This window comes from Lonchura striata, chromosome 32, assembly GCF_046129695.1.
Source record: "Lonchura striata isolate bLonStr1 chromosome 32, bLonStr1.mat, whole genome shotgun sequence".
In the NCBI taxonomy this organism is placed as follows: Eukaryota; Metazoa; Chordata; class Aves; order Passeriformes; family Estrildidae; genus Lonchura; species Lonchura striata.
Genome location: NC_134634.1, coordinates 2,412 through 70,768, shown reverse-complemented (window position 1 = coordinate 70,768; position 68,357 = coordinate 2,412). Strand labels below are relative to the sequence as shown.

Here is a 68,357-nt window from a genome sequence, read left to right as displayed (position 1 = left end):
AATCCCTGCTACAATGGAAGAAGTGCTGCCCCCTGTGAAGTGCCAGCCCTGCTCTCAGGGTTTTCCAAATGAGCCAGAATCAAGCCTGTGGCGTTTTGCAGCAGCCATAAGAATTCTTTTATGGATTCAGTGCACCACTGCTGCATCTGGCATCTGCCCTCTGATGCCTTTGGAGGTTGGTGCAAGAGCACTGGCCAGAGTAGGATGGAAATCTTTGCTGAACCATTGTCTCTTTCAGCATCTGCACCCTCATGAAGGAACCACTCAAAAGAGGAGATGCCAGTCAAGAAATGCAGCAGAGTTGGCTTTGGGAAGTAGATCAGTTACCCCACAACATTTGGTTCAAGAGAGGTAAAGGTAAGGTTTTCTCACTTGTCCATTGCCATTGCCAGTGCAGTACTTCAGATCCACAACTCGCAGGACATCGAGGGTAATGCATGATCCCAGATTGACTTGGTGTCCTTGAAAATGCAAGAAAGGAAGAAATAAAACTCCCTCAGCTCTTGCCTGCAACCTTGGCTGCCATTCCAATTGTGACTCAGATCTGATCTGAAGGACAGTGGCACGCAGAGTGACCATTTTCTTGGCTGGGCATTACAGGGGAGCTGTGTTTGAGCTGAAACACTCTTGACCCTAAATTCAGCCTCCTTAAGCTTCCTGGAAAGGATCTGTAAGGGTTTGGTTTGGGTTGTTTATGGGGGCTGTGACCCCACCCTGCTCCAGTCCTGATGTGTAAAGATGTTGAACCCTTTGCACAGCTGCTGAGGACCTTGGTTTCTCTGCAGCTCAAGGTGGAAGAGCAGCAATTGTGCATTGGTCATTCCTCAAGGGAAACAAATGCCAGGTCACCCAAACACAGAATTCCTTTGCTTGCACTCACCATGAACCTCATAAGCCATGTAGGTGGTGAGTCCACTGCACATAGAGAAGACATCTGATCCATAAGACTGGAGGTTGCTGACCAATCCATTGGTGACAAAGGTGATCTTCCTGGTAGGTCTTCCATGACCGATCTGGTTCTAAACAACAAATATCAGCATTCAGTAAGATCAGTGCTGAGATCTGGTTCCTGCTAGGAATATTCCCTAGGGAAAAGTCTGTGGAACAGGGAGTCGCCCTCTCACACCCCAAAGGAAAAGGAGAGTCTGGCAAACAGCATCTGCAATAAGAAATTCTGAGCTGGCAAATGTAATTTAGTACTGAATAGTCTGTGTAGGACTTTGAGATCTTTGCACATCAAGAGAATCAAGGCCCTTGAAGAGCTCCTCTAAGCACCATTAGCCCACCATACTGCAGAGCTCAACATCCTCAGAGAAAGATGGAAGGAGGAAGGAATCATACAGCCCCTTTCTTCTTTCTGCAAACAATTCCCATGTAAAATTCCCAAGTCCAACTGCTGTTGAAAGAAAATCCTTCTACCTGTCATATCGTCCTGTCCAGAAGGAAAAAGCACATGAACAAATAGGCCAATGAACTCAGGGTCAGGACTCTGCTGCTCCTTAGGAACCTTACCTTGCTTTCTTGTGCCAGGTGGGCCAAATTATTGAAGTTGGGCATCTCATTTCTGTTCATGGTGGAAATGTAGCAGGTGTTCTGTTGTGTGACTTTGGTAACAATGATGCCCTGGAAAATAAAGTTATTACGAAGTCACACTTCAGTCTTTCAAGCTTTAGGATTGGAGAAAACCCTTTATTAAAACAGAAACAAGTTCTGAGAGTTCCTACCCCCAACTGTGCACTCAACACGGTCAGAACAAGGACACAAACCCCATCCATGGGCCAGCTGTACCAGCCAGTCACCTCATATGCTTTGTGAACAACCCCACTCCCTGTCACTCACCGTGTTGTAGTTCCAGATGGTTTTCCAGGATCCAATGCCAGCCTTTTTCTCAATGATTGCCACATGCCATTGCCTGTTGACGGTCACAATTTGGGACTGGCCACCAATGATGACTTGGGTGTTGCCCTCACCACCAGGAATCTGCTGAGACTAAAAAGCCAAGGGAAAGAAGACATTTCACCTTTGATGGAGAATCTGATATCCCCAAATTTTCCACAAAATCCCTGCTACAACGGAAGAAGTGCTGCCCCCTGTGAAGTGCCAGCCCTGCTCTCAGGGTTTTCCAAAGGACCCGGAATCTAGGCTGTTGTCAGAGGCTCTAAGATTTCCTTTCATGGGATCAGTGCATCATTGCTGCATGTGAAAGCTGCCATCTCGTTCCTTAAGATGTTGATGTCTGCAAGAGGACAGGCCACAGTTAATCCACTCTCAAGGGCTAGGATGGAAACCACTGAATCCTCTTTGCTCTCTTTCATCATCAGCACCCTCAAATTCGAACCTCTCCAAAGAGGAGATGCCAGGCAAGGAAGGCAGCAGGGTTGGCATCCAGCAGCAGCTTGGGTACCCCCCCCCCCCACACTTGGTTCAAGAAGGTAAAGGTAAGGTTTTCTCACTTGTCCATTGCCATTGCCAGTGCAGTACTTCAGATCCACAACTCGCAGGACATCGAGGGTAATGCATGATCCCAGATTGACTTGGACTCCTTGGGAAGCATAAGAGGAAGAAATAAAAACCCATCAGCTGATGTCTAGGACACTGGCTGCCATTCCAATTGTCACTCAGATCTGACCTGAAGGACAGTGGCCCTTAGAGTGACACATTTGCTTGACTGGGAATTACAGGAGAGCTCAGTTTGAGCTGAAACACACTGGGATCAAAATTATGCCTCCTTAAACTTCCTGGGAGGGAGCTCTAAGGATTTGCTTTGGGTCATTTATGGGGGCTGTGACCCCACCCTGCTCCAGTCCTGATCTGCAAAGATGTTGAACCCTTTGTACAACTGCTGAAGCCCTTGGTTTCTGTTTGATTCAAGGTGGAAGAGCAGGAATTGTGCATTGGTCATTCCCAAGGGAAACAAATGGCAGGTCACTCAGAGACAGAATTCCTTTGCTTGCACTCACCATGAACCTCATAAGCCATGTAGGTGGTGAGTCCACTGCACATAGAGAAGACATCTGATCCATAAGACTGGAGGTTGTTGACCAATCCATTGGTGACAAAGGTGATCTTCTTTGTCGGTCTTCCAAAACCAAGCTGGTTCTAAATAAGAAAGTACAACATTCAGTAAGCTCAGTGCTGAGATCTGGTTCCTGCTAGGAATATTCCCTAGGGGAAAGTCTGTGGAACAGAGAGTCACTCTCTCACATCCGAAAGGAATAGGAGAGTCAGGTAAAGAGCATTTTCAATGACAAGTTCATAGCTGACCAATTGATTTTGGAACTGAATAATCTGTGTAGAACTTTCACATCTTGGCACGCCATGAGAATCAAGGCACTTGAATGGCTGCTCACATCAGGGTTTGCCCAGCAAACTGCACAGCCCAACATCCTCAGAGAAAGAAGGGAGGACGAAAGGAATGGTGCAGCCCCTTTCTTCTTTCTCCAAACCCTGTAAAAATCCTAAATAAATTCCCAATCCCCGCTACTGTTGAAAGAAAGAAAATCCTGCCACTTGTGAAAGCATCATCCTGTCCAGAAGGAAAAAGCACATGAACAAATAGGCCAATGAACTCGGGGTCAGGACTCTGCTGCTCCTTAGGAACCTTACCTTGCTTTCTTGTGCCAGGTGGGCCAAATTATTGAAGTTGGGCATCTCATTTCTGTTCATGGTGGAAATGTAGCAGGTGTTCTGTTGTGTGACTTTGGTAACAATGATGCCCTGGAAAATAAAGTTATTAAGAAGTCACACTTCAGTCTTTCAAGCTTTAGGATTGGAGAAAACCCTTTATTAAAACAGAAACAAGTTCTGAGAGTTCCTACCCCCAACTGTGCACTCAACAAGGTCAGAACAAGGACACAAACCCCATCCATGGGCCAGCTGTACCAGCCAGTCACCTCATATGCTTTGTGAACAACCCCACTCCCTGTCACTCACCGTGTTGTAATTCCAGATGGTTTTCCAGGATCCAATGCCAGCCTTTTTCTCAATGATTGCCACATGCCATTGCCTGTTGATGGTCACAATTTGGGACTGGCCACCAATGATGACTTGGGTGTTGCCCTCACCACCAGGAATCTGCTGAGACTAAAAAGCCAAGGGAAAGAAGACATTTCACCTTTGATGGAGAATCTGATATCCCCAAATTTTCCACAAAATCCCTGCTACAATGGAAGAAGTGCTGCCCCCTGTGAAGTGCCAGCCCTGCTCTCAGGGTTTTCCAAATGAGCCAGAATCAAGCCTGTGGCGTTTTGCAGCAGCCATAAGAATTCTTTTATGGATTCAGTGCACCACTGCTGCATCTGGCATCTGCCCTCTGATGTCTTTGGAGGTTGGTGCAAGAGCACTGCCCAGAGTAGGATGGAAATCTTTGCTGACCCATTGTCTCTTTCAGCATCTGAACCCTCATGAAGGAACCAGTCAAAGGAGGAGGTGCCAGTCAAGAAATGCAGCAGGGTTGGCTTTGGGAAGTAGATCAGTTACCCCAACATTTGGTTCAAGAGAGGTAAAGGTAAGGTTTTCTCACTTGTCCATTGCCATTGCCAGTGCAGTACTTCAGATCCACAACTCGCAGGACATCGAGGGTAATGCATGATCCCAGATTGACTTGGACTCCTTGGGAAGCAAGAAAAGAAACAAAACCCCATCAGCTGATGCCTAAGGCCTTGGCTGCCATTCCCATCATCCTCCTTAAGCTTCCTGGAAAGGATCTGTAAGGGTTTGCTTTGGGTCATTTTTGGGGGATGTGACCCCACCCTGTTCCAGTTCTGATCTGCAAAGATGTTGAACCCTTTGTACAACTACTGAAGCCCTTGGTTTCTGTTTGATTCACGGTGGAAGAGCAGCAATTGTGCATTGGTCATTCCCAAAGGAAACAAATGGCAGGTCACTCAGAGACAGAATTCCTTTGCTTGCACTCACCATGAACCTCATAAGCCATGTAGGTGGTTAGTCCACTGCACATAGAGAAGACATCTGATCCATAAGACTGGAGGTTGCTGACCAATCCATTGGTGACAAAGGTGATCTTCTTGGTAGGTCTTCCATGGCCGATCTGGTTCTAAACAACAAATATCAGCATTCAGCAAGATCAGTGCTGGGATCTGGTTCCTGCAGAGCATGTTCCCTAGCAGAAATAGGGGGAGGCTCTCTCACACACCAAAACAAAAGGGTGTCTGGGCTCAAGCAGCAGCCATGCAAAGTTCTGAGCTGACCTCTGCAGTTTGAAACTGAAAGGCCTGTGAAGAAATTTAAGATCTCGGTATGCCAAGAGAAATAAGGCCTACAAAGAGCTGCTCAGAGAAAGAGGTTTCAGTGAGCTGCAGAGCTCACGGTTCTCAGAGAAATCAGATCTCAGAAAGGGAATGTGCAACCATTTTCTCCTTTCAGCAAAGCAATCCTTTGGAAAAATTCCCAAGCCCCACTACTGTTGAGAGACAGAAACTCCTGCCACTTTTGATCGCATCATCCTGTCCAGAAGGAAAAGGCACATGAAGAAACTGATCAGTGATCTCCAGGGTCATGAATCTGCTACTCCTTGGGAACCTTACCCTGCTCTCTTCAGCCAGGCGGGCCAGATTATTGAAGCTGGGCATCTCATTTCTGTTCATGATGGAAATGTAGCAGGTGTTCTGTTGTGTGACTTTGGTTGCAATGACACCCTGTAAAATAAAATTATTGATCATGTGGACTTCCATTTTTCATGTCTTGAGATGGGAGAAAACCATTTGTTAAAAGAGGAATGAGTGCTGGCATTTCCTACTTGAAATTTTGCACTCATCATAGCCAGCATAAGGAAACGAGTCCTGTCTGTGGGACAGCTCTGCCAGGAGCCAGTCTCCCCACAGACGTTGTGAACAATCCCCCTCCCTGCCACTCACTGTGTTGTAGTTCCAGACGGTTTTCCAGGACCCGCTGAAGCTCCTTTGCTCAATGATTGCCACACGCCATTGCCTGTTGATGGTCACAATTTGGGACTGGCCACCAATGATGACTTGGGTGTGGTTGGAGATGCTGCCTTGTGTGTGGTTGAAGATGCCACCGGCAATCTGCTGAGACTAAAAGGACAAGGGAAAGAAGAAGTTTTGCCTTTGAAGGGAGACAGTGATGTCCCCAAGGCTTCTGAAAAATCCCTGCTACAATGGAAGACGTGCTGCCTTGGTGAGTGCCAGCGCTGCCCTCAGTTTTTTCCAAAGGACCCAGAATCAAGGCCGTGTTATTTGGCAGAGGCTGTAACAATTCTTTTCATGGATTCAATAAATCATTACTGCATCTGAGAGCTGTCATCTGATACCTCTAAAGGTTGATGACTGCAAGGCGACTGGCCAGAGTTAATCCATGCTCAAGGTCCTGGATGGAAATTTCTCCTGACCCATTGCTGCGTTTTAGCATCTGCACCCTCAGGAAGGAACCACTCAGAAGAGGAGATGCCAGGCAAGAAAGGCAGCAGGGTTGGCTTTGGGCAGAAGCTTCGGTTCCCCCCCACCCCGATTTGGTTATTCAAAGGTAAGGGTAAGGTTTTCTCACTTGTCCATTGCCATTGCCAGTGCAGTACTTCAGATCCACAACTCGCAGGACATCGAAGGTAATGCATGATCCCAGATTGACTTGGACTCCTTGGGAAGCAAGAATGGAAGAAGCAAAACCCCATCAGCTAATGCCTAAGACCTTGGCTGCCACTCCAATTGTCACTCAGATCTGACCTGAAGGACAGTGGCTCTTAGAGAGACCCTGTTTCTTGGCTGGGCATTACAGGGGAGCTGTGTTTGAGCTGAAACACTCTTGGCCCTAAATTCAGCCTCCTTAAGCTTCCTGGAAAGGATCTGTAAGGGTTTGGTTTGGGTTGTTTATGGGGCCTGTGACCCCACCCTGTTCCAGTCCAGACCTGCAAGGATGTTGAACCCTTTGTACAACTGCTGAAGCCCTTGGTTTCCCTGCAGCTCAAGGTGGAAAAGCAGCAATTATGCATTGGTCATTCCCAAGGGAAACAAATGGCAGGTCACTCAGAGACTGAATTCCTTTGCTTGCACTCACCATGAACTTCATAAGCCATGTAGGTGGTGAGTCCACTGCACATAGAGAAGACATCTGACCCATAAGACTGGAGGTTACTGACCAATCCATTGGTGACAAAGGTAATCTTCTTGGTAGGTCTTCCAAGACTGATCTGGTTCTAAAGAAGAAAGTACAGCATTCAAGAAGATCAGTGCTGGGATCTCTTTTCTGCTAAGAATATTCCCTAGGGGAAAGTCTGTGGAACAGAGAGTCGCTCTCTCACATCCCAAAGGAAAAGGAGAGTCAGGTAATGAGCATTTGCAATGCCAAGTTCATAGCTGACCAATTGATTTTGGTACTGAATAATCTGTGTAGGACTTTGAGATCTTCGCATGCCATGAGAATCAAGGCCCTTGAAGGGCTGGTCACATCAGGGTTTCTCAGCAAGCTGCAGAGCTCAACATCCTCAGAGAAAGAGAGGAGGGGAAAAGGAATTATATAGCCTCCTTCTCCTTACGGCCAAGTATTTCTTTGGAAAAATTCTTAAAACGCACTACTGTTGGGAGAAAGAAAATCCTGCCACTTGTGAAAACCTCATCCTGTCCAGAAGGAAAAGGCACATGAAGAAAATGATCAGTGATCTCCAGGGTTATGAATCTGCTACTCCTTGAGAACCTTACCCTGCTCTCTTCAGCCAGGTGGGCCAGATTGTTGAAGCTGGGCATCTCGTTTCTGTTCATGATGGAAATGTAGCAGGTGTTCTGTTGTGTGACTTTGGTTGCAATGACACCCTGTAAAATAAAATTATTGAGCACTCACACGTCAGCCCTTCACATGATGGAACTGGAGAAAACCCTTTATTAAAACAGAAACACATTCTGAGAGTTCCTACAGCAAACAGTGCACTCATCATAGTCAGAATAAGGAAAGAAGCCCCGTTCATGGGCCAGCTCTACCAGAAGCCAATCTCCTCATAGACTTTATGAACAAATCCCCTCGCTGCCACTCACCGTGTTGTAGTTCCAGACGGTTTTCCAGGACCCGCTGAAGCTCCTTTGCTCAATGATTGCCACACGCCATTGCCTATTGATGGTCACAATTTGGGACTGGCCACCAATGATGACTTGGGTGTGGTTGAAGATGCTGCCTTGCGTGTTGTTGAAGATGTCACCGGGAATCTGCTGGGACTAAAAAGACAAGGGAAAGAAGTTTTGCCTTTGAAGGGAGACAGTGATGTCCCAAGGCTTCTGAAAAATCCCTGCTACAATGGAAGAAGTGCTGCCCGGGGGAGTGCCTGCACTGCCCTCAGTGTTTTCCAAAGGACCCAGAATCATGGCTGTGGTGTTGGGCAGAGGCCGTAAGAATTATTTTAAGGATTCCGTGAATCATTGCAGCATTTGGCAGCTATCATCTGCTGCCTTTAGAGGTTGATGACTGCAAGAGGTCGGGCCACAGTTAATCCATGCTCAAAGTCCCTGACAGAAACATTTACTGATCCATGGCTCTGTTTTAGCTTCCGCACCCTCAGGAAGGAACCACTCAGAAGAGGAGATGCCAGGCAAGAAAGGCAGCAGGGATGATTTGGGCAGAAGCTCTGGTACCCCCCGACATTTGGTTCAAGAAAGGTAAGGATAAGGATTTCTCACTTGTCCATTGCCATTGCCAGTGCAGTACTTCAGATCCACAACTCGCAGGACATCGAGGGTAATGCATGATCCCAGATTGACTTGGACTCCTTGGGAAGCAAGAAAAGAAACAAAACCCCATCAGCTGATGCCTAAGACCTTGGCTGCCTTTCCCATCATCCTCCTTAAGCTTCCTGGAAAGGATCTGTAAGGGTTTGCTTTGGGTCATTTTTGGGGGATGTGACCCCACCCTGTTCCAGTTCTGATCTGCAAAGATGTTGAACCCTTTGTACAACTGCTGAAGCCCTTGCTTTCTGTCTGACTTGAGGTGGAAGAGCAGCAATTGTGCATTGGTCATTCCTCAAGGGAAACAAATGCCAGGTCACTTAGAGACAGAATTCTTTTGCTTGCACTCACCATGAACCTCATAAGCCATGTAGGTGGTTAGTCCACTGCACATAGAGAAGACATCTGATCCATAAGACTGGAGGTTGCTGACCAATCCATTGGTGACAAAGGTGATCTTCTTGGTAGGTCTTCCATGGCCGATCTGGTTCTAAACAACAAATATCAGCATTCAGTAAGATCAGTGCTGGGATCTGGTTCCTGCAGAGCATGTTCCCTAGCAGAAATAGGGGGAGGCTCTCTCACACACCAAAACAAAAGGGTGTCTGGGCTCAAGCAGCAGCCATGCAAAGTTCTGAGCTGACCTCTGCAGTTTGAAACTGAAAGGCCTGTGAAGGAATTTAAGATCTTGGTATGCCAAGAGAAATAAGGCCTACGAAGAGCTGCTCAGAGAAAGAGGTTTCAGTGAGCTGCAGAGCTCACGGTTCTCAGAGAAATCAGATCTCAGAAAGGGAATATGCAACCATTTTCTCCTTTCAGCAAAGCAATCCTTTGGAAAAATTCCCAAGCCCCACTACTGTTGAGAGACAGAAACTCCTGCCACTTTTGATCGCATCATCCCGTCCAGAAGGAAAAGGCACATGAAGAAACTGATCAGTGATCTCCAGGGTCATGAATCTGCTACTCCTTGGGAACCTTACCCTGCTCTCTTCAGCCAGGCGGGCCAGATTATTGAAGCTGGGCATCTCATTTCTGTTCATGATGGAAATGTAGCAGGTGTTCTGTTGTGTGACTTTGGTTGCAATGACACCCTGTAAAATAAAAGTATTGATCATGTGGACTTCCATTTTTCATGTCTTGAGATGGGAGAAAACCATTTGTTAAAAGAGGAATGAGTGCTGGCATTTCCTACTTGAAATTTTGCACTCATCCTAGTCAGCATAAGGAAACGAGTCCTGTCTGTGGGACAGCTCTGCCAGGAGCCAGTCTCCCCACAGACGTTGTGAACAAGCCCCCTCCCTACCACTCACCGTGTTGTAGTTCCAGACGGTTTTCCAGGACCCACTGAAGCTCCTTTGCTCAATGATTGCCACATGCCATTGCCTGTTGATGGTCACAATTTGGGACTGGCCACCAATGATGACTTGGGTGTGGTTGGAGATGCTGCCTTGTGTGTGGTTGAAGATGCCACCGGGAATCTGCTGAGACTAAAAAGGCAAGAGAAAGAAGAAGTTTTGCCTTTGAAGGGAGACACTGATGTCCCCAAGGCTTCTGAAAAATCCCTGCTACAATGGAAGACGTGCTGCCTCGGTGAGTGCCAGCACTGCCCTCAGTGTTTTCCAAAGGACCCGTAATCAAGGCCGTGTTATTTGGCAGAGGCTGTAACGATTCTTTTCATGGATTCAATAAATCATTACTGCATCTGAGAGCTGTCATCTGATACCTATAAAGGTTGATGACTGCAAGGCGACTGGCCACAGTTAATCCATGCTCAAGGTCCTGGATGGAAATTTCTCCTGACCCATTGCTGCGTTTTAGCATCTCCACCCTCAGGAAGGAACCACTCAGAAGAGGAGATGCCAGGCAAGAAAGGCAGCAGGGTTGGCTTTGGGCAGAAGCTTCGGTTCCCCCCCACCCCGATTTGGTTAATCAAAGGTAAGGGTAAGGTTTTCTCACTTGTCCATTGCCATTGCCAGTGCAGTACTTCAGATCCACAACTCGCAGGACATCGAGGGTAATGCATGATCCCAGATTGACTTGGACTCCTTGGGAAGCAAGAATGGAAGAAGCAAAACCCCATCAGCTAATGCCTAAGACCTTGGCTGCCACTCCAATTGTCACTCAGATCTGACCTGAAGGACAGTGGCTCTTAGAGAGACCCTGTTTCTTGGCTGGGCATTACAGGGGAGCTGTGTTTGAGATGAAACACTCTTGGCCCTAAATTCAGCCTCCTTAAGCTTCCTGGAAAGGATCTGTAAGGGTTTGGTTTGGGTTGTTTATGGGGCCTGTGACCCCACCCTGTTCCAGTCCAGACCTGCAAGGATGTTGAACCCTTTGTACAACTGCTGAAGCCCTTGGTTTCCCTGCAGCTCAAGGTGGAAAAGCAGCAATTATGCATTGGTCATTCCCAAGGGAAACAAATGGCAGGTCACTCAGAGACTGAATTCCTTTGCTTGCACTCACCATGAACTTCATAAGCCATGTAGGTGGTGAGTCCACTGCACATAGAGAAGACATCTGACCCATAAGACTGGAGGTTACTGACCAATCCATTGGTGACAAAGGTAATCTTCTTGGTAGGTCTTCCAAGACTGATCTGGTTCTAAAGAAGAAAGTACAGCATTCAAGAAGATCAGTGCTGGGATCTCTTTTCTGCTAAGAATATTCCCTAGGGGAAAGTCTGTGGAACAGAGAGTCGCTCTCTCACATTCCAAAGGAAAAGGAGAGTCAGGTAATGAGCATTTGCAATGCCAAGTTCATAGCTGACCAATTGATTTTGGTACTGAATAATCTGTGTAGGACTTTGAGATCTTCGCATGCCATGAGAATCAAGGCCCTTGAAGGGCTGGTCACATCAGGGTTTCTCAGCAAGCTGCAGAGCTCAACATCCTCAGAGAAAGAGAGGAGGGGAAAAGGAATTATATAGCCTCCTTCTCCTTACGGCCAAGTATTTCTTTGGAAAAATTCTTAAAACGCACTACTGTTGGGAGAAAGAAAATCCTGCCACTTGTGAAAACCTCATCCTGTCCAGAAGGAAAAGGCACATGAAGAAAATGATCAGTGATCTCCAGGGTTATGAATCTGCTACTCCTTGAGAACCTTACCCTGCTCTCTTCAGCCAGGTGGGCCAGATTGTTGAAGCTGGGCATCTCGTTTCTGTTCATGATGGAAATGTAGCAGGTGTTCTGTTGTGTGACTTTGGTTGCAATGACACCCTGTAAAATAAAATTATTGAGCACTCACACGTCAGCCCTTCACATGATGGAACTGGAGAAAACCCTTTATTAAAACAGAAACACATTCTGAGAGTTCCTACAGCAAACAGTGCACTCATCATAGTCAGAATAAGGAAAGAAGCCCCGTTCATGGGCCAGCTCTACCAGAAGCCAATCTCCTCATAGACTTTATGAACAAATCCCCTCGCTGCCACTCACTGTGTTGTAGTTCCAGACGGTTTTCCAGGACCCACTGAAGCTGCTTTGCTCAATGATTGCCACACGCCATTGCCTATTGATGGTCACAATTTGGGACTGGCCACCAATGATGACTTGGGTGTGGTTGAAGATGCTGCCTTGCGTGTTGTTGAAGATGTCACCGGGAATCTGCTGGGACTAAAAAGACAAGGGAAAGAAGTTTTGCCTTTGAAGGGAGACAGTGATGTCCCAAGGCTTCTGAAAAATCCCTGCTACAATGGAAGAAGTGCTGCCCGGGGGAGTGCCAGCACTGCCCTCAGTGTTTTCCAAAGGACCCAGAATCATGGCTGTGGTGTTGGGCAGAGGCCGTAAGAATTATTTTAAGGATTCCGTGAATCATTGCAGCATTTGGCAGCTATCATCTGCTGCCTTTAGAGGTTGATGACTGCAAGAGGTCGGGCCACTATTAATCCCTGCTCAAAGTCCCTGACAGAAACATTTACTGATCCATGGCTCTGTTTTAGCTTCTGCACCCTCAGAAATGAACCACTCAAAAGAGGAGATGCCAGGCAAGAAAGGCAGCAGGGTTGGTTTGGGCAGAAGCTCGGGTACCCCCCAACATTTGGTTCAAGAGAGGTAAGGATAAGGATTTCTCACTTGTCCATTGCCATTGCCAGTGCAGTACTTCAGATCCACAACTCGCAGGACATCGAGGGTAATGCATGATCCCAGATTGACTTGGACTCCTTGGGAAGCAAGAAAAGAAACAAAACCCCATCAGCTGATGCCTAAGACCTTGGCTGCCATTCCCATCATCCTCCTTAAGCTTCCTGGAAAGGATCTGTAAGGGTTTGCTTTGGGTCATTTTTGGTGGATGTGACCCCACCCTGTTCCAGTTCTGATCTGCAAAGATGTTGAACACTTTGTACAACTACTGAAGCCCTTGGTTTCTGTTTGCTTCAAGGTGGAAGAGCAGCAATTGTGCATTGGTCATTCCCAAAGGAAACAAATGGCAGGTCACTCAGAGACAGAATTCTTTTGCTTGCACTCACCATGAACCTCATAAGCCATGTAGGTGGTTAGTCCACTGCACATAGAGAAGACATCTGATCCATAAGACTGGAGGTTGCTGACCAATCCATTGGTGACAAAGGTGATCTTCTTGGTAGGTCTTCCATGGCCGATCTGGTTCTAAACAACAAATATCAGCATTCAGCAAGATCAGTGCTGGGATCTGGTTCCTGCAGAGCATGTTCCTTAGCAGAAATAGGGGGAGGCTCTCTCACACACCAAAACAAAAGGGTGTCTGGGCTCAAGCAGCAGCCATGCAAAGTTCTGAGCTGACCTCTGCAGTTTGAAACTGAAAGGCCTGTGAAGGAATTTAAGATCTTGGTATGCCAAGAGAAATAAGGCCTACAAAGAGCTGCTCAGAGAAAGAGGTTTCAGTGAGCTGCAGAGCTCACGGTTCTCAGAGAAATCAGATCTCAGAAAGGGAATGTGCAACCATTTTCTCCTTTCAGCAAAGCAATCCTTTGGAAAAATTCCCAAGCCCCACTACTGTTGAGAGACAGAAACTCCTGCCACTTTTGATCGCATCATCCCGTCCAGAAGGAAAAGGCACATGAAGAAACTGATCAGTGATCTCCAGGGTCATGAATCTGCTACTCCTTGGGAACCTTACCCTGCTCTCTTCAGCCAGGCGGGCCAGGTTATCAAAGCGGGGCATCTCGCTTCTGTTCATGATGGAAATGTAGCAGGTGTTCTGTTGCGTGACTTTGGTTGCAATGACGCCCTGTAAAATAAAATTATTGATCATGTGGATTTCCATTTTTCATATCTTGAGATGGGAGAAAACCATTTGTTAAAAGAGGAATGAGTGCTGGCATTTCCTACCTGAAATTTTGCACTTATCCTAGTCAGCATAAGGAAACGAGTCCTGTCTGTGGGACAGCTCTGCCAGGAGCCAGTCTCCCCACAGACGTTGTGAACAAGCCCCCTCCCTGCCACTCACCGTGTTGTAGTTCCAGACGGTTTTCCAGGACCCGCTGAAGCTCCTTTGCTCAATGATTGCCACACGCCATTGCCTGTTGATGGTCACAATTTGGGACTGGCCACCAATGATGACTTGGGTGTGGTTGGAGATGCTGCCTTGCGTGTTGTTGAAGATGCCACCGGGGATCTGCTGAGGCTAAAAAGCCGTTGGACAGAAGATGTTTCACTTTTGAAGGCCAACTGTGATGTCCCCAAAGCTTCTGAACCATTCCCCCAACTTCTGGTACATTAAAATGGAAGATGTAAGGTTTTCTCACCGGGATATTGCCATTCCAATTGCCATTGCCATTGCAGTACTTCAGCTCCACAATTCTTAGGACATCAAGGGTAATGCATGATCCAGGATTCTCCTGGGGTACATGCAAAGCTAGAAAAGAAAAGACAAAACCCCTTGAGCTGATGCAGAAGACATTGGCTGATCTTCTGCAGGAGGGTGGTGGTGTTGCTCAGAGCCAGCCAGGTTCTGAAGGATTGCAGCTCTGGGAATGTTTGAGCTGTGCAAGTCCCCAGAGAGCACCGGCTCTGTGGCTCCGCCAGGAATGTTCACAAAGACCTGCTCTTGAACACCCTTTGGGATTTCCTGTGCAGAATTTGGGGCTCTATTGTACTTTGTCCTGAGAGTCCCAAAGGCTGGGCATTGTATGGTGAGGCTGCTGCCAGTTCATGGGCCCAATCTTGTGTGCTGTGATGTTCTGGAAGAATCCTACCAAGTGTAGGTCATTTTAGCCCCAGGGAATGGGATCATTGCCCCGGGCAAAAAGTTACAGGGGATGAAACCACTTGGTTTAATATTGTGAAGTACAAGGTTTTGTTTGCTGCCAGGGTCAACTGATTACCAATCTCTGCTTTGAAGGGTATCAGTTCTTAGAACAACCCTTTTTCTTGACTGGGTATTACTGGAAAGTGCATTGTGAGTCAAAACACTCCAGGCCCCAATTACAGCCCCATTAAGCCTCCTTGGTAGAAGCTTTAAAGGTTTATTTTGGGTCACTGATGGGGGCTGTGACCCCTACCCTGTTCCTGTCTCAATCTGCCAAGGTGACAAACCCTTTGTGCAACTGATGAAGCCTTGGTTTCTGTTTGGCCCAAAGGGGAAGAGCAGCAACTGTGCCCTAGTCATGCCCCAGGAGACAAAAAGGCCAGATCTGTACCACTCAGAATTCCCACACTTACACTCACTGTGAACTTCATAAGCCATGTAGGTGGTGAGTCCACTGCACATAGCCGCAATTTCTATTCCGTAGGAGTTGAGGTTGTTGACCAATCCATTGGTGACAAAGGTGATCTTCTTGGTAGGTCTCCCAAGACTGATCTGGTTCTAAAGGACAAAGTACAGCATTCAGCAAGATCAGTGCCTGCAGCTGGCTCCTCCAAGGGCTATTCCTCACTCTGGAAGGAAGGATGACTCGGGGCTGGGTGTTGGAGTCCCAGCTGCCTTTAGAAACGCCTTTCAGTCCCTGGGAGACTCTGGGCCCACCAGCAAGCCCTGAAGGCAGCTCCCAGGTCAGGTGGTTCTAAGGGAGTCAAGGTGCAGGGAGCCAGCGGGGAAGCGCTGAGGAGGAGGAGTGCAGCTGCTCTGAGGAGCCAGAGCTCCTTCCAAGGCACTTGCTCAGTCGCTGCCCTCGCCCCTCAGGGGCACTCGGGCTGTGGCTGGCAGGAGGAGTCTCCTCCTGATTCCCTTCTGCCCTACTGCTCTTCCTGCTATTTAAAGTGTGGTTTTTTTACAGACTCAGTTCTCAGACTTCAGTGGGAGCCAGTGTTTAGCAAATGTGAATACGCTGAATGCTGAGATAATTTTTATAATGTCTGTGCTAATGTGGATAGTTGAACTAAAGAAACATTGAGCATAATTTTCTTCAAAATGTTTGACAGCTTAATTAAAGATTTTCTCGGCAATACTGCAATATTTGTTCTTCCTCATTTAGAATGTCTGAAGAAAAATTATTTTTTTATACTTTGATAATGTGATATTATGAAACATACTTAGTGAAAAATATAAATCACAGATATTAAGACAGTAAACAAAGAGTGAACTGTACAATAATTTACATAATTTTAAAAATAATCTAATCTGGGATTTGAGCTCAATATGCGAACCTGCACTAAAGGCATCTAAATAAGGATATTTTAGGTTTTGAGTATTTACAAATAATATAACTGAAAAATATTACCAAAAGCATCAGCAATAAAATGTCTTTTTATTTGCCCATTGTTCAAGAAAGTTTAGAAAAAAGCAGTGTTCCAGAAAAAAAAATGAATATCAACTACAGTACAGATTTTGAATCTTACCCTGTTCTGTGAAGCCAGTTGGAGCAGATTTTCAAAGCTGGGCATCTCATTTCTGTTCATGACAGAAATGTAGCAGGTGTTCTGTTGCACCAATTTGGTTGCAATGATGCCCTGTAATGAAAAGTTATTGACCACCTGCAATTTAGTTTTTCCACCCTTGGGATTGGAGAAAACCCTTTGTTAAAAGAGGAAGGAATGCCAACAGTCGCTGCCCCAAATCATGGTCTGCAGACAGTCACAATAAGGAAACAATCCCCATCCCTGGGCCAGCTCTACCAGGAGCCAATCTCCTTACACTCTTTGTGATCAAACCTCCTCCCTGCCACTCACTGTGTTGTAGTTCCAGATGGTTTTCCATGAGAAGTGCTCGCTCCTTTGTTCAATAACCACCACACGTGTTTGGCTACTGAGAGTCAGATTTTGGAAAACGCCACCAACAGAGACCTGGCAGTTGTTACCCGTCTGCTGAGACTGAAAAGCAAGGGAAAGAAGATGTTTAGTCTTTGAAGGGAGGCAGTGATGTCCCCAAAGTTTTAGAAAACTCCGTGCTACATTGGAAGGCCTGCTCTCTGGTAAGTTCCATCACAATCTGCAATTGGCCACTAGTGATGGGGACCTCAGTCTTTACCCCAAGGATAACCTGCTTTTAAGTTTTGCTGAGACTCAATTAAAAAATGAGACTTTTTTAGATTTTCAAACTAGCCAGCCATCTCCTAAAATATTTATAAAAATCCTTGCTAGACTAGAATAAGTTCGACCATATAGAGAGTGTCAGAGTTTCATCTGTCAGAGAAGATTCCAATTTGTTTTCTCCAAAGGGGAGGTGAAAGAATCAAGGAGATTTCATGAAGCAGGAAGCACAGAAAGAGCAGCAATGTGGAAATTGTTCATTTGTACTCACATAATCAGCAAGGGCTGGAGTCAGGATGAGTCCAAGAAGGACTGCAGTCAAAATCTGAAATGAAAATCAAATACAAAATGTAACTGCAGCTCTGGCTGACAAATCTGGCCATGACAATCCTCCTCCCCTTTTCCTGTTCTGATGTTCAAGGCTCCTCTTTGGATCCTTTTTTTGCTTTCAACCTGGGATTGCACCAGTGCCCCCAAAGGGAGGCACCCTTGCTTTAGCCCAGGGTGCTCAAAGCAGACACATTTCACACTTGCTGTCTCGAGAGCTGTTTCTCAGACCTGTGCAGGCACACACAGGTATTTTACAGGAGTGAGGAGAAAGCTTTGCCATTTCTCCTGCTCTGGCACTACAGGGAAGGGCTTGATGCACTAGTGCAGTGCTCCAGTGGTGCAAAAGCGTTGACAAGAATGGGCATGGATTAGGCTTCCTGTTTTCTGAATCAGGTACAGCCAAGCCGTGAAGAAATCCTTACCTCCTCAGCTCCTCTGGGGAGCAGGGGCTCAGCTGCTCCTTCTGCAGGAGCACAATGGCCCCAGAGAGGCAGAAGCCCTTCTGAGAGAGAAAGGAACGGGTTTGAATCAAAGTTTCAGTGTGTAAGGAAGAAAAGCATGCATACTTACAGGGAGATGCATCCTGACTGCAGAGCTGATGCTCCTGCAGGTAGAAAGAGCAGCGTGAACCCTCCACCTTTTATATGTTTTCAGAATTAGGCGTGGACGGGCCAAATGTTGCAATAAAATTATTTTGTGATTTGTATCCCTGCTGCATTTCACTGAAAATTATTTCCTGGTGTAACTACTTGATAAACATGGGGATTGTACTTCTGCAAATTTTGACCCAATAATTATCAGATAAAGCTCCATTTCTAGTAAAGAATTAAATATGCTTTGTAGTAACTTGCTGGCATGTACTAATTACTTCTGAAACTTCACATCAAACTTACGATCAGATATAGCCTTGACTTTAGGCAAACAAAAAAACCTGCTTTCAATTAGTCTGAATAAACAAAAGCCTATATGCACTTCATGTTCTTTGTAACCATAGCACCCACAAAAATACATGCCCCAAGTACAACATGGCCACTGAAAACTGTTTTACAAGAATCACAGAGAACCCACAAGAATCATCAGGTCCAGCTCCTGGGCCTGCACAAGAACAATTCACAGGAGGCCCACCTGAGAACATTGTCCAAACACTCCTTGAGCTCCATCCGGCTTGGTCCTGTGACAACTTTTCTGGGGAGCCTGTTCCAGCTCCCAGTCACCCTCTGGGTGAAGAATCTTTTTCTGATATCCGACCTAAACCTGCCCTGACTCAGCTCCAGCCGTTCCCGTGTCACTGATTACAGAGAGCAGAGATCGGAGCTGTTTCTCCATCACCCCTTGGGAGGATACGGACGAGCTCCATCTCCCCTCCGTCTCCTCCAGCGGAACACACCAGATACCCTCAGCTGTTCCTCCCGTGGCTTCTCCTTGAGACCGTCTTCATAGCCCAATGCCAAGTTTTCAATTTCATCCTCTGAGCAACCCGGGTCTATGGCACGGAAACAACCTTTTAGCTGTAATCCAGCAGCCTGTTTTAAAAGGCAGTATGGCTAGGTGCAGGGGTTTATACACAAAAACAAGGTCTACACGTTGTTGCACGTGCAGTATGAAATTGAACACTTGTCTCAGTTTCACTTTTTGAATCTTCAAGCCCAAAGTGATGTTCTTGATACATACACCGAACGGGCATTACGTTTAACAGGCTGCTTTACGTGCAGCAGCACTGGTGTGGATTTGTGAGGGGCGGACCGTGCTTTCCCACCCTTACTGCTGCCTGAGCAGAAACACCGACAGAAGCCCTGTCCACGAGGAATTCGCCCTTTGCTCAAGGAATAAAAGATTGTGCTTTTGCTCAAGGAATAAAAACAATCGTGCTTTTGCTCAAGGAATAAACGATCGTGCTTTTACTGCGGTGCGGGACGGCTGGAGAGGGCCGGAGGGAGCGGGGCTGAGGCGGCAGCGGGCCATGAGGGGATGCTGGAAAAGGGCGGGAAAGCCGCTCTGAGGTGTCAGGAATGAGAGGAACAGGGGGATGCTGGAACAGGGCGGGAAAGCCGCTCTGAGGCGGCAGGAACAAGAGGAACGCGGGGATGCTGGAAAAGGGCGGGAAAGCCGCTCTGAGGCGGCACGGAGGAGAGGAACAGGGGGATGCTGGAAAAGGGCGGGAAAGCCGCTCTGAGGCGGCAGGAACGAGATAAACAGGGGGATGCTGAAAAAGGGCGGGAAAGCCGCTCTGAGGCGGCAGGAACGAGATAAACAGGGGGATGCTGGAAAAGGGCGGGAAAGCCGCTCTGAGGCGGCAGGGACGAGAGGAACGCGGGAATGCTGGAAAAGGGCGGGAAAGCCGCTCTGAGGCGGCAGGGATGAGAGGAACGCAGGGATGCTGGAACAAGGCTGGAAAGCCGCTCTGAGGCGGCAGGGACGAGATGAACAGGGGGATGCTGGAAAAGGGCGGGAAAGCCGCTCTGAGGCGGCAGGGACGAGATGAACAGGGGGATGCTGGAAAAGGGTGGGAAAGCCGCTCTGAGGCGGCACGGAGGAGAGGAACAGGGGGATGCTGGAAAAGGGCGGGAAAGCCGCTCTGAGGCGGCGGGAACGAGAGGAACAGGGGGATGCTGGAACAGGGCGGGAAAGCCGCTCTGAGGTGGCAGGAACGAGAGGAACACGGGGATGCTGGAACAAGGCTGGAAAGCCGCTCTGAGGCGGCGGCGCCTCAGCAGACCCAGCAGAGCGGCGCTGGCACGTTTATATCGTTGCAGATTGGTTGATTTACAGTTTTTCAGGTAATTTTTATTCACAAGACTGGTATTAGGTCTGCTGGTGGTGTGTCCAATAAGAATATCTATTTTGTGTTTTAAAAAAAAATAAATAAACAAACCCTCAGAAATCAGGCTCTCTCAAAATCTCCAATTTGTCTTAAAATACATGAAGGAATTATAACAATTTATTAGATTGTGTGATAGCATTCTAATTATACTCAAATCACTCTTGAACATTTTTTTTGTTCATAGTTTTTCAGGTGTTAACTTTATATTCTGTCTGCTGTAGGATGAGCAGAAAAACAGACTTAAGACTTGATAAAATCCTAACACTTTGTTACACTGATTTGAAATGCTTATGGGTTGTGCTCACAACTTAAATTTCAGTGAAGCGCAGGCCTCACCCTTGTTAAGAGAGAGCTTTCCTGGCATGGTAAGCAACTCCAATCTTCTGCATTATTAAGAATATTTCTAGACCTGTGTACTTAAATAGACATTTTGAGAGTTGCAGTGTTGATGTCTCCTGAGGCTCACTGGAGTTTTTGTAGCATGTCCCTATTTAGAAATCTCTTTTTCAGTCTCACTATCTTCTTCATCAGTCAAAACCAGAATCAATTTAAATTCTCTACTTGATCAGTCAAAACCTGAACTAATTTAAATTTGATTAGCAAACATTTGAAATGTAATGACGTCCCAGTTAGAGCAAGAAACCTTGCAGGGTGTCATATTGCAAGCCCATTCCCTGGGTCTGGAAAGAGCAAATGCTTTGCTTCATTCATTCCACATTTTGTGCAAAAGTTTGAAGTTACTGTAGGACACATGGTGAATTAAGGTTTTTCGTGAAATGAAAAAAAAAAAAAGATTGGAGATGTATTAAGCATTACAATGTATAGTACTTTTATAAAAGCAGGAATCTGTGATGTTAAAGCAGTTTTGTGGGCAGCTGGACTTTGCTGACAGTGTTTTACTCTCCTGGGGACGGTATTGCAGCAGGCAAGGTATTGCAGGTATTGCAGCTGCCAGGAGCAGCTGTGCCCTGCTATTCCCTGCCTGGAGAACCAGGAGAAATATAGGTTGGATATTAGGAAAACGGTTTTTACTGAAAGGGAGATAAAGTACTGGAGTGGTCTGCCCGGGGAGGTGGTGGAGGCGCCGCACCTGCATGTGTTTAAAAGCAGACTGGATGTGGCACTGGGTGCCATGGTCTAGCTGCGGTGCTGGGGCTGGTTTGGACTTGGCGATCTTGAAGGTCTCCTCCAACCCTGTGGTTCTGTGATTGTGTGTGATTCCGTGTGTGATTCCGTGTGTGGTTCCGTGTGTGGTTCCCTGTGTGGTTCCCTGTGTGATGCCCTGTGTGATTCCCTGTGTGATCCCCTGTGTGATCCCCTGTGTCATTCCCTGTGTGATTCCCTGTGTGATGCCCTGTGTGCTTCCCTGTGTGATTCCCTGTGTGGTTCCCTGTGTGATTCCCTGTGTGGTTCCCTGTGTGATGCCCTGTGTGATCCCCTGTGTGGTTCCCTGTCTGGTTCCCTGTCCGGTTCCCTGTGTCATTCCCTGTGTGGTTCCTGTGTGATTCCCTGTGTGATTCCCTGTGTGATCCCCTGTGTGGTTCCCTGTGTGGTTCCCTGTGTGGTTCCCTGTGTCATTCCCTGTGTGATTCCCTGTGTGCTTCCCTGTGTGATGCCCTGTCCGGTTCCCTGTGTCATTCCCTGTGTGGTTCCCTGTGTCATTCCCTGTGTGATTCCCTGTGTGATCCCCTGTGTGATTCCCTGTGTGATTCCCTGTGTGATCCCCTGTGTGATTCCCTGTGTGATGCCCTGTATGATTCCCTGTGTCATTCCCTGTGTCATTCCCTGTGTCATTCCCTGTGTGCTTCCCTGTGTGCTTCCCTGTGTGCTTCCCTGTGTGCTTCCCTGTGTGATGCCCTGTATGATTCCCTGTGTGGTTCCCTGTGTGCTTCCCTGTGTGATGCCGTGGTCGGAGCGGGCAGCGCTGCCCCAGTTTGCCGGCGGGGCTGCCCTGCCGGGCTCTCTCTGTGCTGCGCGGTGACCGCGGGGCTGCGAGATCGGCACCCCAGGCTCTGCCCAGCTCCCGTCCCGGCTGCCCGGGGGCGTCTGCGATCATCACCCGTGACAGGGCTCACGGCCCCAGGGACACATTCCCGGTGCCTCCCCGCAGGATCAGAGAAGAGGGCTGTGCCTGTGGCATCCCAAGGAAAATGCGGTGTCAGGTTAGAAAAGGAGAGGAGAGTGTCTCCAGAAACCGCAGGCAAGGCAGACAGGAGCGGTTCTTTAAATACTGCAACCCTACCGTTGCTTTTCTTTGGAGGTGTAAAAAATTCTTGTGTGTACTTTGCTTTGATTTTCAGGTCAGTTGACCCTTAGAGTGCCCAAAAGGCTTTTTCTAAAGAGGGCAAGCTGCTGTGTCCTTCCCTTAGAGCAACCCTGGGGTGCTCCCGGTGGGAGTCTCTTGGAGTGACTCCTTTCAAAGAGCAAGGAAAGGGCTCCTGATTGAGGAGGGAAGGGGAAGCTGTGGTGTTTTCCAGACAGAGCGAGTTGCTGAAGTTTTCAATGAAGAAAGTGGGCTCGGGCTTTTTGCTTTACTTTTAACCTAACTATAATTTGACTCTTTCAAATTTCCAACTTGCAGTTGCTTAGTGTATGCTTCTTTTCTCCTGTGTTAAACCTTTATTAAACATTCTTGAATGGCATCTGTGTGCATCTCCAGACTGCCTTTAATACACTTCTCAATTCTGTTATTTTCACCTTGATTTCTGGGTTCATCAGAATAATAGTTCATCTGTGTATTTGCAATTGGCCAGATGGCATGACAATGCTTATTTCTAAAATAAACAATTGCAATACTTAGTATGTTGCTAAGATGTTAAAATAAAAATAGCTTAGTTATGCTGATCTCTATAAAACTTTAGTTCACCAGATTTTAAATGGTTAATGTAGAACATATAGCAAAGTAATAGGCAGTTAATTTATCTTAACTTTCAAGTGTGAAATATCTTGCTCTAAGAAATCTGAGTCTGATAAGAACTTTCATACTGAAAGAAAAAGAAATACTGATTAGACTGAGAAAATAAGAGAACATTGTAGTGGAAATTTTTCCAACTTAGTGTTGGAAATGTACCAGGAAAAGTCACTTAAAAACTGAACTGCATCATTCTAAATGTATACAGTGAGCTCTTGTTTATTTTGGAACACAAAGGCTGTCAGTAGCAAACTCACCAGGAGCTGGGTAAGCAAGGTAGGAGGGAATTCCTGTGCACAGGGCTTGGATGCATTTTCCAGATGGGCTCATTTGGAGTCTGTTCCTGGAGATAATGAATTAATTCTCTCTGGGTGGCAATTGGTAGCCCAGGTCTCTGAGCATTCAAAGAAACAAAGCCAGAAAACAGTGTTTGGGAAAACCAGCTCTAGAGTTCAGAACCAGTACACATTTCTTTGGTTTGGGGAAAGGAGTTATCCTGGGCAATGCAACTTTTGAAGGAACTTTTAGAGCGACTCAGCCCTGCTGAGAAAGTTCTCTTCAGTTCTTGGAGACTTTTCCCCTGTGTGTGTAGGAACAATTGCTTTTCACTGACAATCTTTTGCCCCACTGTCAACCACCATCCTACCTTGTCTCCTGGAGGTGGTGTAGGAAAGGGTTTGCCAAGCCAAAACCTCTTGCTAGTTGAAGCAATGATGCAGGTGTTCTTTGAAAACACCTTGGTTGCAACGTAGCCCTGTTGAAGTTAAACAAAACCCCCTTTATGTTGCAAACAATATACAGGGAAAGAGAAGTGCGTAGCTGGAGAGAGGCACTGGTTAAAAGTGCAAATAGTGCAAATATTGGTCCTTTCAATTATATTGTTTAGGCAAATGTGTCATGGAGGCTGACGAGAGGCTTTGGTAAATGGTAAATTGCCTCCTCCAGCAATGCCACGTGTAGGATGTGTTCTCCTGCTTAGGGCAGGTGAAGGAATTTGCTGCTGAAAAGCTAACGCAGCACACAGTGGGCAGCAGAAACAGTCCCAAGGCTAAAGGAGCATGCTTTTAAGCATCTGCTCTGAAATCTGGTGAAGTTTTACAGAATGAAAGAATCAGGTTGGAAAAAACCTTTGAGGTCATCGAGTGCCACATCTGGTCTTTTAAACCCCTCCAGGGACAGTGACTTCACCAGCTACCTGGGCAGCCCATTCCAATGGCCAGTCACGCTTTCTGTGAGGAAATTCTTCCTAATGTCCAGCCTATACTTCCCCTGGTGCTGAGTCCTCTTGTCCTATTGCAAGAGGCCTGGGAGTGGAGATCCATCCCACCTGGCTGCACCCTCCTATCAGGGAGTTGTAGGGAGTGGTAAGATCTCCCCTGAGCTTCTTCTCCAGGCTAAACACCCCCAGCTCTCTCCATGTAGGGCTTGTGTTCCAGACCCTCTGCCAACCTTGTTGCCCTTCTCTGGACACTCTCCAACATCTCAACATCCTTCCCTTTCATGGGAAATGATAGGTTTTACTTACAGGGAACTTCATTTGGATGGCAGGTCTGGCCAGCTCTGCTGCTAATTGATGTGTACTCTTGCTTTTTATACATAATATCCCAAAGTTAAATCTGAAAATGGGTTTGCCTTATTGGCAGGTGCCCTGTGTTCACAGAAGCATGACGAGTTTCCTGGGGAAGTGCTCTGATAAGAGGAGGCTTTGATACCTGCCTGATTGAATTCATGGCATACAGGGAGGTGAGAGGAAAGTGGTCGTGGTAAGCTCAGTGTATTGAACAGTCACTTTTAAATGAAAAAAGAAATTATAAGCAGAAGCAGAGCACAGATTCCCAGGAAACTTGTAGTGATGCTTTGTGCCAATGTGGCAAAGGACTCAGCCAGAAGTTGTGCCTCTGACCAAAAGCACCACTCAAACCAAGGGGGTGGTATTCGTGCTATGTTAAAAAAGTTACATGAGACCCTAGAGATCACATGGTCAGTTCTAAATCATAGGAATTGCCGAGTTCTTCTGCTGCCCTTCCTTCCTGAGCTCATTCAGGACCTGCTTTCTTCTTGTCAGACACGGTCCCTTAATCATCACAGAGCCTCTTCAGGAGAGTCACACCTGATTATGGACTAAGGGCTGATTTGAGAAAGGGACCAGAAACTAAAGGTAGCAAAACATGTGTGAGGGAGGAGCAGTGACATGGGGCATTTTATATCCCCTGTTGTTTGGGAAGTAGATTTTAATCTTTCTCTGAATTTGATATACAGAGCCGTGGCCCAGGAGCCTGTGCTCATTTGGATTTGTTTCTTTGCTGTGCCTTTTTCAGGTTTCAGAAGCAGCACTCCCAGAGGAGCTCACTTCCCAATTCCCCAAGTGCTTTGTATTTGACAGTTCTGCCAGTCCCCGTGTGCTGATTGTGCCCTTGGCTGCAGTTCAGGGTAGGTTTGCACACTAAAGCTTCCTGTGTAGTGCCAGACTGGCCTGATGGGGACTCAGTGTCTCTCTGATCTGATGTCTCTGAACACTCTTCTCCTCTGCCATCCATTGCCAAGGATCATTATTGCAGCTTTTCCTGGAAAAGCCAGGGGATCTTACTTTGTTTGGGAAGGGGAGGCCCAGTTGTCACTTGTGCTGCTCAGGGCCACACTCTGTCCTTGTGCTCCTGCCTGGCGCCTTGCTGGAGCTCTGTGAGTGCTGAGGAGGTGCAGCAGTCTGCCAGCTGTGAGCAGAGTGCTCGGCTTTTCATCTGTTTCACATCCACTTCATCCTTTACTCGAGGTGTCAAATACAGTGAATGAAAGCGATAAACTACCAAGAGGGGGGATTTACAGGTCTTCTAATCAGACTGATTTGTGGATGTCAAATGGAGACAGGTTATGGCCTTATCTTCCAAGATACCAAACACACATCAAAGTCTTATTTTCATATGTTTATGTATGTTTTGTAAGAAAGTCCTCTTTTAGCCTCTGGAAATTCCATCAATTGAGCCCTCCTCAAGAGAGGCGAGACAAACCGAGCTGTACAATCCTCCTCCCTCCAGTGTCATTAGCAATGAGTTGGAAAGCAGCTTTGTCCCCGGCTGCCACCAGTCCAAGCCAACTTGGCCATTACAGAAATGGAACCCTGACCCTCCACATTTTCCCTCAGCTCCTGAGCACTTGAGCAGTTTGTGTGGCAAATGCAGATCTCAGGCACTTGCCATTAGCACAGCTTATGTAACCAGTGACAGTATCCAGGAAAAAGGACAGGTGTAGGGGGCTTTGCATAAAAAACCCTGTTTTATTTCAGTGCAGGTTTGTCTCTGTGTCCTTTTTAAAGCTCTGCTCAAGGCATTCTGATTCTGTAGTAAATTCTCGTCCCACTGTGCAGCAACCTCCCAAGGGTAAGAAACATTCCAGATTTCACCCTTTCCTCAAATGACTGTTTCATTCTGTGCACACACATTTTCATGTGTTTTTTCTACTCCTTGCAGTCTAGCAAGAGTAGAAGTGATGAAAATATTTCTGATTTCATCCTTTAAGCTGGAGCTTGAGGGTTTTCTTGTAAGTATGGAATGTGATTAATTCTGTCCTTGAGCCACAGTTTTCTAGGCTATGTCATGCTACCTTTATCTAGAACATGGCATGCCCACCTGAATGCAAATGCAAGCATGCAGAATTATGTTGATTTTTAGAGGTGTTGCTTCACTCTTTACCTTTTCTCCTACTACGTGCTGACTCCCTGGTAAAGTAAATATGTATGAAAAGTACCTGGAGAAAAACCCCATGTGTCACCTTGAGAGTTTATTGTGATCATATAATCTCAGCCTAACTTGATTGAAATCTTCCTTTTACATGTTTAAATTTCTGTTTGTTAATCAGACTTGAACTGAAATGCTGCAATTTTGCTTTTCACTTGAAGCTCAGGGTTCCCCTGTTTACCTGGTTTTTAGTGGATGACTAGTGTCAAATAATGGGTCAAAATTTTCTGGCAATTTTATAAGTAAAGATTAATTCTGTAGCTATATAAAGTAGAAGTACATGGGGATTGACATTTTGTCAAATTCTCTTGTTAGCTCAGCAGAAACATTACTCTGTTCCTAGCTTGATTTGTGTCCAATTCATACTACTGAACACTGGGAGGATCTCATAGAGAGAATCTGGAATTTGTTTCATCCACGTCAGTGTTCAACGTGATGTCCTGTAGCCAGTCTTTGCTATGCACTGGAAAATGGAGGGCTCTATAAGAACAACATGATACATTCCACAGAGACTGCCCTTGCCCTAAAGAAGGCAAATTCACTGCTTTGCCCTTCTTTCTTTCTGCCTTTTGTGCCACCTGAATCAAGATTCTTAACGTGAGGCATCTTTCCCCAAACTGGGAAAGAAGGTCCTAACTGTGAATGCTTTATTTGTACCATACACACCGTGGGGCTTGCCCAGCTCTTTGTCTGTGCCCTGTGTTGAGAGCTGGCAATGAAAAGAGCATTTGAAGGGCTCAAATGGGGCAGAAGTGAGACAATAAAAATATTTCCATGGAAATTTCAAAGATGATTGAAGGGTAGAGTAATGAGAAACAAGCCAGAGGTCATCTATGCAAAAGGTTTTTAATTGAAAGCTCTAGTCAACAAATGATCTGTTTCAGCTTCTGAACCATGAAGAACAAAACTCTTGAAAGAAGAGATGTCAGGGAAGGACGGTATCAGGGTTGGCTTTGGGCAGCGGCTCCGAAGGCTGGATCTCAGTTCAAGAAAGGTAAGGGTTTCCGACCTGTCCATTGCCACTGCAATACCTCAGCTCCACAAGTCTCAAGACGTTAAGTGCAATGCATGGTTGTTGATTGTATTGGGGTACTTTAAAAAAACAAACAAAAAAATTACAATTAATTAATGGGGAAGATATTCTTAGGTTATCGATTAGAGCTCATTTTTGTTGCTTGAAGTAACCTAGGTAGTCCATAGCCGCTATATAAGAAATCATTGAATAGACAAAGAATCTCTTTGAAGTGATGATAAAACACTGGGTCTGTAATACAGAAATGAGAGAACAAAGGTGCTTAGAGCTACCCTTTCTCTTAATGTAGACATTGCTGAGGATGTCAGTGTGCAAAATCCTACGCAATAACTTAAGCCACCTTGAATTTCACAGAAAGGGCTAGCAGTGGTATAGATTAGGTCATTTGTGGAAGCTGTGACTCTGCCCTTGTTTTGGTCCTGAGCTTTGGAGATGTCGAACCCTTTGTGCAACTGGTTGGTTTCTCTGCAGCTCAAGGTAGAGGAGCAGCAATTGTGCATTGGTCATTCCCCAAGGGAAACAAATGCCAGGTCACTCAGAGACAGAATTCTTTTGCTTGCACTCACCATGAACCTCATAAGCCATGTAGGTGGTGAGTCCACTGCACATAGAGAAGACATCTGATCCATAAGACTGGAGGTTGCTGACCAATCCATTGGTGACAAAGGTGATCTCCTTGGTCGGTCTTCCAAAACCGAACAGGTTCTAAACAACAAATACCAGCATTCAGCAAGTTCTCAGGAACTGGTTCCCTTCTAAGCCTCTTCCTAGCACTGGAAGGATGACTTGGGGCTGGGTGTTTGAGTCCAAACTGCCTTTTAATCCCCTGGGGGCCTGTGGGACCACTGGCAAGCCTTGAAGGCAGCTGCAAAGGCAGAGCTCTTTCTAAGGGAGTCAAACCTTGAAGCAAGCCATGATCTATAGCTAAAGCTGAATCTTTTTGCTACGCCTTTACTGATAACACTCTGCAAGTTTTCTTCTGCCCTCTATGTGTTCTTGTTCTTGAAAGACTTGGTTTTTTTAAGGACTCAATTCTGAGTCTTCAGTGGCAGCCAGTGCCTGCCAAAGGTGAGTATGCTAAACACTGATCCCATTTTTAAAAGGTCTGCATTAATTTAGTGGGCAGAGCTCACGTTAACATGGTACTTGTTTGCAAACATTTTGAAAGATGATTTAAAATTTTTAGCTTATTGGGATATTTGTTCTTAATCAGCTACATCTAAACCAAAGAAATTAATTTTTTTACCATGCAAGGAATGGAAGAATATAAAGGGCACCTTACCACATATCTACATTCTTGGATCATAAAAGAGTATTAAAAAGAGGTAAGCATAAAAACTCATTGCAAATTATGTAAAAATTACCCAGCATATCTACAACGTTAATTAAAAATGAGAAATATTAACCTTAAAGATATTATTCTTATTTTTGAACCTTTTAAAATAAAATATAATTCAAAATAAATTGAACTACATAATTAACAGTGTGATAGAAATCACTTCTGAACATCTAATGCTTTTAAAGGCTTTGAAAATAGCAGGCTTCCACAGCTGTTTACGTTCAAATACTGAGCAACATTCCAAGTGACTCCTCCATTAAATTCTTACCCTCCTCTCTGCAGCCACTCTGACAAGTGCAGCAAACGTAGGCATCTCACTCCTGTTCATGGTGGAAATGTAGCATGTTCTCTCTGGCATCACTTTTGTTGCAATGACACCCTGCAAAATAAAATTATTTAGCACTCGCAATTCAGTATTTTTCCAACTGTGAACACTAGAATAAAGTTTGGATTCAAACAATAATAAATGCCAAGAGTTTCTACCCAATATCATGGTCTCAAAAATTTAAGATAAAGGCAACAATCCCAGCCACTGGGCCAGCTGTATGAGCAGCCAATCTCATTGTATACTTTTTGAACAAGCCCCCTCCCTGCCACTCACCGTGTTGTAGTTCCAGATGGTTTTCCAGGATAAATGGTTGCTCTTTTGCTCTATAATTGCCCTTTGTGTTTGGCTATTGATGCTTATGCTTTGTGAGACGCCAGAGATGGAGATATGAGAGTTCCCACCAGAGATGGAGATGTGGGAATCTCCATCAGAGATGATTTGTTGGTTGTTATCCCACTGCAGAGATAAGAAAACCACATGTTTTCAGAAAAACAAATATTTTCAGACTGTGCAAGTAGCTACATCTCACACCATGTATGTACAAAAAATCCTTGCAAAAAATATTCAGCGCTTTGATCTAGGGAGGGATAGCAGTAGAGGTGTATTTTCAAGTGAGGGAGAGAGATTTAAAATAAAAAAATAAACAAACAAAAAAAGTTGTGGCATTTCGAAGAGGATATAAGAATTCTTTTCATGGATTCAGTGAATCACTGCTGCATCTGACAGCTGTCACTTCCTGCCTTTAGACATTGATACAAGCTAGAGCAATGACCAGAGTAAATCCACAGTCAAGGTCTCTGATGGAAACCATTGCTCAATCAGTCATCTTTTAAAGCATCCCCACGTTCAGGCAGGAACATCCAACAAGATTAGATGCCAGGCAAGAAGGGCATTAGGGTTGGCTTTGGGCAGTAGCTCGGGTTACCATCCTTTGGGCTCATGAAAGGAATGCCTAACGTTTTCTCACCTGTCCAGTGCCATTCCAATTGCCATTCCAATTGCCATTGCCGTTCCAATTGTTGTTCCAGTTGCCATTACCATTCCAAATGTTGTTCCAGTTGCCATTGCCATTCCAGTTGTTGTTCCAGTTGCCATTGCCATTCCAGTTGCCATTGCCAATGCCATTCCAGTTGTTGTTCCAGTTGCCATTGCCATTCCAATCGTTGTTCCAATTGCCATTGCCAATGCCATTGCCATTCCAATTGCCATTCCAATTGCCATTCCAGTTGCCATTCCAGTTGTTGTTCCAATTGCCATTCCCATTCCATTGGCCATTCCATTGGCCATTGCCATTGCCATTCCAGTTGTTGTTCCAGTGGCCATTGCCAATGCCATTCCATTGGCCATTCCAGTTGCCATTGCCATTGCCATTCCAGTTGCCATTGCCATTCCAGTTGCCATTGCCATTGCCATTCCAATTGCCATTCCATTGGCCATTCCAATTGCCATTGCTATTGCAGTACTGCAGCTCTACAACTCTCAGGACATCCAGGGTAATGCAGGAACCCAGATTCACCTGGGGTCCTTGGAAAGCTGGAAAAGAAAAGATAAATCTGCTTGAGCTGATGCCTAAGAGCTTGGCTGAAGTTCTACAGGAGGGTTTCTTTGGGTTTTGAGGTGGAAGAGCAGCAATTGTGCCTTTGTCATGCCCCAAGGACAATAAAGGCCAGTTCATAACCCTCAGAATTCGCATGCTTTCACTCACTGTGGACTTCAGAAGCCAGGTAGGTGGTGACTCCACTGCACATAGCCGCGATGTTTATTCCGTAGGAGTAGAGGTTGTTGACCAGTCCATTGGTGACAAAGGTGATTCTCTTGGTAGGTCTTCCAAAACCGCCAATCAGGTTCTGAACATCAAAAACCGGCATTCAGCAGTTGCATGCCAGAAGCTGGCTCCTGCCAGGGCTCTGGGAGGACAACTCTGCACTTAAGTTTGATTCCCACCTGCCTCTGGGGACATTTTGTAATCCCCAGGGGGGCCTGTGGGGCCACGAATAGGCCTTGAATGTAGCTGCAAAGGCTGAGCTTGTTCTACAGCAGTCAAGGTGCAGTGAACTTGAGGGGATGTGGCGGAACAACAAAGGCACTAAACGGTTTCACAAAGGACAGGTTTGCCCAGCAAGCTGCAATGGCCAACATCCTCAGGAGAAGTGGGAAAGAGAATGATGCAACCGTTTCTTTATGGAAAGCATTTCTGCTATGCATTTCTCCACTTCATTACTTTTAAGAAAAAGGAAACTCTGTCACTAGGTACAACCTGACCTTATCTAGAAATAAAAAGCACATGAAGAAATGGCCCAATGATCCCTATGGCCAGGAATACACTGCTCCTTTGGAAGCTTACCCTGCTCTCTTGTGCCAGGCGGGCCAGGTTATCAAAGCGGGGCATCTCATTTCTGTTCATGATGGAAATGTAGCAGGTGTTCTGTTGCGTGACTTTGGTTGCAATGACGCCCTGTGAAATGAAATTATACAGCACTCACAATTCTGTTTTTACCAACAGCTAATATAGGGATAAAGTTAGGATGGAAAGCCAACTAACAAATGCTGAGTGTTAGTGCCCAAAAGTGTGGACTCCAATCATTCAGAATTAAGAAACAATCACCATCCCGGGGCCAACTGTATGAACAGCCGGACTCCTTGCGTGGTTTTTGTAGCCCCCTTATTGCCACTGACCGTGTTGTAGTTCCAGATGGTTTTCCAGGACCCGCTGATGTTCCTTCTCTCAATGATTGCCACACGCCATTGCCTGTTGATGGTCACAATTTGGGACTGGCCACCAATGATGACTTGCGTGTGGTTGAAGATGCCGCTGGGAATCTGCTGAGACTAAAAAGGCAAGGGAAAGAAGATGTTTTGCCTTTGAAGGTAGACATTGATATCCCAAAGCTTCCCAAAAAATCCCTCCTACAATGGAAGAAGTTTTGCCCCCAGGGAGTGCTGGCACTACCCTCAGTCTTTTGCAAAGGACCCAGGATCAAGGCAGTGGCAGTGGGCAGAGGCCTTAAGAATTCTGTTCTGGATTCTGTGAATCATTGCTGCATCTGACAGCTGCCACCTGCTGCCGTTAGAGGCTGATGCATTCTAGATCACTGGCCAGAGTAAATCCACGTTCAACAGCTTGGTTGGAAACCACTGTTCACCCACTGGTCCCTTTAAAGGCACTGAAGCTTCAAGCAGGAACTTCTCAAAAGAGGAAATGCCAGGCAAGAAGGGCTGCACGTTTGGCTTTGGGCAGCAGCTCAGAAGACCCTCACCCCACCCCTATGAGGTTCAAAAATGTAAGGGCTAAGGTTTTCTCACCGGAAAATTGACACTGCCATTGCCAATGCAGTACTGCAGGTCCACAACTCTCAGCACATCCAGGGTAATGCAGGATCCCAGATTCACCTGGGGTCCTTGGAAAGCTGGAAAAGATAAATCTGCTTGAGCTGATGCCTAAGCCCTTGGCTGAAGTTCTACAGGGAGGGATTCTTTGGGTTTTGAGATGGAAGAGCAGCAATTGTGCCCTAGTCATGCTGCAGGAGACAAAAAGGCCAGGTCTGTAGCACTCAGAATTCCCACACTTACACTCACTGTGAACTTCATAAGCCATGTAGGTGGTGAGTCCGCTGCACATAGCCGCAATTTCTATTCCGTAGGAGTTGAGGTTGTTGACCAATCCATTGGTGACAAAGGTGATTCTCTTGGTATGTCTTCCAAAACCGCCAATCATGTTCTAAACATTAAAAACCACCATTCAGCAAGCTTAGTGCAGAGAGGCAATTCCTGCTAGGCCTGCTCCTCTGCAATGATGAATCAGGGCTGGGTGTTTGAGTCCCACCTGCCTCTAGGGACACTTTGTAATCCCCTGGGGGGCCTGTGAGACCACTAGCAAGCCTTGGCAGGTGCTCCAAAGGGACAGAGCTCATTCTAAGGGAGTCATGGTGCATGGAACTTGAGGTGAGATAGAAGCACAAAGAAAGCACTAAAGAGCTCCACAAAGGATGGATTGGCCCAGCAAGCTGCAGAGCTTACCATCCTCCAAGAAAGCGGGGGTGGGAATAATGCAGCATCTTTCTTTTGGAAAACATTCCTGCAACAAATTCCTAGTTTGCATTACGTTTGAGAGAAAGGAAACTCTGCCACAAGACGCAACCTGATCATGTCCAGCAAGAAAAAGCACATGAAGAAATGTCCCAGTGATCTCTACAGCCAGAAACCTGCTACTCCTCCAGAATCTTACCCTGCTCTCTTGTGCCAGGCGGGCCAGGTTATCAAAGCGGGGCATCTCATTTCTGTTCATGATGGAAATGTAGCAGGTGTTCTGTTGCGTGACTTTGGTTGCAATGACGCCCTGTAAAATAAAAGTATTTAGTTCTCAAATTCAATTTCTTTCAAGTATTAATATTGGGATAAAGTTGGGATGGAAAGCATAAATAATGCTGAGATTCACTGCCCCAGACTGTGGACTCTAAAAGTCAAGAATAAAGACACAATCACTGGCTCAGGCCAGCTGTACAAGCATCCAGCCTACTTGGATGATTTTTGAAAGGGTCCTGTCCCTGCCACTCACCGTGTTGTAGTTCCAGACAGTTTTCCAGGACCCGCTGAAGCTCCTTTGCTCAATGACAGCCACACGCCATTGCCTGTTGATGGTCACAATTTGGGACTGGCCACCAATGATGACTTGCGTGTGGTTGAAGATGCTGCCTTGCGTGTTGTTGAAGATGCCACCGGGAAACTGCTGAGACTAAAAAGGCAAGGGAAAGATGTTTTGCCTTTAAAGGTAGCCAGTGATATCCCCAAAGTTTCTGAAAAAGCTCCCTGCCACAATGGAAGAAGTGCTGCACCCAACGGAACACCTGAACTGCCCTCAGACTTTTCCAAAGGACCCAGAATCATGGCTGCAGCAACGGGCAGTGGCCTTAAGAATTCTTTCCATGGATGCAGTGAATCATTGCTGCATCTGACAGCTGTCATTTGTTGCCTTTAGAGGCTGATGCATGCTAGATCACTGCCCACAGTAAATCCATGCTCAAAGGCTTGGATGCAAAGCTCTGCTCTTTCATTGCTCTCTTTCAGCATCTGCACCCACAGGCAGGAACCTCTCAAAAGGGGAGATGCCTGGCCAAAAGGGCATCAGGGTTGGCTTTGGGCACCAACTTGGCTTCCCCCTGATTAGGTTCATGAAATCTACGTGCTAAGGTTTTCTCACCGGGAAATTGCCATTCCAGTTGTTGTTCCAGTTGCCATTGCCATTCCAATTGCCATTGCTATTCCAGTTGTTGTTCCAGATGCCATTGCCATTCCATTGGCCGTTCCAGTTGCCATTGCCATTGCCATTCCAAATGTTGTTCCAGTTGCCATTCCCAATGCCATTCCAGTTGTTGTTCCAGTTGCCATTGCCACTCCAATCGTTGTTCCAGTTGCCATTGCCAATGCCATTGCCATTCCAGTTGCCATTGCCATTGCCATTCCAATTGTTGTTCCAGTGGCCATTGCCATTGCCATTCCAATTGTTGTTCCAGTGGCCATTGCCAATGCCATTCCATTGGCCATTCCAGTTGCCATTGCCATTGCCATTCCAGTTGCCATTGCCATTCCAATTGCCATTCCATTGGCCATTCCAATTGCCATTGCTATTGCAGTACTGCAGCTCTACAACTCTCAGGACATCAAGGGTAATGCAGGATCCCAGATTCACCTGGGGTCCTTGGAAAGCTGGAAAAGAAAAATAAATCTGCTTGAGCTGATGCCTAAGAGCTTGGCTGAAGTTCTACAGGAGGGTTTCTTTGGGTTTTGAGTGGAAGAGCAGCAGGCACCCTCGTCATGCACCAAGGACAATAAAGGCCAGTTCATAACCCTCAGAATTTCAATGCTTTCACTCACTGTGAACTTCAGAAGCCAGGTAGGTGGTGACTCCACTGCACATAGCCGCGATGTTTATTCCGTAGGAGTAGAGGTTGTTGACCAGTCCATTGGTGACAAAGGTGATTCTCTTGGTAGGTCTTCCAAAACCGCCAATCAGGTTCTGAACATCAAAAACCGGCATTCAGCAGTTGCATGCCAGAAGCTGGCTCCTGCCAGGGTTATTCCTAGCTTTGGGAGGAGGACTGTGGACCCAGTGTTTAATTCCCATCTGCCTTTAGAGACACTTTGTAATCCCCTGGGGGCCTGTGGGGCCACAAATAGGCCTTGAATGTAGCTGCAAAGGCTGAGCTTGTTCTACAGCAGTCAAGGTGCAGTGAACTTGAGGGGAAGGGGGAGCAGAACAATAGCCCTGAAGGTCTCCTCAAAGAACAGGTTCACCTAGCAAGCTGCCGAGGACAAAATCCTCATGGAAAGTGGCAAAGGGAATGATGCAGCCCTATTCTTCTTCTGGCAAAGCATTCCGACAAAGCATTTCTCATCTTCATTACTTTTAAGAGAAAGGAAACTCTGTCACTAGGGACAACCTGATCATGTCCAGAAAGAGAAAGCACATGAAGAAATGGCCCAGTGATCTCTACAGCCAGGAACCTGCTACTCCTCTGGAATCTTACCCTGCTCTCTTGTGCCAGGCGGGCCAGGTTATCAAAGCGGGGCATCTCGCTTCTGTTCATGATGGAAATGTAGCAGGTGTTCTGTTGCGTGACTTTGGTTGCAATGACACCCTGTGAAATGAAATTATTCAACACTCACAATTCTGTTTTTATCAACGGCTAGTATTGGGATAAATTTGCAATGGAAACACTAACTAGCAAATGCTGAGTGTTAGTGCCTCAGACTGTGGACTCCAAACATTCAGAATAAAGAAACAATCACCATCCCTGGGCCAGCTGTATGAACAGCCAGATACCTTGGATGCCTTTTGACAGAGACCCCTTATTGCCACTGACCGTGTTGTAGTTCCAGATGGTTTTCCAGGACCCGCTGATGTTCCTTCTCTCAATGATTGCCACACGCCATTGCCTGTTGATGGTCACAATTTGGGACTGGCCACCAATGATGACTTGCGTGTGGTTGAAGATGCCGCTGGGAATCTGCTGAGACTAAAAAGGCAAGGGAAAGAAGATGTTTTGCCTTTGAAGGTAGACATTGATATCCCAAAGCTTCCCAAAAAATCCCTCCTACAATGGAAGAAGTTTTGCCCCCAGGGAGTGCTGGCACTACCCTCAGTCTTTTGCAAAGGACCCAGGATCAAGGCAGTGGCAGTGGGCAGAGGCCTTAAGAATTCTGTTCCTGGATTCCGTGAATCATTGCTGCATCTGACAGCTGCCACTTGCTGCCGTTAGAGGCTGATGCATTCTAGATCACTGGCCAGAGTAAATCCACGTTCAACAGCTTGGTTGGAAACCACTGTTCACCCACTGGTCCCTTTAAAGGCACTGAAGCTTCAAGCAGGAACTTCTCAAAAGAGGAAATGCCAGGCAAGAAAGGCTGCATGGTTGGCTATGGGCAGCAGCTCAGAAGACCCTCACCCCACCCCTATGAGGTTCAAAAATGTAAGGGCTGAGGTTTTCTCACCGGAAAATTGACACTGCCATTGCCAATGCAGTACTGCAGGTCCACAACTCTCAGCACATCCAGGGTAATGCAGGATCCCAGATTCACCTGGGGTCCTTGGAAAGCTGGAAAAGATAAATCTGCTTGAGCTGATGCCTAAGCCCTTGGCTGAAGTTCTACAGGGAGGGATTCTTTGGGTTTTGAGATGGAAGAGCAGCAATTGTGCCCTAGTCATGCTGCAGGAGACAAAAAGGCCAGGTCTGTAGCACTCAGAATTCCCACACTTACACTCACTGTGAACTTCATAAGCCATGTAGGTGGTGAGTCCGCTGCACATAGCCGCAATTTCTATTCCGTAGGAGTTGAGGTTGTTGACCAATCCATTGGTGACAAAAGTGATTCTCTTGGTATGTCTTCCAAAACCGCCAATCATGTTCTAAACATTAAAAACCACCATTCAGCAAGCTTAATGCAGAGAGGCGATTCCTGTTAGGCCTGCTCCTCTGCAATGATGAATCAGGGCTGGGTGTTTGAGTCCCACCTGCCTCTAGGGACACTTTGTTATCCCCTGGGGGGCCTGTGAGACCACTAGCAAGCCTTGGCAGGTGCTCCAAAGGGACAGAGCTCATTCTAAGGGAGTCATGGTGCATGGAACTTGAGGTGAGATAGAAGCACAAAGAAAGCACTAAAGAGCTCCACAAAGGATGGATTGGCCCAGCAAGCTGCAGAGCATAACATCCTCCAGGAAAGCGGGGGTGGGAATAATGCAGCATCTTTCTTTTGGAAAACATTCCAGCAACAAATTCCTAATTGGCATTACGTTTGAGAGAAAGGAAACTCTGCCACAAGACGCAACCTGATCATGTCCAGCAAGAAAAAGCACATGAAGAAATGTCCCAGTGATCTCTACAGCCAGAAACCTGCTACTCCTCCAGAATCTTACCCTGCTCTCTTGTGCCAGGCGGGCCAGGTTATCAAAGCGGGGCATCTCATTTCTGTTCATGATGGAAATGTAGCAGGTGTTCTGTTGCGTGACTTTGGTTGCAATGACGCCCTGTAAAATAAAAGTATTTAGTTCTCAAATTCAATTTCTTTCAAGTATTAATATTGGGATAAAGTTGGGATGGAAAGCATAAATAATGCTGAGATTCACTGCCCCAGACTGTGGACTCTAAAAGTCAAGAATAAAGACACAATCACTGGCTCAGGCCAGCTGTACAAGCATCCAGCCTACTTGGATGATTTTTGAAAGGGTCCTGTCCCTGCCACTCACTGTGTTGTAGTTCCAGACGGTTTTCCAGGACCCGCTGAAGCTCCTTTGCTCAATGACAGCCACACGCCATTGCCTGTTGATGGTCACAATTTGGGACTGGCCACCAATGATGACTTGCGTGTGGTTGAAGATGCTGCCTTGCGTGTTGTTGAAGATGCCACCGGGAAACTGCTGAGACTAAAAAGGCAAGGGAAAGATGTTTTGCCTTTAAAGGTAGCCAGTGATATCCCCAAAGTTTCTGAAAAAGCTCCCTGCCACAATGGAAGAAGTGCTGCACCCAAAGGAACACCTGAACTGCCCTCAGACTTTTCCAAAGGACCCAGAATCATGGCTGCAGCAACGGGCAGTGGCCTTAAGAATTCTTTCCATGCATTCCGTGAATCATTGCTGCATCTGACAGCTGTCATTTGTTGCCTTTAGAGCCTGATGAATGCTAGATCACTGCCCACAGTAAATCCATGCTCAAAGGCTTGGATGCAAAGCTCTGCTCACTCATTGCTCACTTTCAGCATCTGCACCCACAGGCAGGAACCTCTCAAAAGGGGAGATGCCTGGCCAAAAGGGCATCAGGGTTGCCTTTGGGCACCGACTTGGCTTCCCCCTGATTAGGTTCATGAAATCTACGTGCTAAGGTTTTCTCACCGGGAAATTGCCATTCCAGTTGTTGTTCCAGTTGCCATTGCCATTCCAATTGCCATTGCCATTCCAGTTGTTGTTCCAGATGCCATTGCCATTCCATTGGCCGTTCCAGTTGCCATTGCCATTGCCATTCCAAATGTTGTTCCAGTTGCCATTCCCAATGCCATTCCAGTTGTTGTTCCAGTTGCCATTGCCACTCCAATCGTTGTTCCAGTTGCCATTGCCAATGCCATTGCCATTCCAGTTGCCATTCCAATTGCCATTCCAGTTGCCATTGCCATTGCCATTCCAATTGTTGTTCCAGTGGCCATTGCCAATGCCATTCCATTGGCCATTCCAGTTGCCATTGCCATTGCCATTCCAGTTGCCATTGCCATTGCCATTCCAATTGCCATTCCATTGGCCATTCCAATTGCCATTGCTATTGCAGTACTGCAGCTCTACAACTCTCAGGACATCAAGGGTAATGCAGGATCCCAGATTCACCTGGGGTCCTTGGAAAGCTGGAAAAGAAAAATAAATCTGCTTGAGCTGATGCCTAAGAGCTTGGCTGAAGTTCTACAGGAGGGTTTCTTTGGGTTTTGAGTGGAAGTACAGCAGGCAACATCGTCATGCACCAAGGACAATAAAGGCCAGTTCATAACCCTCAGAATTTCAATGCTTTCACTCACTGTGAACTTCAGAAGCCAGGTAGGTGGTGACTCCACTGCACATAGCCGCGATGTTTATTCCGTAGGAGTAGAGGTTGTTGACCAATCCATTGGTGACAAAGGTGATTCTCTTGGTAGGTCTTCCAAAACCGCCAATCAGGTTCTGAACATCAAAAACCGGCATTCAGCAGTTGCATGCCAGAAGCTGGCTCCTGCCAGGGTTATTCCTAGCTTTGGGAGGAGGACTGTGGACCCAGTGTTTAATTCCCATCTGCCTTTAGAGACACTTTGTAATCCTCTGGGGGTCTGTGGGGCCACGAATAGGCCTTGAATGTAGCTGCAAAGGCTGAGCTTGTTCTACAGCAGTCAAGCTGCAGTGAACTTGGGGGGAAGGGGGAGCAGAACATAGTCCTGAAGGACTCCTCAAAGAACAGGTTCACCTAGCAAGCTGCAGAGGACAAAATCCTCATGGAAAGTGGCAAAGGGAATGATGCAGCCCTATTCTTCTTCTGGCAAAGCATTCCGACAAAGCATTTCTCATCTTCATTACTTTTAAGAGAAAGGAAACTCTGTCACTAGGGACAACCTGATCATGTCCAGAAAGAGAAAGCACATGAAGAAATGGCCCAGTGATCTCTACAGCCAGGAACCTGCTACTCCTCTGGAATCTTACCCTGCTCTCTTGTGCCAGGCGGGCCAGGTTATCAAAGCGGGGCATCTCGCTTCTGTTCATGATGGAAATGTAGCAGGTGTTCTGTTGCGTGACTTTGGTTGCAATGACACCCTGTGAAATGAAATTATTCAACACTCACAATCCTGTTTTTATCAACGGCTAGTATTGGGATAAATTTGCAATGGAAACACTAACTAGCAAATGCTGAGTGTTAGTGCCTCAGACTGTGGACTCCAAACATTCAGAATAAAGAAACAATCACCATCCCTGGGCCAGCTGTATGAACAGCCAGATACCTTGGATGCCTTTTGACAGAGACCCCTTATTGCCACTGACCGTGTTGTAGTTCCAGATGGTTTTCCAGGACCCGCTGATGTTCCTTCTCTCAATGATTGCCACACGCCATTGCCTGTTGATGGTCACAATTTGGGACTGGCCACCAATGATGACTTGCGTGTGGTTGAAGATGCCGCTGGGAATCTGCTGAGACTAAAAAGGCAAGGGAAAGAAGATGTTTTGCCTTTGAAGGTAGACATTGATATCCCAAAGCTTCCCAAAAAATCCCTCCTACAATGGAAGAAGTTTTGCCCCCAGGGAGTGCTGGCACTACCCTCAGTCTTTTGCAAAGACCCAGGATCAAGGCAGTGGCAGTGGGCAGAGGCCTTAAGAATTCTGTTCCTGGATTCCGTGAATCATTGCTGCATCTGACAGCTGCCACCTGCTGCCGTTAGAGGCTGATGCATTCTAGATCACTGGCCAGAGTAAATCCACGTTCAAGAGCTTGGTTGGAAACTGCTGCTCACCCACTGGTCCCTTTAAAAGCACTGAAGCTTCAAGCAGGAACTTCTCAAAAGAGGAAATGCCAGGCAAGAAAGGCTGCATGGTTGGCTATGGGCAGCAGCTCAGAAGACCCTCACCCCACCCCTATGAGGTTCAAAAATGTAAGGGCTGAGGTTTTCTCACCGGAAAATTGACACTGCCATTGCCAATGCAGTACTGCAGGTCCACAACTCTCAGCACATCCAGGGTAATGCAGGATCCCAGATTCACCTGGGGTCCTTGGAAAGCTGGAAAAGATAAATCTGCTTGAGCTGATGCCTAAGCCCTTGGCTGAAGTTCTACAGGGAGGGATTCTCTGGGTTTTGAGATGGAAGAGCAGCAATTGTGCCCTAGTCATGCTGCAGGAGACAAAAAGGCCAGGTCTGTAGCACTCAGAATTCCCACACTTACACTCACTGTGAACTTCATAAGCCATGTAGGTGGTGAGTCCGCTGCACATAGCCGCAATTTCTATTCCGTAGGAGTTGAGGTTGTTGACCAATCCATTGGTGACAAAGGTGATTCTCTTGGTATGTCTTCCAAAACCGCCAATCATGTTCTAAACATTAAAAACCACCATTCAGCAAGCTTAGCGCAGAGAGGCAATTCCTGCTAGGCCTGCTCCTCTGCAATGATGAATCAGGGCTGGGTGTTTGAGTCCCACCTGCCTCTAGGGACAATTTGTAATCCCCTGGGGGGCCTGTGAGACCACTAGCAAGCCTTGGCAGGTGCTCCAAAGGGACAGAGCTCATTCTAAGGGAGTCATGGTGCATGGAACTTGAGGTGAGATAGAAGCACAAAGAAAGCACTAAAGAGCTCCACAAAGGATGGATTGGCCCAGCAAGCTGCAGAGCATAACATCCTCCAGGAAAGCGGGGGTGGGACTAATGCAGTCCCTTTCTTTTGGAAAACATTTCTGCAACAAATTCCTAGTCTGCATTATATTTGAGAGAAAGGAAACTGCCACAAGACGCAACCTGATCATCTCCAGAAAGAAAAAGCACATGAAGAAATGTCCCAGCGGTCTCTACAGCCAGGAACCTGCTACTTCTCTGGAATCTTACCCTGCTCTCTTGTGCCAGGCGGGCCAGGTTATCAAAGCGGGGCATCTCATTTCTGTTCATGATGGAAATGTAGCAGGTGTTCTGTTGCGTGACTTTGGTTGCAATGACGCCCTGTAAAATAAAAGTATTTACTTCTCAAATTCAATTTCTTCCAAGTATTAATGTTGGGATAAAGTTGGTATGGAAAACATAACTAATGCTGAGATTCACTGCCCCAGACTGTGGACTCTAAAAGTTCACAATAAAGACACAATCACAGACTCAGGGCCAGCTGTACGAGCATCCAGCCTTCTTGGATGATTTTTAAGCAGACCCCTTGCTGCCACTCACCGTGTTGTAGTTCCAGACGGTTTTCCAGGACCCGCTGAAGCTCCTTTGCTCAATGACAGCCACACGCCATTGCCTGTTGATGGTCACAATTTGGGACTGGCCACCAATGATGACTTGCGTGTGGTTGAAGATGCTGCCTTGCGTGTTGTTGAAGATGCCACCGGGAAACTGCTGAGACTAAAAAGGCAAGGGAAAGAAGATGTTTTCCCTTTGAAGGTAGACACTGATGTCCCAAAGCTTCCGAAAAAACTCCCTGCCACAATGGAAGAAGTACTGGCTCCCAGGGAGTGTTGGAACTGCTCTCATTCTTTTCTGAAAGACCCAGAATCATGGCTGTAGCAGTGCACAGTGACCTTAAGAATTCTTTCCATGGATGCAGTGAATCATTGCTGCATCTGACAGATGACATCTTCTGCCTTTAGAGGTTGATGCATGCTAGATCACTGCCCACAGTAAATCCATGCTCAAAGGCTTGGATGAAAAGCAGTGCTCACTCATTGCTCACTTTCAGAATGTGCACCCACAAGCAGCAACCTCTCAAATGAGGAGATACCAGGCCAGAAGGGCTGGCTTTGGGAACCATCTTGGTTTCCCCCTGATTAGGTTCACGGAATCTAAGGGCTAAGGTTTTCTCACCGGGAAATTGCCATTCCAGTTGTTGTTCCAGTTGCCATTGCCATTCCAGTTGTTGTTCCAGTTGCCATTGCCATTCCAATTGCCATTGCCAATGCCATTCCAGTTGTTGTTCCAGTTGCCATTGCCAATGCCATTCCAATTGTTGTTCCAATTGCCATTCCCAATGCCATTCCATTGGCCGTTCCAATTGCCATTGCCCATGCCATTCCAGTTGTTGTTCCAGTGGCCATTGCCATTGCCGTTCCAATTGCCGTTCCATTGGCCATTCCATTGGCCATTGCCATTGCCATTCCAGTTGTTGTTCCAGTGGCCATTGCCAATGCCATTCCAGTTGCCATTGCCAACGCCATTCCAGTTGCCATTGCCAATGCCATTCCAGTTGCCATTGCCATTGCCATTCCAATTGCCATTCCATTGGCCATTCCAATTGCCATTGCTATTGCAGTACTGCAGCTCTACAACTCTCAGGACATCGAGGGTAATGCAGGATCCCAGATTCACCTGGGGTCCTTGGAAAGCTGGAAAGGAAAAGATAAATCTGCTTGAGCTGATGCCTAAGAGCTTGGCTGAAGTTCTACAGGAGGGCTTCTTTGGGTTTTGAGTGGAAGAGCAGCAGGCACCCTCGTCATGCACCAAGGACAATAAAGGCCAGTTCATAACCCTCAGAATTTCAATGCTTTCACTCACTGTGAACTTCAGAAGCCAGGTAGGTGGTGACTCCACTGCACATAGCCGCGATGTTTATTCCGTAGGAGTAGAGGTTGTTGACCAGTCCATTGGTGATAAAGGTGATTCTCTTGGTAGGTCTTCCAAAACCGCCAATCAGGTTCTGAACATCAAAAACCGGCATTCAGCAGTTGCATGCCAGAAGCTGGCTCCTGCCAGGGTTATTCCTAGCTTTGGGAGGAGGACTGTGGACCCAGTGTTTAATTCCCATCTGCCTTTAGAGACACTTTGTAATCCCCTGGGGGCCTGTGGGGCCACAAATAGGCCTTGAATGTAGCTGCAAAGGCTGAGCTTGTTCTACAGCAGTCAAGCTGCAGTGAACTTGAGGGGAAGGGGGAGCAGAACATAGTCCTGAAGGACTCCTCAAAGAACAGGTTCACCTAGCAAGCTGCCGAGGACAAAATCCTCATGGAAAGTGGCAAAGGGAATGATGCAGCCCTATTCTTCTTCTGGCAAAGCATTCCGACAAAGCATTTCTCATCTTCATTACTTTTAAGAGAAAGGAAACTCTGTCACTAGGGACAACCTGATCATGTCCAGAAAGAGAAAGCACATGAAGAAATGGCCCAGTGATCTCTACAGCCAGGAACCTGCTACTCCTCTGGAATCTTACCCTGCTCTCTTGTGCCAGGCGGGCCAGGTTATCAAAGCGGGGCATCTCGCTTCTGTTCATGATGGAAATGTAGCAGGTGTTCTGTTGCGTGACTTTGGTTGCAATGACACCCTGTGAAATGAAATTATTCAACACTCACAATCCTGTTTTTATCAACGGCTAGTATTGGGATAAATTTGCAATGGAAACACTAACTAGCAAATGCTGAGTGTTAGTGCCTCAGACTGTGGACTCCAAACATTCAGAATAAAGAAACAATCACCATCCCTGGGCCAGCTGTATGAACAGCCAGATACCTTGGATGCCTTTTGACAGAGACCCCTTATTGCCACTGACCGTGTTGTAGTTCCAGATGGTTTTCCAGGACCCGCTGATGTTCCTTCTCTCAATGATTGCCACACGCCATTGCCTGTTGATGGTCACAATTTGGGACTGGCCACCAATGATGACTTGCGTGTGGTTGAAGATGCCGCTGGGAATCTGCTGAGACTAAAAAGGCAAGGGAAAGAAGATGTTTTGCCTTTGAAGGTAGACATTGATATCCCAAAGCTTCCCAAAAAATCCCTCCTACAATGGAAGAAGTTTTGCCCCCAGGGAGTGCTGGCACTACCCTCAGTCTTTTGCAAAGACCCAGGATCAAGGCAGTGGCAGTGGGCAGAGGCCTTAAGAATTCTGTTCCTGGATTCCGTGAATCATTGCTGCATCTGACAGCTGCCACTTGCTGCCGTTAGAGGCTGATGCATTCTAGATCACTGGCCAGAGTAAATCCACGTTCAAGAGCTTGGTTGGAAACCGCTGCTCACCCACTGGTCCCTTTAAAGGCACTGAAGCTTCAAGCAGGAACTTCTCAAAAGAGGAAATGCCAGGCAAGAAAGGCTGCATGGTTGGCTTTGGGTAGCAGCTCAGAAGACCCTCACCGCACCCCTATGAGGTTCAAGAAATGTAAGGGCTAAGGTTTTCTCACCGGAAAATTGACACTGCCATTGCCAATGCAGTACTGCAGGTCCACAACTCTCAGCACATCCAGGGTAATGCAGGATCCCAGATTCACCTGGGGTCCTTGGAAAGCTGGAAAAGATAAATCTGCTTGAGCTGATGCCTAAGCCCTTGGCTGAAGTTCTACAGGGAGGGATTCTCTGGGTTTTGAGATGGAAGAGCAGCAATTGTGCCCTAGTCATGCTGCAGGAGACAAAAAGGCCAGGTCTGTAGCACTCAGAATTCCCACACTTACACTCACTGTGAACTTCATAAGCCATGTAGGTGGTGAGTCCGCTGCACATAGCCGCAATTTCTATTCCGTAGGAGTTGAGGTTGTTGACCAATCCATTGGTGACAAAGGTGATTCTCTTGGTATGTCTTCCAAAACCGCCAATCATGTTCTAAACATTAAAAACCACCATTCAGCAAGCTTAGTGCAGAGAGGCAATTCCTGCTAGGCCTGCTCCTCTGCAATGATGAATCAGGGCTGGGTGTTTGAGTCCCACCTGCCTCTAGGGACACTTTGTAATCCCCTGGGGGGCCTGTGAGACCACTAGCAAGCCTTGGCAGGTGCTCCAAAGGGACAGAGCTCATTCTAAGGGAGTCATGGTGCATGGAACTTGAGGTGAGATAGAAGCACAAAGAAAGCACTAAAGAGCTTCACAAAGGACAGGTTTGCCCAGCAAGCTGCAGAGCTCAACATCCTCCAGGAAAGCGGGGGTGGGAATAATGCAGCATCTTTCTTTTGGAAAACATTCCTGCAACAAATTCCTAATTGGCATTACGTTTGAGAGAAAGGAAACTCTGCCACAAGACGCAACCTGATCATGTCCAGCAAGAAAAAGCACATGAAGAAATGTCCCAGCGATCTCTACAGCTAGGAACCTGCTACTCCTCCGGAATCTTACCCTGCTCTCTTGTGCCAGGCGGGCCAGGTTATCAAAGCGGGGCATCTCATTTCTGTTCATGATGGAAATGTAGCAGGTGTTCTGTTGCGTGACTTTGGTTGCAATGACGCCCTGTAAAATAAAAGTATTTAGCGATCAAATTCTGTTTCTCTAAAGTATTAATGTTGGGGTAAAGTTGGGATGGAAAACATAACTAATGCTGAGATTCACTGCCCCAGACTGTGGACTCTAAAAGTTCACAATAAAGACACAATCACAGGCTCTGTGCCAGCTGTACGAGCATCCAGTCTTCTTGGATGATTTTTAAGCAGACCCCTCGCTGCCACTCACCGTGTTGTAGTTCCAGACGGTTTTCCAGGACCCGCTGAAGCTCCTTTGCTCAATGACAGCCACACGCCATTGCCTGTTGATGGTCACAATTTGGGACTGGCCACCAATGATGACTTGCGTGTGGTTGAAGATGCTGCCTTGCGTGTTGTTGAAGATGCCACCGGGAAACTGCTGAGACTAAAAAGGCAAGAGAAAGAAGATGTTTTGCCTTCGAAGGTAGACACTGATGTTCCAAAGCTTCCGAAAAAACTCCCTGCCACAATGGAAGAAGTACTGGCTCCCAGGGAGTGTTGGAACTGCTCTCATTCTTTTCTGAAAGACCCAGAATCATGGCTGTAGCAGTGCACAGTGACCTTAGGAATTCTTTCCATGGATGCAGTGAATCATTGCTGCATCTGACAGATGACATCTGCTGCCTTTAGAGGTTGATGCATGCTAGATCACTGGCCACAGTTAATCCATGCTCAAAGGCTTGGATGCAAAGCTCTGCTCATTCATTGCTCACTTTCAGCATCTGCACCCACAAGCAGTAACCTCTCAAATGAGGAGATACCAGGCCAGAAGGGCATCAGGGTTGGCTTTGGGCACCAGCTTGGCTTCCCCCTGATTAGGTTCACGAAATCTAAGGGCTAAGGTTTTCTCACCGGGAAATTGCCATTCCAGTTGTTGTCCCAATTGCCATTGCCATTCCAATTGCCATTCCAATTGTTGTTCCAGTTGCCGTTCCAATTGCCATTGCCATTCCAATTGTTGTTCCAGTTGCCATTGCCGTTCCAGCTGTTGTTCCAGTTGTCATTGCCAATGCCATTCCAATTGTTGTTCCAGTTGTCATTGCTGGTGCCATTCCATTGGCCATTCCAGTTTCCATTGCCATTGCCATTCCAGTTGTTGTTCCAGTGGCCATTGCCAATGCCATTCCATTGGCCATTCCAGTTGCCATTGCCATTGCCATTCCAATTGCCATTCCATTGGCCATTCCAATTGCCATTGCTATTGCAGTACTGCAGCTCTACAACTCTCAGGACATCGAGGGTAATGCAGGATCCCAGATTCACCTGGGGTCCTTGGAAAGCTGGAAAAGAAAAGATAAATCTGCTTGAGCTGATACCTAAGAGCTTGGCTGAAGTTCTACAGGAGGGTTTCTTTGGGTTTTGAGATTGAAGAGTAGCAACTGTGCCTTAGTCACACCCGAAGAATGAAAAAGCCAGGTCATTAGCATTCAGAATTCCCATGCTTGCACTCACTGTGAACTTCAGAAGCCAAGTAGGTGGTGACTCCACTGCACATAGCCGTGATATCTGCTCCATAGGAGTAGAGGTTGTTGACCAATCCATTGGTGACAAAGGTGATTCTCCTGGTATGTCTTCCAAAAACACCAATCAGGTTCTAAATATCAAAAACAGCATTCAGCAAGATTAGTGCCAGGAGTTCGTTCCTGTTTGGGCTGTTCCTAGCTCTGTAATGATGACTCATGGCTGGATGTTTGGGTTCAAATACACTGTAGGACACCTTTTAATCCCCTGGGGGCCTGTGGGACCACTAGCTATCTTTGAAGACTGCTTTAAAGTCAGCTGGTTCTAAGGGAGTCAAGGTGCTTGGAGCCTGAACGAAAGTGGTAGTGCAAGGAAAGTGCTGAAGAGGAGGAGTGTGACCACTCTGTGGAGCCAAAGCTCCTTCCAAGGCATTTGCTCAGTCACTGCTCTCACCCCTCTGGGGCACCCGGGCTATGGCTGCAAGGCTGGCAGAAGTCTCATCCTCCAGCCCCTTCTAAACTGGAACCAAAGAGGGTTACAGCAAGCCCGGGCAGATACATTTGCTTTCGGACTAGTTGCAAATGTTGCTTACTGCCCCTCTTTGAGACCACTGGGTTCTCAATTGGAACATGTGTTTCTGAAAGCCCTCTGTGAGTTTCATTTCACATTAATTGCCACTCTAATTTCCTCCTGGAATGATTTGTGGCCTGGCCCAAGTCGTTGTCTGCTTTCCTGCTCTTTTCTCTGAGGCCCTCAGTTCCCTCTGCTCTCTCAGCTAGGTCCAGGAGCCTCCTGTTGTGGCTTATCCCATGAATTTGGGAGAAAAGCTGAGGAATGGGGAGATGCATTCTCAGGCCCCAAATCAAAAGGAAGCCTGGCCAACAGCAGCTACAAGGCAAAGTTCTGAGCTGACCGATGCAAATTGTTAGCGACAAGTCTGTGAAGGACATTGAGTTCTTGGAACACCAATAGGATTAAGGCCATTAAAGGCTTCTCAGAGCAAGGTTTTGCCCAGCAAGGTGCTGAGCTCAATATCCTCAGAGTTTAGCTGGTTGAGGGAACAATGCAGCGCCATTCTTCTTTTGGCAAAGCATTCCTGCAACAAATTCCCAATCTGCATTACTGTTGAGAGATGGGAAACCCTGCCACAAGACACAGCCTGATCATGTCCAGAAAGAAAAAGCACATGAAGAAATGTCCCAGTGATCTCTACAACCAGGAACCTGCTACTCCTCCAGAATCTTACCCTGCTCTCTTGTGCCAGGCGGGCCAGGTTATCAAAGCGGGGCATCTCATTTCTGTTCATGATGGAAATGTAGCAGGTGTTCTGTTGCGTGACTTTGGTTGCAATGATGCCCTGTGAAATGAAATAATTCAGAACTCAAAATTCAGTATCTTCCAGCTGTTTACACTCGACAAAGTTGGAATGGAAACCACAACTAATGCTGAGAGTTTCTACCCTACATCATGGACTCCAAACATTCAGAATAAAGAAATTATCACTGTCTCTGGGCCAGCTATAATAGCAGCCAGTCTCCTTGGATGTACATGAACAAGCCCCCTCCCTGCCACTCACTGTGTTGTAGTTCCAGACGGTTTTCCAGGACCCGCTGATGCTCCTTTGCTCAATGATTGCCACACGCCATTGCCTGTTGATGGTCACAATTTGGGACTGGCCACCAATGATGACTTGCGTGTGGTTGAAGATGCTGCCTTGCGTGTTGTTGAAGATGCCACCAGGAAACTGCTGAGACTAAAAAGGCAAGAGAAAGAAGATGTTTTGCCTTTGAAGGGAGACAGTGAGGTCCTCTAATTTTCCAAAAAATCCCTGCTACAATGGAAGAAGTGCTGGTCCAGGGAGTACCTGCACTGCCCTCAGTCTTTTCCAAAGGACCCAGAATCAAGGCTGTGGCAGTGGGCAGAGGCCATAAAAATTCTTTCCATGGATTCAGTGAATCATTGCTGCATCTGACAGCTGTCATTTGTTGCCTTTAGAGGCTGATGCATGCTAGATCACTGCCCACAGTAAATCCATGCTCAAAGGCTTGGATGCAAAGCTCTGCTCACTCATTGCTCTCTTCCAGCATCTGCACCCACAGGCAGGAACCTCTCAAAAGAGGAGATGCCAGGCCAGAGGGCATCAGGGTTGGATTTGGACAGCTGCTCAGGTTCCCCCCATTTGCTTAATGAACATTAACAGCTAGATTTTTCTCACCTGTCCATTGCCATTCCAATTGCCAGTGATATTCCAATTGCCATTCCAATTGTTGTTCCAGTTGCCATTGCCATTCCAATTGCCACTGCCATTCCAATTGCTATTCCAATTGCCATTACTGTTGCAGTACCTCAGATCCACAGCTCTCAAGACATTGAGGGTAATGCAGGATCCCAGATTCACTTGGAGCCCTTGAAAAGCAAGAAAGGAAGAAACAAAACCCCATGAGCTGATGCAGAAGACCTTGGCTGCCTTTCTACAGGAGGGTGGTGGTGTTGCTCAGAGCCAACCTGGTCCTAAAGGAGAGCTGCTCTGGAATGTTTGAGCTGTACAAGGCACACTTTCTCTTGGAGTCCCCAAAGAGCACCGGCTCTGTGGCTCCGCCAGGAATGTTCACAAAGACCTGCTCTTGAACACTCTTTGGGATTTCCTGTGAAGAAGTTGGGGCTCTATTGCACTTTGTCCTGAGAGTCCCAAAGGCTGGGCATTGCATGGTGAGGTTGCTGCCAGTCACATGAGCTGTGACTCTCTGGAAGAATCCTACCAAGTTTAGGTCATTTTAGCCCCGGGGAATGGGATCATTTCCCCAGGGACAAATCTCCAGTGATCAGAGAAACTTGGCTCTGTGTTGTGAAGCACAAGGCTTTGGAGGCTGAATGAGTCAACTGATTATCAAGCTCTGACCTGAAGGACAGCAGTTCTATGGACAACTCCTCTTCTTGGCTGAGTATTACAGGGGAGCTTAGGTGTGGGATAAAACACTCATTAAGTTTCCCGGAAATGTGCTGTAAGGGTTCAGTTTGGGTTATTTATGTGGGCTGAGACCCCACCTTGTTCCATTCCTGATCTGCAGTCATGCCAAACCACAACTGCTGAGCTCTTGGTTTCTGTGGGTTTTGAGGTGGAAGAGCAGCAACTGTGCCTTAGTAACGCCCGGGGAAGAAAAAGGCCAATTCAGAATTTCCATGAATTCACTCACCATCAACTTCATAAGCCATGTAGGTGGTGAGTCCACTGCACATAGCTGCAATTTCTATTCCATAGGAGTTGAGGTTGTTGACCAATCCATTGGTGACAAAGGTGATCTCCTTGGTAGGTATTCCAAGACCAATATGGTTCTAAACATTAAAAACCAAAATTCAGCCACATCAGTGCCAGGAGCTGATTCCTGCTTGAGATATTCCTAGTTCTGGGACGAAGACTCGGGGCTGCATGTTGGAGTCCAAACTGCCTTTAGGGAAACCTTTTAATCCCTTGTGGTTTGTGGGACCACTAGGAAGCCTTGAAGGCAACAGCAAAGGGAGAATATTTGCCCAGCAACCTACAGAGCTCAGCACCCTCAGAGAAAGCGGAGCTGGTTGTGGGAGTAATCGAGACCCTTTCTTCTGGCAAAATATCCCTACAACAGATTTCCAATCTACATTACTGTTGAGTGAAACTAAATCCTGCCACTAGACACAACCTGATCCTCTCCAGAAAGAAGAAGCAGGAGAAGAAACAATCTAATAAACTCCAGGGTCAGGAACGTGCTACTCCTTTGGTTTCTTACCCTGCTCTCTGCAGCCAGTCGGGCCAGGTTGTTAAAGCTGGGTATCTCAGTTCTGTTCATGATGGAAATGTAGCAGGTGTTCTGTTGCAAGACTTTGGTTGCAATGACACCCTGTAAAATAAAAGTATTTAGCATTCACAATTCAGTTTTTCCAACTTTTGAGGTTGATTCAAAGTCAGGATGGAAGCAGTTACAAATCAGTATTTGTTTCTACCCTACACAGTTTACTTCAGATGATCAGAATACAGAAACAAGCCCCATCCCTGGGTCACCTTTTTAACCACCCCACTCCCATCCACTCACCCTGTTGTAGTTCCAGATGGTTTTCCATGATAAATTTTGGCTCTTTTGCTCGATGATTGCCACCCTTGTTTGACTATTGATCTTCACGCCTTGTGAGATACCAGTGATAGTGATTTGGGAGTCTCCACCAAAGATGATTTGCTGGTTTCCATTTGTCTGCTGAGACTGGAAAACCAAATGGAGCACTTTTAGATTGTAACATTAGTCAGTGTTGTCCCCATTGCTTTTAAAAAACCCTTGCTACAACAGAAATTCTGTTCCCCCCTCTAAGAGTCAGAAGTGGCCTCAGAATTTTCAAACAGACCCAGAATCAAGGCATTGGCATTGGGCAGTAGCCATAAAAATTCTTTTCAAGGATTCCATGTATCATTGCTGCATCTGACACCTGTAATTTCGTTCTTTTAGAATTTCATCTCTTTGAGAAGATTTCCATTCTTTTCCTTCAAAGTGTTGGAGAAAGAATCAAGGAGATTTCATGAAGCAGGGAATAGAGGCAGAGTAGCCATGCACATGGAAATTGGTCATTGTACTCACATAATCAGCAAGGGCTGGATTCAGGACAAGTCCAAGAAGGACTGCAGTCAAAATCTGAAATGAAAATCAAATACAAAATGTAACTGCAGTTCTGGCTGACAAATCTGGCCATGACAATCCTCCTCCCCTTTTCCTAATCTGATGTTCAAGGCTCCTCTTTGGATCCTTTTTTTGCTTTCAACCTGGGATTGCACCAGTGCCCCCAAAGGGAGGCACCCTTGCTTTAGCCCAGGGTGCTCAAAGCAGACACATTTCACACTTGCTCTCTCAAGAGCTGTTTCTCAGACCTGTGCAGGCACACACAGGTATTTTACAGGAGTGAGGAGAAAGCTTTGCCATTTCTCCTGCTCTGGCACTACAGGGAAGGGCTTGATGCACTAGTGCAGTGCTCCAGTGGTGCAAAAGCGTTGACAAGAATGGGCATGGATTAGGCTTCCTGTTTTCTGAATCAGGTACAGCCAAGCCGTGAAGAAATCCTTACCTCCTCAGCTCCTCTGGGGAGCAGGGGCTCAGCTGCTCCTTCTGCAGGAGCACAATGGCCCCAGAGAGGCAGAAGCCCTTCTGAGAGAGAAAGGAACGGGTTTGAATCAAAGTTTCAGTTTGTAAGGAAGAAAAGCATGCATACTTACAGGGAGATGCATCCTGACTGCAGAGCTGATGCTCCTGCAGGTAGAAAGAGCAGCGTGAACCCTCCACCTTTTATAGGTTTTCAGAAATCACTGTAGAAATGCTGAGTGTTACAATAATATTATTTTGTCATTTGTTTCCCTGTCATTTGTCCCTGAAAATTATTTCCTGGTGTAACTACTTGATAAACATGGGGATTGTACTTCTGAACCTTTTGACCTCCTGGAGTCTGATAGTTATCAAATTGGAATTCATTTGTAGTGAAAAATTAAATATGTTTCTAGTATTTTTCTAACATGTACTATTTACTTTTGAAAATTTACATCAAACCTAAGACCGGAGATATCCTAGAGCTTAAACAAAAACATAAAAAGCTTTGCATTAGACAAAATATGTGAAAGCCTTTTTACCTTCCAAAATATACTGTATGTTATCAGGTCACCATAGCACCCACTAAAATGCAGCGGTGAGGTCTGAGGCATCTGTGCCTCTGTGGACATGTCAAAGCAGCCCTGAGACATTTGCACGTTTCCAGTTGTATTAATTTACAGTTGTTGACAGATTTTTCCTCTTAAGTTCATGAAGTTAAAGCAGTTTTGTGGGCAGCTGGACTTTGCTGACAGTGTTATACTCTCCTGGGGACGGTATTGCAGCAGGCAAGGTATTGCAGGTATTGCAGCTGCCAGGAGCAGCTGTGCCCTGCTATTCTCTGCCTGGAGAACCAGGAGAAATATAGGTTGGATATTAGGAAAACGGTTTTTACTGAAAGGGAGATAAAGTACTGGAGTGGTCTGCCCGGGGAGGTGGTGGAGGCGCCGCGCCTGGATGTGTTTAAAAGCAGACTGGATGTGGCACTGGGTGCCATGGTCTAGCTGCGGTGCTGGGGCTGGTTTGGACTTGGCGATCTTGAAGGTCTCCTCCAAGCCTGTGATTCTGTAATTGTGTGTGATTCCGTGTGTGATTCCGTGTGTGATTCTGTGTGTGATTCCCTGTGTGATTCCCTGTGTGGTTCCCTGTGTGGTTCCCTGTGTGGTTCCTGTGTGATTCCCTGTGTGTAATTCCGTGTGTGATTCTGTGTGTGATTCCATGTGTGATTCCCTGTGTGATTCCCTGTGTGATTCCCTGTGTGGTTCCTGTGTGATTCCCTGTGTGTAATTCCGTGTGTGATTCTGTGTGTGATTCCGTGATTCCCTGTCCGGTTCCCTGTGTGGTTCCCTGTGTGATTCCCTGTCCGGTTCCCTGTGTGGTTCCCTGTGTGATTCCCTGTGTGATTCCGTGATTCCCTGTCCGGTTCCCTGTGTGATTCCCTGTGTGGTTCCCTGTGTGATTCCCTGTCCGGTTCCCTGTGTGATTCCCTGTGTGATTCCCTGTGTGATTCCCTGTGTGGTTCCCTGTGTGGTACCCTAAACTGATCTCATCTTAAATATGGGTAATGTAGTAGGTACAGCACCATCTTCTTCTAGTATTGATGAATAATTACTCAAGGCAGTATGTGAACTCTCCCTGAGAAATTGTACTGTAAGAGGTTTAAGTGCCAAAATTAGGATTTTGCAAGAACATTAGTTTTGCAACTTGTGTTTGGAATTGCTTCTGCTTTTTCAAAGGCTTTGTAAAAACACAGCACAGACTAGTGTAGGTTGATGATTAATTTTACTGAGACTCAGCAGCTTCCATACAGAGCAGAAGAAAGATAAATGATTGAAAATATGATCAAGAGAAGATAATCAAGGAGAAAAATCATACTAATGGGTGCAAAGTTCTATGAATTTTCTTCTGCAAACTTTGTCAGGAGCAACCACAGTAATAAACAGGCAGTTCATTAGTCTTAAATTTCAGTCATTAAATATCTCACTCTAAGAAGTTTCATCCTGATGAGATGTTTGATCCTCTTAAGAAGTTTGATCCTGAAAGAAGAAGAAAAAACCTATTAGATTTGGACTGAGAAAATATGAAAATAAAAATGTAGCTGAAATGCTTCCAAGTAGTTGCCTAAAAATTCCAGATTTATGTCAAGAGCTAGAGCCCAGAACGTTCCTGAGAATGGCTGGGCTCCAGGTCGTTGTACACAGGAGAGTGACAGACCTGCTGGGTTTCCTTAGATATGTATAAATGGATGTATAAAAACTCACAGAAAAGCACAGGATCTCAGTAAGTGACAGGATTTTGCAATCCTGTTAACCTGTGCTAATTCTGGAGCACCAGGGCTATCAGTAGCAGACTCACCAGGAGCTGGGTAAGCGAGGTAGGAGGGAATTCCAGTGCACAGGGCTTGGATGCGTTTTCCATACGGGCTCAAGCTTTGGAGTCTGTTCCTGGAGATAATGAAGCGATTCTCTCTGCGTGGCATCTGGTAAGGCCCAAGTACCTGAGCATCAAAGGAACAAAGCCAGAAAACAGCGTTTGGGAAAACCAGGACGAGATCAGAACTGGCCGTGCACGTATCGAGGACAGCCCTGGCAAGAAGGAGCTGGGGCCTGGTGGGTGACAGGCTGGATGTGACCCACCAACGTGCACCAACAGCCCAGGATCCCCCCAGCATGGGCAGCAGCTCCAGGGGGATTCTGCCCCTCTGCTCGGGTGAGACCCATCTGCAGAGCTGTCCCCACCCTGGGGACCAGCACGGGAAGGACCTGGAGCAGCTGGAGAGAGTCCAGAGGAGGCACCAGCATGACCAGAGGGATGGAGCAGCTCTGCTATGAGGAAAGGTTGAGATAATTTGGATTGTTCATCCTGGAGGAGAGAAGTTTCAGGTGACTTCATCGTGGCCCTCCAGTACCTGAAGGAGCCGACAGGAAAGATTGGGCAGGACTGTTTACAGGGGTCTGGAGTGAAAAGGAGAAATCACTCCCACTGCCAGAGGGCAGGGTTAGATGGGAAAAAATTCTTCCCCATGAGGGTGGGGAGGTGCTGACACAAATTGCCCAGAGAAGCTGTGGCTGCTCATCCCTGGAAGTGTCCAAGGCCAGGCTGAACAGTAGTTGGGGTTGTTCCTGGGCAATGCAACTTTTGAAGGAACTTTTAGAGCGACTCAGCCCTGCTGAGAAAGTTCTCTTCAGTTCTTGGAGACTTTTCCCCTGTGTGTGTAGGAACAATTGCTTTTCACTGACAATCTTTTGCCCCACTGTCAACCACCATCCTACCTTGTCTCCTGGAGGTGGTGTAGGAAAGGGTTTGCCAAGCCAAAACCTCTTGCTAGTTGAAGCAATGATGCAGGTGTTCTTTGAAAACACCTTGGTTGCAACGTAGCCCTGTTGAAGTTAAACAAAACCCCCTTTATGTTGCAAACAATATACAGGGAAAGAGAAGTGCGTAGCTGGAGAGAGGCACTGGTTAAAAGTGCAAATAGTGCAAATATTGGTCCTTTCAATTATATTGTTTAGGCAAATGTGTCATGGAGGCTGACGAGAGGCTTTGGTAAATGGTAAATTGCCTCCTCCAGCAATGCCACGTGTAGGATGTGTTCTCCTGCTTAGGGCAGGTGAAGGAATTTGCTGCTGAAAAGCTAACGCAGCACACAGTGGGCAGCAGAAACAGTCCCAGGGCTGAAGGAGCACATTTTCAAGCATGTCATATAAAATACAATGAAATTTTGTTGAAGCTTTGGTGGTTTTTAGAAAACATTTGTCTCTTTTGCCATTTTTCTTGTGCCATGCTGGAAGCTACTTACAGCCTTGAAGTCCCAGATGGTTTTCCAGGCCTCAGACCCAACCTTTGGAGTGGTGCTGGCCCTGATCTCAGAGTGGGTTGAGTTTTCACTGGGTTGCCCATTAAAGTTGTTCTCCATGTTCTGATTTTTGGAAAAGAGGTAAGGATTTAGCTTCCCAGATTCCCAGCAGTGTTTCACTTAATAAATCACTGGCTGCAGTAACCATGTTTTTAGAAATTACTGCTCTTGGAGATCCGATGAAAGGGGAGAAAATTTCTTGGCTCAGAATGAAGACAGGAATCTTTTACTTTCTAAGTAATCAAAATAATTCCTCACTGTCCTTTCCCCAGCAGGATCTTGCTGGCACCAGATTACTTACAGTATTCTACTGTATTTTGTGTTAGATCAATCATGTTAATATTTGTTTCTCTCCACACCATTATTTTCAGTGTTTATGCTCATCTCAGGACAAGACTTCCCTGATTCCATGTATGGTAACTGCCTTTCCCCTTGATACATCAAGCATGGAAATAATACCTTAGTTATTATAGAAAAATTTAAATGCCATTTTCTTCTAAATATCAGACTTTAAAAAGCAGCTTCACTTCCAGCAACATTTTTCTCAGAGGTAAGAGCTAAAGCCAGTGGTTCCTGTGGTAGTAGTGAGTAGCTGTGTGTAGCTCTATACTTACATAATTGGCAAGAGCAGGAGCCAGGAAAACTCCAAAGAGAGAAGCAATCACAATCTGAAATGAACATTTGGAATTCAAAACACCTGGAGATCATGCTGCTTATCTTGCATCAAATTATTTTCTGTCTTAAAATAATTTTGACTTCCTGTTTACTTTGTGTACAGACTCAGCACTTTCTGCAGTCGGGTCCAGCTGAAGAGGATTGAAATATGCAGAATTATTTATTGATGAGTTCACAGAACACATGCATAGAAATAGCTCTTAGCCCCAGCAGTACACCTTGCCCAGGCAAGAAGGTCATTCAAACACAGTGGGTTCTAAAACTTGCCCAGCCCCAGTTCAGTAACTTATTGGAAAAAATGTGCTCTGAAATATTTTCTTTGCAAGACTGAGCTTTTCACCGCAAGCTTTTGATTTCAGACATGGAGCAGATCTGAGAAATATCCATGTGCACCTGTTGTGAAGAGTTGGAATATGGATGCACATTCCAGCTCTGTGCTTGGAACACAGCAGCAAAGGGACCCGACCATCTTCACAGTGATCTCATCCTCCAAATACAGGACTAATAGTCTAAATGGAGGCACAGACACTTCTGTTCAGAAAACTGGGACATCAAACATTTGTTACCCCTTTATAAAACCACAGAGTTTCAACAGCCCACTGCTGTTGCTGTTGCTCGGGTTTGTCCGCACTGCTGCTGATACCTTTTGGAGAGATTTCCTATTGTTAGGATGAAAAATTCTTTTGGGATAACTATTGTGAACAACTATTCTCTTCAAGAGAATCCTATGAATATTGAATCGGTCCTAGATTTTATCTCCTTCAAAGGAGGTTTTTGATGAAAATTGTCTGAGTCTGACTCAGAATATTTAAAAGTAATGCTTGGGAATTTTTTCTGCACTAGTCTCAGGCTGCTGTAAATACCTCAGCGTCACCATCCTGAACTTGGAGTCTCTCGTGTCATGCTCTCAGCAAACAGCTGAGCCCTAACTTTATGTGACTTGCTGAGACTGTTGATTTGCCTCTGAGTGGTGAAGGAGAGAATATTGTCCTGTGGACGTGTCACGAGTGTGTGTCACCCCTGGAACACAGCACTTTCATATTTGAACACGTAGAGTTCCATCCCTGCCAAAAGGGAGATTTCTCCCCTGTAGTCCCCACCCTTTTGGCATTTTCACTTTGTCAGAAATCACTAAGAGTTCTCTCAGTGCCAAGAAAAGCTCAAAACCACTTAAAAGCTGCCCAGCCTTAAGAGTTTTATGAGAAAGCAATAGGTATACTTACAGGGAACTTCATTTGGATGGCAGGTCTGGCCAGCTCTGCTGCTAATTGATGTGTACTCTTGCTTTTTATACATAATATCCCAAAGTTAAATCTGAAAATGGGTTTGCCTTATTGGCAGGTGCCCTGTGTTCACAGAAGCATGACGAGTTTCCTGGGGAAATGCTCTGATAAGAGGAGGCTTTGATACCTGCCTGATTGAATTCATGGCATACAGGGAGGTGAGAGGAAAGTGGTCGTGGTAAGCTCAGTGTATTGAACAGTCACTTTTAAATGAAAAAAGAAATTATAAGCAGAAGCAGAGCACAGATTCCCAGGAAACTTGTAGTGATGCTTTGTGCCAATGTGGCAAAGGACTCAGCCAGAAGTTGTGCCTCTGACCAAAAGCACCACTCAAACCAAGGGGGTGGTATTCGTGCTATGTTAACAATTTTAACTTTCTGCTTGTCAGTCATGGTCCTGAATCTTCACAGAGCCTCTTCAGGAGAGTAGCACCTGATTATGGACTAAGGGCTGTTTAAGAAAGGGACCATAAATTTGTGGTAGCAAGGTTCACCGAGGGATTCTGACTCATAAATTGAGCCTCATTCTGCCTGAGGACTGGCCAAGGTGAAATTAGAAGGGTTTAAACCCTTCTTAGGCAGCTTCTTCCTGCAGCTGCTTCCTATTGGAGGTGCCTCTAGCACTGTGGTGCTTGGGTTCAAGCACATGCCTGCTGATTTCAGGGATGTTCCTGGAAGATGTGTGATGAACTGTGAGCAAAAAGTCTCCAAAAAGCAAGGCTTGCCTATTGGAATGATATCAAAGGCTTTGCCTGAGACAGCCAGCTCAGGCTGTGTCACAATCACATTAATTAGGCAAACGCTTTTTAGAAATTAACCTTTAGTTTTTGTCCTTGTCTGATGGGATCAGCAGAGTTCAGTCAGTGCAATGCAAGGTGCAGATGATGAGATCTGGCTATTGCTGTTGTTTTCCTTCAGTAAACAACTGCTGATCTCCCCTGCTGCTCTGCCCTTACCTGTGCCTCTGCACATGGATGCTGAGGAAAGCAGGAGCTGCTGCTTCTCAAGTGTTCTTCAAAGAAAATGAGTAGATTAAGGCATAATCACTGAGGAAAAGTTAAATTAAGCCCTTTCTTTAACTTGTGGTGCCTGAACCCTGTTAGAGTCCTGCTTGAAATACTTGACTGTCGAAATCTACTCTGAGTATTTCTGACATACCTGTAATCTTAAAAATAAAGATTCTGTTGAGAAAAAGGGACAGAGCCAGCTTTCAAGAGGAGTGCAGCCTAATTAATTTAACTGGGCTTAGCAGAATTTGATATCTGTTTATGTGTTTTCTGATATATTGCTTAGCAGCACAGCATCGTTACTCTTGAGATAACCTTTTCTCATGTGGACTTAGGTGGCATAAAGCAAATGTATGCAATTTCCTTTTTTTCTTTTTCCATTGAGACCTTTTTGCTGAGATATATTTCTGTACAATCTCCTTCTTCTTTTTCCTGATAAGAGAAATTACAGAAATGTGTTTGCTGTTAGTGTGAGTTCTTGTTTTATTGGGAGGGAACCAGCCTTGATTATGACCTTCTTGCAGGAAGCGGAGTGTGATTCATGCAGGTGCCAGCACTGGCTGGTGTGGGATAGCGGATGAGGAGAAGTCCAGGCAAGGTAGCAGTCACCTGGGAACACCAAGGAACGTTCTCCTGATCATTGGCATCCTCCCAGAATGCAGCAATCAGTGGGGATTCAAAGGGGGAATCCCCATCCTGCTCCTTTTGTTTGTGACCATCTGGGTTTTCGTGTTCCTCCCTGGTTGCTGAGCAGGCCAGAAGTGCCCCAGGCTGGCCCGTGAGGCACAGCACTCGTTCCAGCTCTGTCACTCATTGCAGTTCATGAGCTCTGCCCGTGGTGGCAACCCATCAGAAATGAGCAGCACTTCTTGTCGAGAATGGAATGGATCCACAGAGTCCCACAGTGGTTTGGGTTGGAAGGGGCCTTAAAGATAATCCAGCTCCAGCCCCCTGCCATGGACAGGGATGCCACTCACTGACAGGTGGCCCAGGGCTCCCTCCAAGATTTTCAGTGACAGAAATGGCTGAAGAATTGGTGTTTGTTGGCTGACAAGGAGGCCACCATGGCACACGTGTTTCTTCCCAGCATTTCTCTGCAGACTATCAATCAGGCTGTTAGGGATTGTGTTTCAGAACACAAAATGCAGTTTGTGTGAATAAATAGCAGTGTTGTTCCCAGTGTCATTTCATTCTGGACAATATCCTGTTAAATACTTTAAAAAATAGAACCAGCAATACTAAACTTTAAACCAGTGAATAATGGCCATTTGCAGAGTGATTGATTTACTGAGACTTACTGAGTGCTTTAAATATATCTGGGTCAGGTTATCTGTGCCAACCCAAAATTCAGATAGGAGGCTTACGACATGTAGATATGGACTTGTTCGAGTCATGAAGGAAAGTTCTGTCAAGTGTTTCCCACACCTCCTGCAAGATATAAAAGTTGAAGGTCTCTGGGACTTCCTTGCCTTCTTACCTTCTGCAGCCTCTTGTTCTCATCTGAAAGAAAAATGAAGAGATTTGTGAGTATCTCCATTTCTGTTGAATTTTTAATACTGTAAGTTCTCACTTTTAAAAACAAAAGGATAGAGAAGAAGATGCTCAAGTAAGTGGTACAATACAGTGGTACAATAATATGATCTGTGTTGTTTCTTTGGGTGGAAAGAGGAGAACTTGCATTTCTTGGGTCAGCAAAGTCAGTGGAAGCCTCATTTGAGCAAAGAATGCAGAATTGGTTGCAGTTCAGAAGGGAGTTTGGTTATGATTTAATGACTGCGGTTGTAGAGGCAAATCGAGAGGTAACATGGCATCAAGGAGGGACTTCTGAAAACTGCAGAAATGCCATGGTTAAGTTATTCTGCTTTTTCAGTTACAGGCAAAGGAGACCCTGATAGCAAAAACTTTTCAATGAGGAACTGTAGTTATTTTCACTAACATACATGCTAAGTGGATGATTTTTCAAACTGATGCTCCAGGTCCTTCCCTCAGTTCACTGACTGGGATTTTTATGGCACTGCCTGGTGTTTCTGACGAGTGAGAATTCTGATTCCTTTTCCAGGCTGCAGTCCTCATTTGCCTGGGAGTCTTTTGGGCTCAGACTTCTGCTTTGAACGTGAGTAGAGTGATGAGCCTTGTCCTGCACATGAGTGTTTAAAATGGGTTGGGTCCCTCCGCACCACAGAGTAGGAAGAAAACCACAGATGAAACCAAAACCAACAAGTTGCTTATTGTCAAGTGTAGAGAAAAAGAACTTTTGCCAGAGGTTCTGTACAGGTACAAAGTAACAAGCCAGGGGGACAGAGGTCCCCTTAGCTCAATCAAACATTTGGAGCCTGGAGCAGTCCCTGCTGCCCAGACTGACTGGGATGTCCCATGCAGGTTTTCCCCAGCCTGCAGGAGAGCCTGTTTTATAACTGACCTCCAGCTCAGGAGCCTCCTCAGACTGCTCCAGGGTGCAGTAAATACCAAATCCCAAGAACCGGGGCTCTTAAGGGATTTGGAATTTACCCAGAGCAGAAAGCATCAGGGGTTGTTGCCCCTGCTAAAGATGGAAGCCAGGTGATGAACAATGATTTTGTGCTTTTTACCAAAGACCTTCACCCTGCGAGATCCCATCAGCAACTATGTCACTGGGACCATGACCATCCACAGCGAGGAGCACATCGTCGACGTGCACGTCCGCTCTGGCGTCTACTCCTCTGACACCATTTTTGACTACACACACGTGAGTAAATCCAAGGATCTGCCTCCATTTGACCCCTGAGGAAGTTTTTTAAATCAGAAATTATTTTAGTGTATTCTCACCACATCTTGTCCCTGAACACTGTTTCTTTGAAGATTCCCAGCACCTTTCTTCCTCCTTTCTTCACCCATACAGTGGGGCAGTTTAAAAGACTTGCAATGAAACTTGTGGTGGCAGTTCTTAGAAGTGAAGAAGGTCCCTCACCTCAGTGGGGCTGGAGGTGAGGATGGGCTGCCAGCACTCATGGGCAGCAGAAATCTGTCAGAAATGATGTTTCCAGTCTCAGGGATGTACACCTGGACAGGCTGGCTCCATTCCCCAAAGGAGAGGAAGGAAATGCACTCATTCCACAGCAGCAGCCTCTGCAGCCACTTGCTCTTCCTTCCAGATTGCCCCAAAGAGCAAAGATCACCAACTAATATCAGTGTTTCTAATGACTTAACCTCAATTCTTTGCATCACAGGGCTATATTGCCACCAAGCTGTTTTCACGGAATGCCTGCTTTATCATGAAAATAAAGAAGGATATAATCCCAGATATGGAAGAGATTGGACGTCTGGCTTTTGAGAGACAGGTGACTTTGTGGGGAACCCTCGCTGCTGGCAAGGAAGGGGTGGGAGCAGTGTGGTGTGAGGGGGACCCTCCACTCTGCCCCTAAAGCAGCTCAGGAATGACTTGTGCTGTCTTAGCAATGATGGAGCTGTTCTGACAAGACACAGCTTGAAGGGAATATCATGCAAACATTCTTTTAAGATAACGAGCCATCGTGGCCCCCTGCAGTTTCATAGGGGGTGGTCGAGGTGTCTCGAGCTGTACAATCCCCTGTCCTTGGAACTGATGTCCTTTGGCCATTTTGAGGTGATCACAATCTAAGTTCTGGCAAACTTTCCCTTTATTCTTTGTCCTGCTGAAATTTTGACCTTGACATTGCTTGAAATTTATTTTTTTTTTCAGAACAGAAAGTAGAGACTTACTTTGACCAGATTTTGACTTCCTTATTCAGGCTGAGGTTTCAGAAGGAGACTGGAAGTGATGCCTGGGGGTGAACTGGAGTTCTGGCCCATTTTGTGTCAGCCCAGTAGCACATTTACATCAAAAATTGCTGCCAATAATATAACTTATTATGGCAGCAATACAGCTCAGGCTTGCTGTGTTGGCATAATTAATACCTAGCGAATTTTGTTACTGAATAGATTTTTTTTTTTTTTAATTTAAAAGCATGAAGCTTCTTTATCTAATTTTCTTTTGTGAGGCAAAGGAAGGTGATTTTGGGTTTGGGAGCCTTCTCAAAGGCTGTCCCAGTAGAGTAAAGCTAAAGCTACACTTCTAATGGTGTTTAATTTTTGTTCTCAGACCATGAGGGATGTATACTCTCCGAATAACGTGTGGGCCCAGTTCCAACCTGGCACTTCCAGGCTGGGGCATTTTAGAGACTGGATTCTCTATGGGAAGCACATTGAAAATCTCTGCACGGGGCTGCCTCTCTACGAGCTGGTGGCCACTGAACGTAAGTCTCAGGAGGCTCTGCACCAGGGCACCTTCCTCCCCTTTGACCCCAAATCCTCGTGGTACCCTGGAGCTGTGCAGACATTTCTTCCCCTTGAGTTGCACCACAAATGTTCTGCACAGTTTTGAGACAAACAGAAGCCTTGAACAGGGCCGTAACTGGGGATTGAGATTTGTCTATTTAAGACTTTTCCTAGCTGGATGCAGGGATCTCATCTGGTAAGGAGATGCTGATACTGAGATATATACTGATATAAAGACTGGTACTGATACTATCTTCATTTTCTTGGGATTTTTTAGCACCAACAGATCCTGATGGCTGTGCCAGTGCCGGCATTCCAAGCATTTTGGGCCTTAAAATCTGTGAAGAACTCATTGCAACGGAATATTGACATTTCTCTTGCAAGGAAATGCCTTTTTGCATGTTTTAGTCGTGGTAACCATGTTCTCCAGCTGGAACAGAACTCGGGTATGAGGCTCAACCTGCCTGTCCAAAGCTTTGATGCATAACAAGCCTATGACATACAAATAAATATAATGCTTGAATAAATTAAAGAATAAATATAAATAGAATAAATAAATAGAATGCTTTGTCTGTTTCATCTACCCAAAATCAGAACGCAGGGACAGTGGGCCTTGTGAGTAGCCCTTCAGAAAAGAGAAATTTCCCCCTTGGTCCATGCCTATGCTGGGGCTGCAGCATGGCCCAGGCAGTGGGTTGTGCTTCATAAAGAGAAGAAGCAGAAACAGAATAGATTCCTCCAGTGCAGAACTTCACTTTGGCATCAGCATGCAGGTGTTGGCTCACCTTGTGTGGGATGGCTGGGGGCTGGAGCAAGCAGGGCCAGTGGAAATTTGCAGCTTGAAGCAGTTTGAAGTTTGCAGTTTGAAGGAGTGCAGTGGGTCAGAGAGATTTTCCAAGCCTGGGCAGAGGACACTGGCCCAGCCCTAAAAGTGCCTTGGAAGAAAGTTTTCCTTTCACACAATGGCAGGGCACAGAGAGCTGTGAGCACTTGCTGAGTGTCCCAGTGCCTTGGAGAGGCTTTTGTGTCAGGAGCTGCTGGAAATCCAGGATGGGGCAGTGCTGGGGCCACCTCCCTGCTCAGGGCAGATCCCAGGGAATGGCTGAACTCTCAGCCTTCCCTCCAGGCCTGGAAGGGGTGTTTGTTTTGGGGATGAAGACTCAATGTTTACTGTTCATTGGAGCCTTGAGTGGCTGCCTCCATTCCTTTGAAGGAAAATGGCCCCAGGTCTGCAGTAATTTTGTAATTTTGTAATTTTCAAATCAGGCTCCTGGTCAAACCATCTGCTATTTAATAGAACATTTCATCACATGGTAAAGCTGTTGTTTTAGATTAATTGTATTCATGGCAGCTGCAGGTTCTTGGTGGCCCAAAAAATGTTTCTGGAGCGTCAAACTTTGTTAATTAAGTCAAGGAATAGTTGTTCTATGTTCTGTGGACCCTGAAACCAGCCTCAATACCTCATTATCTGCCATTTAAATTTGAGCTAGGGAGGTAGTGTTCTTGGCCTTCCTCACAAATGGAGGAATATTGTTTCTAGATTTAAATTTTAGTTTGTAGTCTCATGGTATCAGTCAGGCCTGTGAGGAGTATATTTTTTATATATTAAGTTTGTATTTTTACCTCTGCGTTTGTTGTTTGGTAAATGAAGCTTCAGTTCTTCATCTGCTCTCCCAGCCCCTCCAACGTCCAGGTGTCCAGCTCATGGGAATCTTCTGGATGCAGCACCTCAGGGGCAAATCTGGAAAAGTTTTCCCTCTGTTCCCAAACTGCAGCTCTGAATTCACAGCCCTCTGTTGGTATCACCAACAACCACAAAGACCATGCTAGAAAAGGCTGCAGAGCAAAAGAAATGTATTCTTGATTTAAAATAACTAATCACAGGGCAAACAGGAATGTACAGCCAGCTCTGAACAAACCAGAGAAAAGGACTTTTAGGCAGGAGAAAGAAGTTTGATGTTTTATTTATTGATACTGTATTTGCCCTTGCTATTTCCTGCCATTTCTTTCTTTGTTGACTAGGCCACAGTTTATAATATGCTTTATGGACCTGTCTTGGATTATAATTAATAGATTTTTCTTATCTTGCAGGTGCTTGATATTACAACTGGACGACAGGGAAACACCAAAGACGTAAAAATCAGCAACAGGTAAAAAATATCCCTGAAGATCAGATCCAGTTTTTGCCTGAAGTGACTGTAGTCTGAAAATGTCAGCCTTTAAATACACCTTCTCTCAGCTCTGAATGTTCATGGTGTGAAGGAAATCTCAGAATCATGGAGTTGTTGAGGTAGGAAAAGGCCTTTAAGGTCATCAATTTCAACCATCAACCCACCACCACCATGGTCATCATCAAACCACATCCCAGGTACCACAGCCACACGCTTTTTGAACACTTCCAGGGATGGGGACTCCAGCACTGCCCTGGGCAGCTGTGCCAGAGCTTTACAACCCTCACATGAAGAACTTTCCCCAAAATCCACCCTGAGCTCCCCTGGCCCAGCCTGAGGCCGTTCCCTCTCCTCCTGTCCCTGTTCCCCGGAGCAGAGCATGAACCCCCAGCTGTCCCCTCCTGGCAGGAGCTGTGCAGAACCAGAAGATCGCTCCTGATCCCCCTTTTCTCCAGGCTGAGCCCCTTTCCAGCTGCCTGAGCTGCTCCTGGAGCTCCAGCCCCTTCCCAGCTCCATTCCTGTCTCCAGACATGCTCCATCCTCCCAATGCCCTTCTTGCCATGAGGGGCCAAAAGCTGAATGTATTAAATATGAAAGCTTTCATTCTGTGAATCACTGAACTCAGAGGTGCTCTGCCTGATGTGAGACTTCTGCTGTCCTGGGGCTCGTTAGGTACCAGTGTCTTGGTGGGTCGTATGCTGCTAGAGGATCTTTTTGCATTGTGCTTCTTTTTGCACTGTGAGTTTTCCCAGGGGAATGGATGGAAAATTCCCGGTGATTTCCACGGGAGGCACCCACAGCCCAGCAGCCAGCCCCAGGAACAATGGTGGAGTTGTGTTCTCAGTGCACAAAGCCCACAGCTCGTCCCGATTACCGCCCAAGGTCAACGTGCAGGTGGATAAGGTGGAGCTCCTTGGCGCTGAGCACAAATGTAACACCTGGAGAACAGCACAGCCCCTGGAATCTGCAGCAGAAGAGGGGCAGGGCTGCCCCGCTGGCTCTGGGACCCAGAGCTGTCCCCAAAATGAAAAAGGAACCAGTGCACGAGCTTGGATCCTAAATACACATTGGATGGAAGAGCCTAGAGAGGGAGAAAGTGTCAGGATGAGATTCAGGATCTCGAAAGTTACCTGATGTTCCCAAGAGCTCCTCTCCACCAAAGGAGTAGCACGTTCTGGTTATTATCTAACTTTATCTATCACATTATCCCATTACCTAACCTTGCCAGCCAGGCTTGTTCTGAAAAAGTAGAGAATTTATTTGAAGTGGAAGATCCCAGATCCCAGATTATTCTGAGCTGGAAGGGACACACTAGAGAGCTCAGTGGGAGTGTCTGGGTGTGCCTCAGTGAGTATCTCCGTGTGTGTGTGCACTGGCAGTTTCTGTAAACTAAAACCATATTTATTCCTGGCTGGAATATCAAGATAATTCTGATTGTTTGCCCCCAACTTTTTTTTAAAAATCTAAACGCTGTTTGAAGGCATCCAGGGCAGGCAGGATTAGCCCACTCTGGCCACATCTCCTCCACCTCTCTGCAGCCCAGCCCTCCTGATCCCCACGGGCAGGGAGCCTCTGTGGTCCCTCACTGCCAAGGACATCGAATTTTCCTGTCACCTGTGCTGCACATTAATCCAAGCTGCTTTTAGCACTGAGCCCATTCCCCTGAGACCCTCCCACCTCCCCAGATTTCCCAGTGTACAGGACAATTTACCAAGGTCAAGGTGTGACCGCTCACCAGTGATCTTTTCAAACCCAGAGATGAGTGTGGAAACTCCTACCCTGTTGAGAAATACCTTGTAATACATGATTTAAATTAGGAGGAATGGCAGATTTTCATGTATCTTGTCTGACAGGACAAAACAAGCTTTCCAGTTTACACTGAGTCATGAAAAGGGACAGTTATTAACATCTTCTCCCTTATAGGAAGAATTCCCACTAGCAGGGAAGAATTAAACCAGACTGGAGAATTCAGCCTGCTAAATTAAATAGAAATTGTGTGGTCTGGGCAGGCCAAAGTGTGAACAGGTTTCTTCATCTGCTGAGTCTTCTCACCATTTTTTTTTTTTTTTTGTGCTAACGAG

The 68,357-nt window shown here is 46.3% G+C and overlaps 4 protein-coding genes across 4 annotated transcripts in view; 1 reads left to right on the top strand and 3 right to left on the bottom strand.

The window, feature by feature from the left end:
* Positions 1 to 19,357, bottom strand: part of LOC144247731 (uncharacterized) — a 25,495-nt gene extending 6,138 nt beyond the window's left edge. The window contains exons 1-36 of the mRNA XM_077789202.1: positions 19,298 to 19,357; positions 18,790 to 18,918; positions 17,818 to 17,897; positions 17,596 to 17,623; positions 16,766 to 16,906; positions 16,436 to 16,546; positions 15,320 to 15,464; positions 14,404 to 14,513; positions 14,106 to 14,282; positions 13,776 to 13,886; positions 13,147 to 13,285; positions 12,752 to 12,840; positions 12,116 to 12,292; positions 11,786 to 11,896; positions 11,145 to 11,283; positions 10,638 to 10,726; positions 9,992 to 10,168; positions 9,662 to 9,772; positions 9,033 to 9,171; positions 8,637 to 8,725; positions 8,001 to 8,177; positions 7,671 to 7,781; positions 7,030 to 7,168; positions 6,523 to 6,611; positions 5,877 to 6,053; positions 5,547 to 5,657; positions 4,918 to 5,056; positions 4,523 to 4,611; positions 3,934 to 4,083; positions 3,607 to 3,717; positions 2,961 to 3,099; positions 2,454 to 2,542; positions 1,840 to 1,989; positions 1,513 to 1,623; positions 881 to 1,019; positions 373 to 461 (exon numbers count right to left, since the gene is read on the bottom strand). Of these exons, the coding sequence (XP_077645328.1) occupies positions 373 to 461; positions 881 to 1,019; positions 1,513 to 1,623; positions 1,840 to 1,989; positions 2,454 to 2,542; positions 2,961 to 3,099; positions 3,607 to 3,717; positions 3,934 to 4,083; positions 4,523 to 4,611; positions 4,918 to 5,056; positions 5,547 to 5,657; positions 5,877 to 6,053; positions 6,523 to 6,611; positions 7,030 to 7,168; positions 7,671 to 7,781; positions 8,001 to 8,177; positions 8,637 to 8,725; positions 9,033 to 9,171; positions 9,662 to 9,772; positions 9,992 to 10,168; positions 10,638 to 10,726; positions 11,145 to 11,283; positions 11,786 to 11,896; positions 12,116 to 12,292; positions 12,752 to 12,840; positions 13,147 to 13,285; positions 13,776 to 13,886; positions 14,106 to 14,282; positions 14,404 to 14,513; positions 15,320 to 15,464; positions 16,436 to 16,546; positions 16,766 to 16,906; positions 17,596 to 17,623; positions 17,818 to 17,897; positions 18,790 to 18,918; positions 19,298 to 19,357 (4,362 nt within the window). The remainder of the gene's footprint in view (positions 1 to 372; positions 462 to 880; positions 1,020 to 1,512; positions 1,624 to 1,839; positions 1,990 to 2,453; positions 2,543 to 2,960; positions 3,100 to 3,606; positions 3,718 to 3,933; positions 4,084 to 4,522; positions 4,612 to 4,917; positions 5,057 to 5,546; positions 5,658 to 5,876; positions 6,054 to 6,522; positions 6,612 to 7,029; positions 7,169 to 7,670; positions 7,782 to 8,000; positions 8,178 to 8,636; positions 8,726 to 9,032; positions 9,172 to 9,661; positions 9,773 to 9,991; positions 10,169 to 10,637; positions 10,727 to 11,144; positions 11,284 to 11,785; positions 11,897 to 12,115; positions 12,293 to 12,751; positions 12,841 to 13,146; positions 13,286 to 13,775; positions 13,887 to 14,105; positions 14,283 to 14,403; positions 14,514 to 15,319; positions 15,465 to 16,435; positions 16,547 to 16,765; positions 16,907 to 17,595; positions 17,624 to 17,817; positions 17,898 to 18,789; positions 18,919 to 19,297) is intronic.
* Positions 19,358 to 27,843: 8,486 nt separating this feature from the next.
* On the bottom strand, positions 27,844 to 38,810 carry LOC144247730 (uncharacterized). The gene is made up of 21 exons (XM_077789201.1): positions 38,802 to 38,810; positions 38,299 to 38,475; positions 37,969 to 38,079; positions 37,206 to 37,461; positions 37,047 to 37,150; positions 36,419 to 36,571; positions 36,083 to 36,193; positions 35,430 to 35,571; positions 34,756 to 35,261; positions 34,114 to 34,290; positions 33,784 to 33,894; positions 33,021 to 33,276; positions 32,862 to 32,965; positions 32,235 to 32,387; positions 31,903 to 32,013; positions 31,264 to 31,405; positions 30,526 to 31,091; positions 29,832 to 30,014; positions 29,499 to 29,609; positions 28,458 to 28,596; positions 27,844 to 27,950 (listed from the first exon to the last, which is right to left on the bottom strand). Exons 1-21 carry the CDS (start codon positions 38,808 to 38,810, stop codon positions 27,844 to 27,846), a joined length of 3,729 nt encoding a protein of 1,242 aa, XP_077645327.1.
* A 6,587-nt stretch (positions 38,811 to 45,397) lies between these two features.
* LOC144247729 (gastrokine-1-like) lies at positions 45,398 to 47,178 on the bottom strand. The gene is made up of 5 exons (XM_077789200.1): positions 47,170 to 47,178; positions 46,665 to 46,841; positions 46,335 to 46,445; positions 45,680 to 45,827; positions 45,398 to 45,516 (listed from the first exon to the last, which is right to left on the bottom strand). The coding sequence occupies exons 1-5, from the start codon at positions 47,176 to 47,178 to the stop codon at positions 45,398 to 45,400; spliced, it is 564 nt and encodes a 187-aa protein (XP_077645326.1).
* Positions 47,179 to 61,557: 14,379 nt separating this feature from the next.
* On the top strand, positions 61,558 to 64,474 carry GKN2 (gastrokine 2). The gene is made up of 6 exons (XM_077789199.1): positions 61,558 to 61,632; positions 61,893 to 61,946; positions 62,427 to 62,558; positions 63,040 to 63,150; positions 63,930 to 64,083; positions 64,383 to 64,474. Exons 1-6 carry the CDS (start codon positions 61,558 to 61,560, stop codon positions 64,472 to 64,474), a joined length of 618 nt encoding a protein of 205 aa, XP_077645325.1.
* Positions 64,475 to 68,357: the final 3,883 nt, after the last annotated feature.

Excerpts from the sequence above, each read along its gene's own strand:
- GKN2 (XM_077789199.1), top strand. The coding sequence starts at position 61,558 with ATGCAGAATTGGTTGCAGTTCAGAAGGGAGTTTGGTTATGATTTAATG. Across the intron at positions 62,559-63,039 it reads CCATTTTTGACTACACACAC|GGCTATATTGCCACCAAGCT; the intron begins GTGAGTAAATCC and ends TTTGCATCACAG. Across the intron at positions 63,151-63,929 it reads GTCTGGCTTTTGAGAGACAG|ACCATGAGGGATGTATACTC; the intron begins GTGACTTTGTGG and ends TTTTGTTCTCAG.
- LOC144247729 (XM_077789200.1), bottom strand. Across the intron at positions 46,446-46,664 it reads CCGTCTGGAACTACAACACG|GGCGTCATTGCAACCAAAGT; the intron begins GTGAGTGGCAGC and ends TTTATTTTACAG. Across the intron at positions 45,517-45,679 it reads TTATGAAGTTCACAGTGAGT|CTTTCCAAGGACCCCAGGTG; the intron begins GTAAGTGTGGGA and ends TATCTTTTCCAG.
- LOC144247730 (XM_077789201.1), bottom strand. Across the intron at positions 36,194-36,418 it reads CCATCTGGAACTACAACACG|GGTGTCATTGCAACCAAAGT; the intron begins GTCAGTGGCAAT and ends TTCATTTCACAG. Across the intron at positions 31,092-31,263 it reads CCTGGCTTCTGAAGTCCACA|CTTTCCAAGGACCCCAGGTG; the intron begins GTGAGTGAAAGC and ends TTTCTTTTCCAG.